We start from the raw sequence: 69,770 nt of genomic DNA, 5'->3' as shown, positions 1-69,770 counted from the left end.
GGAGCTGGTTTGTCAGTGGAAGGAGCCAAGAAGCCTGCATTCCTAAGGTCTCTCTGAGGACTGCCAGACACTCTGCCGTCATAGGCCTAAGAATTGGAAATTGTGACGGCAAGGCAACACCTGGAATCCTAGGAGGCAGTGGAAGTGCGGCTCTCAAACTGGATGGAAGAAGCTTCCAAGCATAGTGTTCTTTCATGTCCCAAAGAGAACCCAAGTGTCTGAGGCTGCTAGCCTTGTGGCTGGAGAGAACTGGCATCCCCGTGGGCCTGTCGGCTCATTTCCTCTTTCTGACCCGCGAAGGAAAGTCTTCCAAAAAGCCTTTGGGACCCGCTTAGAGAGAACAGCTGCGAAGCTGATGCACAGAACATCGACATAGAGACTAGCCCTGGGTCCCAAGCAGCCACCTATCTCTGGAGGGTACGTACCCCACCCGGGGATTCAAGCAGGGAGTTTGCCTTGTACAGCTTAGGCAGGAAACCGGGAGGAGATGGAGGGCCACTCTACCTGCGCTCACACTACCTGGCCCGGAGAAGTTATCTCGCAGCAGAATTCCACACCCTCCCACTACACGTGTGTAGCCAAAAGAGGCGCTGGGCAGTGGGTGTTCTCAGCCCAAGAGCAGTCCTTGTTCTGGGCCGCACCTGCTCCGTGGTTCAAAGGGTCTCTGAGTCTGCTCCTTTGGAGGCATTTCAGAGCTGACGCTATCCCTGGGCTGCCGAAGCAAAGAGGCATAGCGGCCTTTCACACTGAAGCCATGGGCTTGTTTCCCATTCAGCGAGTGTATGTGGCCCCTCCCAGGCTGGAGGCGCGTCAGGTGACACCATTTGCGCTGTGCCCCTGGAAAATGCAAGTGGCTGTACCCGATTTGGGCTGCCTGGTGAAACAACTTGCAGTCACCAGCACCCTGAGTACCCTTCCTGAAGTGTGAGTCCTAGCTAGGTAAACTCGGCCTTCGGAGGCTAGAGGGGAGCAAACATGTTCAACTGGTGGGGAAAGTCTTTGACCGATGACCAATATGCTTGTGCTTGGGCGAGGGTTAGGCAGGAACTTTCCAACACAGGGTTTTTACCTCACCGTAAGCCGTCCCTTTGGGCTGAAGCAGGCGGCGGGTCTGTCTGTATCACAGTCTGGGAAGGAGGGCCTCAGGTGAGTCTGCCCACTGACTGCCCTCCATCATAGCCAGCTGAGGAAATATGGCAAGGCTGATGGAACCCACTTACAGCGAAATGTTTCTCTTCAGAAGAGGAGATTTTGCAGCCAAACGTCAGCAGCTCCTCAGAGTGCTGTTCTGGTGTAGACGAGGGCAAGCTCCCACGGTCCGAAGATTATGAACGGCTCTTTTCCAGTTGCTTCATCCGAGAGAGAGCCAGAAGGGCTGATCTCAACAAATAGGGCGGCACACCGTGAGTGCTTCGGGCAGGGCAGGGCAGTCCTGAGCCAGTGTGCCACCTAAGGAATGAAAGCCAAGTTTCCTAGCCACAGGAAAGCAGACCGAGGCCTGCTGTTTTCTCTAGGCGATTGACGTGAGCCTGAGGGTGAGGCCTATACTACGTTGTGGAAAAGCTCGGGGTCACGGCTGTCTTCCTCCCTCTCTCGGTCCCATGCCCTGGGCTCAGCCATGGGGGAATGCGGAGTGGGAGAGACTGCCTCTCTGCCGGACTCAGAAGGCCTCCTCCCTTTAGGGCAATTCCGTTTGTGTCTTACTTCGGGGAGGAGGAATGAGGGCGCCCAGAGATCTTCTGACATGAAATGGCTAACGACAGAGGACCTGGAGGAGCTGGTTTGTCAGTGGAAGGAGCCAAGAAGCCTGCATTCCTAAGGTCTCTCTGAGGACTGCCAGACACTCTGCCGTCATAGGCCTAAGAATTGGAAATTGTGACGGCAAGGCAACACCTGGAATCCTAGGAGGCAGTGGAAGTGCGGCTCTCAAACTGGATGGAAGAAGCTTCCAAGCATAGTGTTCTTTCATGTCCCAAAGAGAACCCAAGTGTCTGAGGCTGCTAGCCTTGTGGCTGGAGAGAACTGGCATCCCCGTGGGCCTGTCGGCTCATTTCCTCTTTCTGACCCGCGAAGGAAAGTCTTCCAAAAAGCCTTTGGGACCCGCTTAGAGAGAACAGCTGCGAAGCTGATGCACAGAACATCGACATAGAGACTAGCCCTGGGTCCCAAGCAGCCACCTATCTCTGGAGGGTACGTACCCCACCCGGGGATTCAAGCAGGGAGTTTGCCTTGTACAGCTTAGGCAGGAAACCGGGAGGAGATGGAGGGCCACTCTACCTGCGCTCACACTACCTGGCCCGGAGAAGTTATCTCGCAGCAGAATTCCACACCCTCCCACTACACGTGTGTAGCCAAAAGAGGCGCTGGGCAGTGGGTGTTCTCAGCCCAAGAGCAGTCCTTGTTCTGGGCCGCACCTGCTCCGTGGTTCAAAGGGTCTCTGAGTCTGCTCCTTTGGAGGCATTTCAGAGCTGACGCTATCCCTGGGCTGCCGAAGCAAAGAGGCATAGCGGCCTTTCACACTGAAGCCATGGGCTTGTTTCCCATTCAGCGAGTGTATGTGGCCCCTCCCAGGCTGGAGGCGCGTCAGGTGACACCATTTGCGCTGTGCCCCTGGAAAATGCAAGTGGCTGTACCCGATTTGGGCTGCCTGGTGAAACAACTTGCAGTCACCAGCACCCTGAGTACCCTTCCTGAAGTGTGAGTCCTAGCTAGGTAAACTCGGCCTTCGGAGGCTAGAGGGGAGCAAACATGTTCAACTGGTGGGGAAAGTCTTTGACCGATGACCAATATGCTTGTGCTTGGGCGAGGGTTAGGCAGGAACTTTCCAACACAGGGTTTTTACCTCACCGTAAGCCGTCCCTTTGGGCTGAAGCAGGCGGCGGGTCTGTCTGTATCACAGTCTGGGAAGGAGGGCCTCAGGTGAGTCTGAGTCTGCCCACTGACTGCCCTCCATCATAGCCAGCTGAGGAAATATGGCAAGGCTGATGGAACCCACTGACAGCGAAATGTTTCTCTTCAGAAGAGGAGGTTTTGCAACCAAACGTCAGCAGCTCCTCAGAGTGCTGTTCTGGTGTAGACGAGGGCAAGCTCCCACGGTCCGAAGATTATGAACGGCTCTTTTCCAGTTGCTTCATCCGAGAGAGAGCCAGAAGGGCTGATCTCAACAAATAGGGCTGCACACCGTGAGTGCTTCGGGCAGGGCAGTCCTGAGCCGGTGTGCCACCTAAGGAATGAAAGCCAAGTTTCCTAGCCACAGGAAAGCAGACCGAGGCCTGCTGTTTTCTCTAGGCGATTGACGTGAGCCTGAGGGTGAGGCCTATACTACGTTGTGGAAAAGCTCGGGGTCACGGCTGTCTTCCTCCCTCTCTCGGTCCCATGCCCTGGGCTCAGCCATGGGGGAATGCGGAGTGGGAGAGACTGCCTCTCTGCCGGACTCAGAAGGCCTCCTCCCTTTAGGGCAATTCCGTTTGTGTCTTACTTCGGGGAGGAGGAATGAGGGCGCCCAGAGATCTTCTGACATGAAATGGCTAACGACAGAGGACCTGGAGGAGCTGGTTTGTCAGTGGAAGGAGCCAAGAAGCCTGCATTCCTAAGGTCTCTCTGAGGACTGCCAGACACTCTGCCGTCATAGGCCTAAGAATTGGAAATTGTGACGGCAAGGCAACACCTGGAATCCTAGGAGGCAGTGGAAGTGCGGCTCTCAAACTGGATGGAAGAAGCTTCCAAGCATAGTGTTCTTTCATGTCCCAAAGAGAACCCAAGTGTCTGAGGCTGCTAGCCTTGTGGCTGGAGAGAACTGGCATCCCCGTGGGCCTGTCGGCTCATTTCCTCTTTCTGACCCGCGAAGGAAAGTCTTCCAAAAAGCCTTTGGGACCCGCTTAGAGAGAACAGCTGCGAAGCTGATGCACAGAACATCGACATAGAGACTAGCCCTGGGTCCCAAGCAGCCACCTATCTCTGGAGGGTACGTACCCCACCCGGGGATTCAAGCAGGGAGTTTGCCTTGTACAGCTTAGGCAGGAAACCGGGAGGAGATGGAGGGCCACTCTACCTGCGCTCACACTACCTGGCCCGGAGAAGTTATCTCGCAGCAGAATTCCACACCCTCCCACTACACGTGTGTAGCCAAAAGAGGCGCTGGGCAGTGGGTGTTCTCAGCCCAAGAGCAGTCCTTGTTCTGGGCCGCACCTGCTCCGTGGTTCAAAGGGTCTCTGAGTCTGCTCCTTTGGAGGCATTTCAGAGCTGACGCTATCCCTGGGCTGCCGAAGCAAAGAGGCATAGCGGCCTTTCACACTGAAGCCATGGGCTTGTTTCCCATTCAGCAAGTGTATGTGGCCCCTCCCAGGCTGGAGGCGCGTCAGGTGACACCATTTGCGCTGTGCCCCTGGAAAATGCAAGTGGCTGTACCCGATTTGGGCTGCCTGGTGAAACAACTTGCAGTCACCAGCACCCTGAGTACCCTTCCTGAAGTGTGAGTCCTAGCTAGGTAAACTCGGCCTTCGGAGGCTAGAGGGGAGCAAACATGTTCAACTGGTGGGGAAAGTCTTTGACCGATGACCAATATGCTTGTGCTTGGGCGAGGGTTAGGCAGGAACTTTCCAACACAGGGTTTTTACCTCACCGTAAGCCGTCCCTTTGGGCTGAAGCAGGCGGCGGGTCTGTCTGTATCACAGTCTGGGAAGGAGGGCCTCAGGTGAGTCTGAGTCTGCCCACTGACTGCCCTCCATCATAGCCAGCTGAGGAAATATGGCAAGGCTGATGGAACCCACTGACAGCGAAATGTTTCTCTTCAGAAGAGGAGGTTTTGCAACCAAACGTCAGCAGCTCCTCAGAGTGCTGTTCTGGTGTAGACGAGGGCAAGCTCCCACGGTCCGAAGATTATGAACGGCTCTTTTCCAGTTGCTTCATCCGAGAGAGAGCCAGAAGGGCTGATCTCAACAAATAGGGCGGCACACCGTGAGTGCTTCGGGCAGGGCAGTCCTGAGCCAGTGTGCCACCTAAGGAATGAAAGCCAAGTTTCCTAGCCACAGGAAAGCAGACCGAGGCCTGCTGTTTTCTCTAGGCGATTGACGTGAGCCTGAGGGTGAGGCCTATACTACGTTGTGGAAAAGCTCGGGGTCACGGCTGTCTTCCTCCCTCTCTCGGTCCCATGCCCTGGGCTCAGCCATGGGGGAATGCGGAGTGGGAGAGACTGCCTCTCTGCCGGACTCAGAAGGCCTCCTCCCTTTAGGGCAATTCCGTTTGTGTCTTACTTCGTGGAGGAGGAATGAGGGCGCCCAGAGATCTTCTGACATGAAATGGCTAACGACAGAGGACCTGGAGGAGCTGGTTTGTCAGTGGAAGGAGCCAAGAAGCCTGCATTCCTAAGGTCTCTCTGAGGACTGCCAGACACTCTGCCGTCATAGGCCTAAGAATTGGAAATTGTGACGGCAAGGCAACACCTGGAATCCTAGGAGGCAGTGGAAGTGCGGCTCTCAAACTGGATGGAAGAAGCTTCCAAGCATAGTGTTCTTTCATGTCCCAAAGAGAACCCAAGTGTCTGAGGCTGCTAGCCTTGTGGCTGGAGAGAACTGGCATCCCCGTGGGCCTGTCGGCTCATTTCCTCTTTCTGACCCGCGAAGGAAAGTCTTCCAAAAAGCCTTTGGGACCCGCTTAGAGAGAACAGCTGCGAAGCTGATGCACAGAACATCGACATAGAGACTAGCCCTGGGTCCCAAGCAGCCACCTATCTCTGGAGGGTACGTACCCCACCCGGGGATTCAAGCAGGGAGTTTGCCTTGTACAGCTTAGGCAGGAAACCGGGAGGAGATGGAGGGCCACTCTACCTGCGCTCACACTACCTGGCCCGGAGAAGTTATCTCGCAGCAGAATTCCACACCCTCCCACTACACGTGTGTAGCCAAAAGAGGCGCTGGGCAGTGGGTGTTCTCAGCCCAAGAGCAGTCCTTGTTCTGGGCCGCACCTGCTCCGTGGTTCAAAGGGTCTCTGAGTCTGCTCCTTTGGAGGCATTTCAGAGCTGACGCTATCCCTGGGCTGCCGAAGCAAAGAGGCATAGCGGCCTTTCACACTGAAGCCATGGGCTTGTTTCCCATTCAGCGAGTGTATGTGGCCCCTCCCAGGCTGGAGGCGCGTCAGGTGACACCATTTGCGCTGTGCCCCTGGAAAATGCAAGTGGCTGTACCCGATTTGGGCTGCCTGGTGAAACAACTTGCAGTCACCAGCACCCTGAGTACCCTTCCTGAAGTGTGAGTCCTAGCTAGGTAAACTCGGCCTTCGGAGGCTAGAGGGGAGCAAACATGTTCAACTGGTGGGGAAAGTCTTTGACCGATGACCAATATGCTTGTGCTTGGGCGAGGGTTAGGCAGGAACTTTCCAACACAGGGTTTTTACCTCACCGTAAGCCGTCCCTTTGGGCTGAAGCAGGCGGCGGGTCTGTCTGTATCACAGTCTGGGAAGGAGGGCCTCAGGTGAGTCTGCCCACTGACTGCCCTCCATCATAGCCAGCTGAGGAAATATGGCAAGGCTGATGGAACCCACTTACAGCGAAATGTTTCTCTTCAGAAGAGGAGATTTTGCAGCCAAACGTCAGCAGCTCCTCAGAGTGCTGTTCTGGTGTAGACGAGGGCAAGCTCCCACGGTCCGAAGATTATGAACGGCTCTTTTCCAGTTGCTTCATCCGAGAGAGAGCCAGAAGGGCTGATCTCAACAAATAGGGCGGCACACCGTGAGTGCTTCGGGCAGGGCAGGGCAGTCCTGAGCCAGTGTGCCACCTAAGGAATGAAAGCCAAGTTTCCTAGCCACAGGAAAGCAGACCGAGGCCTGCTGTTTTCTCTAGGCGATTGACGTGAGCCTGAGGGTGAGGCCTATACTACGTTGTGGAAAAGCTCGGGGTCACGGCTGTCTTCCTCCCTCTCTCGGTCCCATGCCCTGGGCTCAGCCATGGGGGAATGCGGAGTGGGAGAGACTGCCTCTCTGCCGGACTCAGAAGGCCTCCTCCCTTTAGGGCAATTCCGTTTGTGTCTTACTTCGGGGAGGAGGAATGAGGGCGCCCAGAGATCTTCTGACATGAAATGGCTAACGACAGAGGACCTGGAGGAGCTGGTTTGTCAGTGGAAGGAGCCAAGAAGCCTGCATTCCTAAGGTCTCTCTGAGGACTGCCAGACACTCTGCCGTCATAGGCCTAAGAATTGGAAATTGTGACGGCAAGGCAACACCTGGAATCCTAGGAGGCAGTGGAAGTGCGGCTCTCAAACTGGATGGAAGAAGCTTCCAAGCATAGTGTTCTTTCATGTCCCAAAGAGAACCCAAGTGTCTGAGGCTGCTAGCCTTGTGGCTGGAGAGAACTGGCATCCCCGTGGGCCTGTCGGCTCATTTCCTCTTTCTGACCCGCGAAGGAAAGTCTTCCAAAAAGCCTTTGGGACCCGCTTAGAGAGAACAGCTGCGAAGCTGATGCACAGAACATCGACATAGAGACTAGCCCTGGGTCCCAAGCAGCCACCTATCTCTGGAGGGTACGTACCCCACCCGGGGATTCAAGCAGGGAGTTTGCCTTGTACAGCTTAGGCAGGAAACCGGGAGGAGATGGAGGGCCACTCTACCTGCGCTCACACTACCTGGCCCGGAGAAGTTATCTCGCAGCAGAATTCCACACCCTCCCACTACACGTGTGTAGCCAAAAGAGGCGCTGGGCAGTGGGTGTTCTCAGCCCAAGAGCAGTCCTTGTTCTGGGCCGCACCTGCTCCGTGGTTCAAAGGGTCTCTGAGTCTGCTCCTTTGGAGGCATTTCAGAGCTGACGCTATCCCTGGGCTGCCGAAGCAAAGAGGCATAGCGGCCTTTCACACTGAAGCCATGGGCTTGTTTCCCATTCAGCGAGTGTATGTGGCCCCTCCCAGGCTGGAGGCGCGTCAGGTGACACCATTTGCGCTGTGCCCCTGGAAAATGCAAGTGGCTGTACCCGATTTGGGCTGCCTGGTGAAACAACTTGCAGTCACCAGCACCCTGAGTACCCTTCCTGAAGTGTGAGTCCTAGCTAGGTAAACTCGGCCTTCGGAGGCTAGAGGGGAGCAAACATGTTCAACTGGTGGGGAAAGTCTTTGACCGATGACCAATATGCTTGTGCTTGGGCGAGGGTTAGGCAGGAACTTTCCAACACAGGGTTTTTACCTCACCGTAAGCCGTCCCTTTGGGCTGAAGCAGGCGGCGGGTCTGTCTGTATCACAGTCTGGGAAGGAGGGCCTCAGGTGAGTCTGAGTCTGCCCACTGACTGCCCTCCATCATAGCCAGCTGAGGAAATATGGCAAGGCTGATGGAACCCACTGACAGCGAAATGTTTCTCTTCAGAAGAGGAGGTTTTGCAACCAAACGTCAGCAGCTCCTCAGAGTGCTGTTCTGGTGTAGACGAGGGCAAGCTCCCACGGTCCGAAGATTATGAACGGCTCTTTTCCAGTTGCTTCATCCGAGAGAGAGCCAGAAGGGCTGATCTCAACAAATAGGGCGGCACACCGTGAGTGCTTCGGGCAGGGCAGGGCAGTCCTGAGCCAGTGTGCCACCTAAGGAATGAAAGCCAAGTTTCCTAGCCACAGGAAAGCAGACCGAGGCCTGCTGTTTTCTCTAGGCGATTGACGTGAGCTTGAGGGTGAGGCCTATACTACGTTGTGGAAAAGCTCGGGGTCACGGCTGTCTTCCTCCCTCTCTCGGTCCCATGCCCTGGGCTCAGCCATGGGGGAATGCGGAGTGGGAGAGACTGCCTCTCTGCCGGACTCAGAAGGCCTCCTCCCTTTAGGGCAATTCCGTTTGTGTCTTACTTCGGGGAGGAGGAATGAGGGCGCCCAGAGATCTTCTGACATGAAATGGCTAACGACAGAGGACCTGGAGGAGCTGGTTTGTCAGTGGAAGGAGCCAAGAAGCCTGCATTCCTAAGGTCTCTCTGAGGACTGCCAGACACTCTGCCGTCATAGGCCTAAGAATTGGAAATTGTGACGGCAAGGCAACACCTGGAATCCTAGGAGGCAGTGGAAGTGCGGCTCTCAAACTGGATGGAAGAAGCTTCCAAGCAGAGTGTTCTTTCATGTCCCAAAGAGAACCCAAGTGTCTGAGGCTGCTAGCCTTGTGGCTGGAGAGAACTGGCATCCCCGTGGGCCTGTCGGCTCATTTCCTCTCTCTGACCCGCGAAGGAAAGTCTTCCAAAAAGCCTTTGGGACCCGCTTAGAGAGAACAGCTGCGAAGCTGATGCACAGAACATCGACATAGAGACTAGCCCTGGGTCCCAAGCAGCCACCTATCTCTGGAGGGTACGTACCCCACCCGGGGATTCAAGCAGGGAGTTTGCCTTGTACAGCTTAGGCAGGAAACCGGGAGGAGATGGAGGGCCACTCTACCTGCGCTCACACTACCTGGCCCGGAGAAGTTATCTCGCAGCAGAATTCCACACCCTCCCACTACACGTGTGTAGCCAAAAGAGGCGCTGGGCAGTGGGTGTTCTCAGCCCAAGAGCAGTCCTTGTTCTGGGCCGCACCTGCTCCGTGGTTCAAAGGGTCTCTGAGTCTGCTCCTTTGGAGGCATTTCAGAGCTGACGCTATCCCTGGGCTGCCGAAGCAAAGAGGCATAGCGGCCTTTCACACTGAAGCCATGGGCTTGTTTCCCATTCAGCGAGTGTATGTGGCCCCTCCCAGGCTGGAGGCGCGTCAGGTGACACCATTTGCGCTGTGCCCCTGGAAAATGCAAGTGGCTGTATCCGATTTGGGCTGCCTGGTGAAACAACTTGCAGTCACCAGCACCCTGAGTACCCTTCCTGAAGTGTGAGTCCTAGCTAGGTAAACTCGGCCTTCGGAGGCTAGAGGGGAGCAAACATGTTCAACTGGTGGGGAAAGTCTTTGACCGATGACCAATATGCTTGTGCTTGGGCGAGGGTTAGGCAGGAACTTTCCAACACAGGGTTTTTACCTCACCGTAAGCCGTCCCTTTGGGCTGAAGCAGGCGGCGGGTCTGTCTGTATCACAGTCTGGGAAGGAGGGCCTCAGGTGAGTCTGAGTCTGCCCACTGACTGCCCTCCATCATAGCCAGCTGAGGAAATATGGCAAGGCTGATGGAACCCACTGACAGCGAAATGTTTCTCTTCAGAAGAGGAGGTTTTGCAACCAAACGTCAGCAGCTCCTCAGAGTGCTGTTCTGGTGTAGACGAGGGCAAGCTCCCACGGTCCGAAGATTATGAACGGCTCTTTTCCAGTTGCTTCATCCGAGAGAGAGCCAGAAGGGCTGATCTCAACAAATAGGGCGGCACACCGTGAGTGCTTCGGGCAGGGCAGTCCTGAGCCAGTGTGCCACCTAAGGAATGAAAGCCAAGTTTCCTAGCCACAGGAAAGCAGACCGAGGCCTGCTGTTTTCTCTAGGCGATTGACGTGAGCCTGAGGGTGAGGCCTATACTACGTTGTGGAAAAGCTCGGGGTCACGGCTGTCTTCCTCCCTCTCTCGGTCCCATGCCCTGGGCTCAGCCATGGGGGAATGCGGAGTGGGAGAGACTGCCTCTCTGCCGGACTCAGAAGGCCTCCTCCCTTTAGGGCAATTCCGTTTGTGTCTTACTTCGGGGAGGAGGAATGAGGGCGCCCAGAGATCTTCTGACATGAAATGGCTAACGACAGAGGACCTGGAGGAGCTGGTTTGTCAGTGGAAGGAGCCAAGAAGCCTGCATTCCTAAGGTCTCTCTGAGGACTGCCAGACACTCTGCCGTCATAGGCCTAAGAATTGGAAATTGTGACGGCAAGGCAACACCTGGAATCCTAGGAGGCAGTGGAAGTGCGGCTCTCAAACTGGATGGAAGAAGCTTCCAAGCATAGTGTTCTTTCATGTCCCAAAGAGAACCCAAGTGTCTGAGGCTGCTAGCCTTGTGGCTGGAGAGAACTGGCATCCCCGTGGGCCTGTCGGCTCATTTCCTCTTTCTGACCCGCGAAGGAAAGTCTTCCAAAAAGCCTTTGGGACCCGCTTAGAGAGAACAGCTGCGAAGCTGATGCACAGAACATCGACATAGAGACTAGCCCTGGGTCCCAAGCAGCCACCTATCTCTGGAGGGTACGTACCCCACCCGGGGATTCAAGCAGGGAGTTTGCCTTGTACAGCTTAGGCAGGAAACCGGGAGGAGATGGAGGGCCACTCTACCTGCGCTCACACTACCTGGCCCGGAGAAGTTATCTCGCAGCAGAATTCCACACCCTCCCACTACACGTGTGTAGCCAAAAGAGGCGCTGGGCAGTGGGTGTTCTCAGCCCAAGAGCAGTCCTTGTTCTGGGCCGCACCTGCTCCGTGGTTCAAAGGGTCTCTGAGTCTGCTCCTTTGGAGGCATTTCAGAGCTGACGCTATCCCTGGGCTGCCGAAGCAAAGAGGCATAGCGGCCTTTCACACTGAAGCCATGGGCTTGTTTCCCATTCAGCGAGTGTATGTGGCCCCTCCCAGGCTGGAGGCGCGTCAGGTGACACCATTTGCGCTGTGCCCCTGGAAAATGCAAGTGGCTGTACCCGATTTGGGCTGCCTGGTGAAACAACTTGCAGTCACCAGCACCCTGAGTACCCTTCCTGAAGTGTGAGTCCTAGCTAGGTAAACTCGGCCTTCGGAGGCTAGAGGGGAGCAAACATGTTCAACTGGTGGGGAAAGTCTTTGACCGATGACCAATATGCTTGTGCTTGGGCGAGGGTTAGGCAGGAACTTTCCAACACAGGGTTTTTACCTCACCGTAAGCCGTCCCTTTGGGCTGAAGCAGGCGGCGGGTCTGTCTGTATCACAGTCTGGGAAGGAGGGCCTCAGGTGAGTCTGCCCACTGACTGCCCTCCATCATAGCCAGCTGAGGAAATATGGCAAGGCTGATGGAACCCACTTACAGCGAAATGTTTCTCTTCAGAAGAGGAGATTTTGCAGCCAAACGTCAGCAGCTCCTCAGAGTGCTGTTCTGGTGTAGACGAGGGCAAGCTCCCACGGTCCGAAGATTATGAACGGCTCTTTTCCAGTTGCTTCATCCGAGAGAGAGCCAGAAGGGCTGATCTCAACAAATAGGGCGGCACACCGTGAGTGCTTCGGGCAGGGCAGTCCTGAGCCAGTGTGCCACCTAAGGAATGAAAGCCAAGTTTCCTAGCCACAGGAAAGCAGACCGAGGCCTGCTGTTTTCTCTAGGCGATTGACGTGAGCCTGAGGGTGAGGCCTATACTACGTTGTGGAAAAGCTCGGGGTCACGGCTGTCTTCCTCCCTCTCTCGGTCCCATGCCCTGGGCTCAGCCATGGGGGAATGCGGAGTGGGAGAGACTGCCTCTCTGCCGGACTCAGAAGGCCTCCTCCCTTTAGGGCAATTCCGTTTGTGTCTTACTTCGGGGAGGAGGAATGAGGGCGCCCAGAGATCTTCTGACATGAAATGGCTAACGACAGAGGACCTGGAGGAGCTGGTTTGTCAGTGGAAGGAGCCAAGAAGCCTGCATTCCTAAGGTCTCTCTGAGGACTGCCAGACACTCTGCCGTCATAGGCCTAAGAATTGGAAATTGTGACGGCAAGGCAACACCTGGAATCCTAGGAGGCAGTGGAAGTGCGGCTCTCAAACTGGATGGAAGAAGCTTCCAAGCATAGTGTTCTTTCATGTCCCAAAGAGAACCCAAGTGTCTGAGGCTGCTAGCCTTGTGGCTGGAGAGAACTGGCATCCCCGTGGGCCTGTCGGCTCATTTCCTCTTTCTGACCCGCGAAGGAAAGTCTTCCAAAAAGCCTTTGGTACCCGCTTAGAGAGAACAGCTGCGAAGCTGATGCACAGAACATCGACATAGAGACTAGCCCTGGGTCCCAAGCAGCCACCTATCTCTGGAGGGTACGTACCCCACCCGGGGATTCAAGCAGGGAGTTTGCCTTGTACAGCTTAGGCAGGAAACCGGGAGGAGATGGAGGGCCACTCTACCTGCGCTCACACTACCTGGCCCGGAGAAGTTATCTCGCAGCAGAATTCCACACCCTCCCACTACACGTGTGTAGCCAAAAGAGGCGCTGGGCAGTGGGTGTTCTCAGCCCAAGAGCAGTCCTTGTTCTGGGCCGCACCTGCTCCGTGGTTCAAAGGGTCTCTGAGTCTGCTCCTTTGGAGGCATTTCAGAGCTGACGCTATCCCTGGGCTGCCGAAGCAAAGAGGCATAGCGGCCTTTCACACTGAAGCCATGGGCTTGTTTCCCATTCAGCGAGTGTATGTGGCCCCTCCCAGGCTGGAGGCGCGTCAGGTGACACCATTTGCGCTGTGCCCCTGGAAAATGCAAGTGGCTGTACCCGATTTGGGCTGCCTGGTGAAACAACTTGCAGTCACCAGCACCCTGAGTACCCTTCCTGAAGTGTGAGTCCTAGCTAGGTAAACTCGGCCTTCGGAGGCTAGAGGGGAGCAAACATGTTCAACTGGTGGGGAAAGTCTTTGACCGATGACCAATATGCTTGTGCTTGGGCGAGGGTTAGGCAGGAACTTTCCAACACAGGGTTTTTACCTCACCGTAAGCCGTCCCTTTGGGCTGAAGCAGGCGGCGGGTCTGTCTGTATCACAGTCTGGGAAGGAGGGCCTCAGGTGAGTCTGAGTCTGCCCACTGACTGCCCTCCATCATAGCCAGCTGAGGAAATATGGCAAGGCTGATGGAACCCACTGACAGCGAAATGTTTCTCTTCAGAAGAGGAGGTTTTGCAACCAAACGTCAGCAGCTCCTCAGAGTGCTGTTCTGGTGTAGACGAGGGCAAGCTCCCACGGTCCGAAGATTATGAACGGCTCTTTTCCAGTTGCTTCATCCGAGAGAGAGCCAGAAGGGCTGATCTCAACAAATAGGGCGGCACACCGTGAGTGCTTCGGGCAGGGCAGGGCAGTCCTGAGCCAGTGTGCCACCTAAGGAATGAAAGCCAAGTTTCCTAGCCACAGGAAAGCAGACCGAGGCCTGCTGTTTTCTCTAGGCGATTGACGTGAGCTTGAGGGTGAGGCCTATACTACGTTGTGGAAAAGCTCGGGGTCACGGCTGTCTTCCTCCCTCTCTCGGTCCCATGCCCTGGGCTCAGCCATGGGGGAATGCGGAGTGGGAGAGACTGCCTCTCTGCCGGACTCAGAAGGCCTCCTCCCTTTAGGGCAATTCCGTTTGTGTCTTACTTCGTGGAGGAGGAATGAGGGCGCCCAGAGATCTTCTGACATGAAATGGCTAACGACAGAGGACCTGGAGGAGCTGGTTTGTCAGTGGAAGGAGCCAAGAAGCCTGCATTCCTAAGGTCTCTCTGAGGACTGCCAGACACTCTGCCGTCATAGGCCTAAGAATTGGAAATTGTGACGGCAAGGCAACACCTGGAATCCTAGGAGGCAGTGGAAGTGCGGCTCTCAAACTGGATGGAAGAAGCTTCCAAGCATAGTGTTCTTTCATGTCCCAAAGAGAACCCAAGTGTCTGAGGCTGCTAGCCTTGTGGCTGGAGAGAACTGGCATCCCCGTGGGCCTGTCGGCTCATTTCCTCTTTCTGACCCGCGAAGGAAAGTCTTCCAAAAAGCCTTTGGGACCCGCTTAGAGAGAACAGCTGCGAAGCTGATGCACAGAACATCGACATAGAGACTAGCCCTGGGTCCCAAGCAGCCACCTATCTCTGGAGGGTACGTACCCCACCCGGGGATTCAAGCAGGGAGTTTGCCTTGTACAGCTTAGGCAGGAAACCGGGAGGAGATGGAGGGCCACTCTACCTGCGCTCACACTACCTGGCCCGGAGAAGTTATCTCGCAGCAGAATTCCACACCCTCCCACTACACGTGTGTAGCCAAAAGAGGCGCTGGGCAGTGGGTGTTCTCAGCCCAAGAGCAGTCCTTGTTCTGGGCCGCACCTGCTCCGTGGTTCAAAGGGTCTCTGAGTCTGCTCCTTTGGAGGCATTTCAGTGCTGACGCTATCCCTGGGCTGCCGAAGCAAAGAGGCATAGCGGCCTTTCACACTGAAGCCATGGGCTTGTTTCCCATTCAGCGAGTGTATGTGGCCCCTCCCAGGCTGGAGGCACGTCAGGTGACACCATTTGCGCTGTGCCCCTGGAAAATGCAAGTGGCTGTACCCGATTTGGGCTGCCTGGTGAAACAACTTGCAGTCACCAGCACCCTGAGTACCCTTCCTGAAGTGTGAGTCCTAGCTAGGTAAACTCGGCCTTCGGAGGCTAGAGGGGAGCAAACATGTTCAACTGGTGGGGAAAGTCTTTGACCGATGACCAATATGCTTGTGCTTGGGCGAGGGTTAGGCAGGAACTTTCCAACACAGGGTTTTTACCTCACCGTAAGCCGTCCCTTTGGGCTGAAGCAGGCGGCGGGTCTGTCTGTATCACAGTCTGGGAAGGAGGGCCTCAGGTGAGTCTGCCCACTGACTGCCCTCCATCATAGCCAGCTGAGGAAATATGGCAAGGCTGATGGAACCCACTGACAGCGAAATGTTTCTCTTCAGAAGAGGAGGTTTTCCAACCAAACGTCAGCAGCTCCTCAGAGTGCTGTTCTGGTGTAGACGAGGGCAAGCTCCCACGGTCCGAAGATTATGAACGGCTCTTTTCCAGTTGCTTCATCCGAGAGAGAGCCAGAAGGGCTGATCTCAACAAATAGGGCGGCACACCGTGAGTGCTTCGGGCAGGGCAGTCCTGAGCCAGTGTGCCACCTAAGGAATGAAAGCCAAGTTTCCTAGCCACAGGAAAGCAGACCGAGGCCTGCTGTTTTCTCTAGGCGATTGACGTGAGCCTGAGGGTGAGGCCTATACTACGTTGTGGAAAAGCTCGGGGTCACGGCTGTCTTCCTCCCTCTCTCGGTCCCATGCCCTGGGCTCAGCCATGGGGGAATGCGGAGTGGGAGAGACTGCCTCTCTGCCGGACTCAGAAGGCCTCCTCCCTTTAGGGCAATTCCGTTTGTGTCTTACTTCGTGGAGGAAGAATGAGGGCGCCCAGAGATCTTCTGACATGAAATGGCTAACGACAGAGGACCTGGAGGAGCTGGTTTGTCAGTGGAAGGAGCCAAGAAGCCTGCATTCCTAAGGTCTCTCTGAGGACTGCCAGACACTCTGCCGTCATAGGCCTAAGAATTGGAAATTGTGACGGCAAGGCAACACCTGGAATCCTAGGAGGCAGTGGAAGTGCGGCTCTCAAACTGGATGGAAGAAGCTTCCAAGCATAGTGTTCTTTCATGTCCCAAAGAGAACCCAAGTGTCTGAGGCTGCTAGCCTTGTGGCTGGAGAGAACTGGCATCCCCGTGGGCCTGTCGGCTCATTTCCTCTTTCTGACCCGCGAAGGAAAGTCTTCCAAAAAGCCTTTGGGACCCGCTTAGAGAGAACAGCTGCGAAGCTGATGCACAGAACATCGACATAGAGACTAGCCCTGGGTCCCAAGCAGCCACCTATCTCTGGAGGGTACGTACCCCACCCGGGGATTCAAGCAGGGAGTTTGCCTTGTACAGCTTAGGCAGGAAACCGGGAGGAGATGGAGGGCCACTCTACCTGCGCTCACACTACCTGGCCCGGAGAAGTTATCTCGCAGCAGAATTCCACACCCTCCCACTACACGTGTGTAGCCAAAAGAGGCGCTGGGCAGTGGGTGTTCTCAGCCCAAGAGCAGTCCTTGTTCTGGGCCGCACCTGCTCCGTGGTTCAAAGGGTCTCTGAGTCTGCTCCTTTGGAGGCATTTCAGAGCTGACGCTATCCCTGGGCTGCCGAAGCAAAGAGGCATAGCGGCCTTTCACACTGAAGCCATGGGCTTGTTTCCCATTCAGCGAGTGTATGTGGCCCCTCCCAGGCTGGAGGCGCGTCAGGTGACACCATTTGCGCTGTGCCCCTGGAAAATGCAAGTGGCTGTACCCGATTTGGGCTGCCTGGTGAAACAACTTGCAGTCACCAGCACCCTGAGTACCCTTCCTGAAGTGTGAGTCCTAGCTAGGTAAACTCGGCCTTCGGAGGCTAGAGGGGAGCAAACATGTTCAACTGGTGGGGAAAGTCTTTGACCGATGACCAATATGCTTGTGCTTGGGCGAGGGTTAGGCAGGAACTTTCCAACACAGGGTTTTTACCTCACCGTAAGCCGTCCCTTTGGGCTGAAGCAGGCGGCGGGTCTGTCTGTATCACAGTCTGGGAAGGAGGGCCTCAGGTGAGTCTGAGTCTGCCCACTGACTGCCCTCCATCATAGCCAGCTGAGGAAATATGGCAAGGCTGATGGAACCCACTGACAGCGAAATGTTTCTCTTCAGAAGAGGAGGTTTTGCAACCAAACGTCAGCAGCTCCTCAGAGTGCTGTTCTGGTGTAGACGAGGGCAAGCTCCCACGGTCCGAAGATTATGAACGGCTCTTTTCCAGTTGCTTCATCCGAGAGAGAGCCAGAAGGGCTGATCTCAACAAATAGGGCGGCACACCGTGAGTGCTTCGGGCAGGGCAGTCCTGAGCCAGTGTGCCACCTAAGGAATGAAAGCCAAGTTTCCTAGCCACAGGAAAGCAGACCGAGGCCTGCTGTTTTCTCTAGGCGATTGACGTGAGCCTGAGGGTGAGGCCTATACTACGTTGTGGAAAAGCTCGGGGTCACGGCTGTCTTCCTCCCTCTCTCGGTCCCATGCCCTGGGCTCAGCCATGGGGGAATGCGGAGTGGGAGAGACTGCCTCTCTGCCGGACTCAGAAGGCCTCCTCCCTTTAGGGCAATTCCGTTTGTGTCTTACTTCGGGGAGGAGGAATGAGGGCGCCCAGAGATCTTCTGACATGAAATGGCTAACGACAGAGGACCTGGAGGAGCTGGTTTGTCAGTGGAAGGAGCCAAGAAGCCTGCATTCCTAAGGTCTCTCTGAGGACTGCCAGACACTCTGCCGTCATAGGCCTAAGAATTGGAAATTGTGACGGCAAGGCAACACCTGGAATCCTAGGAGGCAGTGGAAGTGCGGCTCTCAAACTGGATGGAAGAAGCTTCCAAGCATAGGGTTCTTTCATGTCCCAAAGAGAACCCGCGTGTCTGAGGCTGCTAGCCTTGTGGCTGGAGAGAACTGGCATCCCCGTGGGCCTGTCGGCTCATTTCCTCTTTCTGACCCGCGAAGGAAAGTCTTCCAAAAAGCCTTTGGGACCCGCTTAGAGAGAACAGCTGCGAAGCTGATGCACAGAACATCGACATAGAGACTAGCCCTGGGTCCCAAGCAGCCACCTATCTCTGGAGGGTACGTACCCCACCCGGGGATTCAAGCAGGGAGTTTGCCTTGTACAGCTTAGGCAGGAAACCGGGAGGAGATGGAGGGCCACTCTACCTGCGCTCACACTACCTGGCCCGGAGAAGTTATCTCGCAGCAGAATTCCACACCCTCCCACTACACGTGTGTAGCCAAAAGAGGCGCTGGGCAGTGGGTGTTCTCAGCCCAAGAGCAGTCCTTGTTCTGGGCCGCACCTGCTCCGTGGTTCAAAGGGTCTCTGAGTCTGCTCCTTTGGAGGCATTTCAGAGCTGACGCTATCCCTGGGCTGCCGAAGCAAAGAGGCATAGCGGCCTTTCACACTGAAGCCATGGGCTTGTTTCCCATTCAGCGAGTGTATGTGGCCCCTCCCAGGCTGGAGGCGCGTCAGGTGACACCATTTGCGCTGTGCCCCTGGAAAATGCAAGTGGCTGTACCCGATTTGGGCTGCCTGGTGAAACAACTTGCAGTCACCAGCACCCTGAGTACCCTTCCTGAAGTGTGAGTCCTAGCTAGGTAAACTCGGCCTTCGGAGGCTAGAGGGGAGCAAACATGTTCAACTGGTGGGGAAAGTCTTTGACCGATGACCAATATGCTTGTGCTTGGGCGAGGGTTAGGCAGGAACTTTCCAACACAGGGTTTTTACCTCACCGTAAGCCGTCCCTTTGGGCTGAAGCAGGCGGCGGGTCTGTCTGTATCACAGTCTGGGAAGGAGGGCCTCAGGTGAGTCTGAGTCTGCCCACTGACTGCCCTCCATCATAGCCAGCTGAGGAAATATGGCAAGGCTGATGGAACCCACTGAATGCGAAATGTTTCTCTTCAGAAGAGGAGGTTTTCCAACCAAACGTCAGCAGCTCCTCAGAGTGCTGTTCTGGTGTAGACGAGGGCAAGCTCCCACGGTCCGAAGATTATGAACGGCTCTTTTCCAGTTGCTTCATCCGAGAGAGAGCCAGAAGGGCTGATCTCAACAAATAGGGCGGCACACCGTGAGTGCTTCGGGCAGGGCAGTCCTGAGCCAGTGTGCCACCTAAGGAATGAAAGCCAAGTTTCCTAGCCACAGGAAAGCAGACCGAGGCCTGCTGTTTTCTCTAGGCGATTGACGTGAGCCTGAGGGTGAGGCCTATACTACGTTGTGGAAAAGCTCGGGGTCACGGCTGTCTTCCTCCCTCTCTCGGTCCCATGCCCTGGGCTCAGCCATGGGGGAATGCGGAGTGGGAGAGACTGCCTCTCTGCCGGACTCAGAAGGCCTCCTCCCTTTAGGGCAATTCCGTTTGTGTCTTACTTCGTGGAGGAGGAATGAGGGCGCCCAGAGATCTTCTGACATGAAATGGCTAACGACAGAGGACCTGGAGGAGCTGGTTTGTCAGTGGAAGGAGCCAAGAAGCCTGCATTCCTAAGGTCTCTCTGAGGACTGCCAGACACTCTGCCGTCATAGGCCTAAGAATTGGAAATTGTGACGGCAAGGCAACACCTGGAATCCTAGGAGGCAGTGGAAGTGCGGCTCTCAAACTGGATGGAAGAAGCTTCCAAGCATAGTGTTCTTTCATGTCCCAAAGAGAACCCAAGTGTCTGAGGCTGCTAGCCTTGTGGCTGGAGAGAACTGGCATCCCCGTGGGCCTGTCGGCTCATTTCCTCTTTCTGACCCGCGAAGGAAAGTCTTCCAAAAAGCCTTTGGGACCCGCTTAGAGAGAACAGCTGCGAAGCTGATGCACAGAACATCGACATAGAGACTAGCCCTGGGTCCCAAGCAGCCACCTATCTCTGGAGGGTACGTACCCCACCCGGGGATTCAAGCAGGGAGTTTGCCTTGTACAGCTTAGGCAGGAAACCGGGAGGAGATGGAGGGCCACTCTACCTGCGCTCACACTACCTGGCCCGGAGAAGTTATCTCGCAGCAGAATTCCACACCCTCCCACTACACGTGTGTAGCCAAAAGAGGCGCTGGGCAGTGGGTGTTCTCAGCCCAAGAGCAGTCCTTGTTCTGGGCCGCACCTGCTCCGTGGTTCAAAGGGTCTCTGAGTCTGCTCCTTTGGAGGCATTTCAGAGCTGACGCTATCCCTGGGCTGCCGAAGCAAAGAGGCATAGCGGCCTTTCACACTGAAGCCATGGGCTTGTTTCCCATTCAGCGAGTGTATGTGGCCCCTCCCAGGCTGGAGGCGCGTCAGGTGACACCATTTGCGCTGTGCCCCTGGAAAATGCAAGTGGCTGTACCCGATTTGGGCTGCCTGGTGAAACAACTTGCAGTCACCAGCACCCTGAGTACCCTTCCTGAAGTGTGAGTCCTAGCTAGGTAAACTCGGCCTTCGGAGGCTAGAGGGGAGCAAACATGTTCAACTGGTGGGGAAAGTCTTTGACCGATGACCAATATGCTTGTGCTTGGGCGAGGGTTAGGCAGGAACTTTCCAACACAGGGTTTTTACCTCACCGTAAGCCGTCCCTTTGGGCTGAAGCAGGCGGCGGGTCTGTCTGTATCACAGTCTGGGAAGGAGGGCCTCAGGTGAGTCTGAGTCTGCCCACTGACTGCCCTCCATCATAGCCAGCTGAGGAAATATGGCAAGGCTGATGGAACCCACTGACAGCGAAATGTTTCTCTTCAGAAGAGGAGGTTTTGCAACCAAACGTCAGCAGCTCCTCAGAGTGCTGTTCTGGTGTAGACGAGGGCAAGCTCCCACGGTCCGAAGATTATGAACGGCTCTTTTCCAGTTGCTTCATCCGAGAGAGAGCCAGAAGGGCTGATCTCAACAAATAGGGCGGCACACCGTGAGTGCTTCGGGCAGGGCAGTCCTGAGCCAGTGTGCCACCTAAGGAATGAAAGCCAAGTTTCCTAGCCACAGGAAAGCAGACCGAGGCCTGCTGTTTTCTCTAGGCGATTGACGTGAGCCTGAGGGTGAGGCCTATACTACGTTGTGGAAAAGCTCGGGGTCACGGCTGTCTTCCTCCCTCTCTCGGTCCCATGCCCTGGGCTCAGCCATGGGGGAATGCGGAGTGGGAGAGACTGCCTCTCTGCCGGACTCAGAAGGCCTCCTCCCTTTAGGGCAATTCCGTTTGTGTCTTACTTCGGGGAGGAGGAATGAGGGCGCCCAGAGATCTTCTGACATGAAATGGCTAACGACAGAGGACCTGGAGGAGCTGGTTTGTCAGTGGAAGGAGCCAAGAAGCCTGCATTCCTAAGGTCTCTCTGAGGACTGCCAGACACTCTGCCGTCATAGGCCTAAGAATTGGAAATTGTGACGGCAAGGCAACACCTGGAATCCTAGGAGGCAGTGGAAGTGCGGCTCTCAAACTGGATGGAAGAAGCTTCCAAGCATAGTGTTCTTTCATGTCCCAAAGAGAACCCAAGTGTCTGAGGCTGCTAGCCTTGTGGCTGGAGAGAACTGGCATCCCCGTGGGCCTGTCGGCTCATTTCCTCTTTCTGACCCGCGAAGGAAAGTCTTCCAAAAAGCCTTTGGGACCCGCTTAGAGAGAACAGCTGCGAAGCTGATGCACAGAACATCGACATAGAGACTAGCCCTGGGTCCCAAGCAGCCACCTATCTCTGGAGGGTACGTACCCCACCCGGGGATTCAAGCAGGGAGTTTGCCTTGTACAGCTTAGGCAGGAAACCGGGAGGAGATGGAGGGCCACTCTACCTGCGCTCACACTACCTGGCCCGGAGAAGTTATCTCGCAGCAGAATTCCACACCCTCCCACTACACGTGTGTAGCCAAAAGAGGCGCTGGGCAGTGGGTGTTCTCAGCCCAAGAGCAGTCCTTGTTCTGGGCCGCACCTGCTCCGTGGTTCAAAGGGTCTCTGAGTCTGCTCCTTTGGAGGCATTTCAGAGCTGACGCTATCCCTGGGCTGCCGAAGCAAAGAGGCATAGCGGCCTTTCACACTGAAGCCATGGGCTTGTTTCCCATTCAGCGAGTGTATGTGGCCCCTCCCAGGCTGGAGGCGCGTCAGGTGACACCATTTGCGCTGTGCCCCTGGAAAATGCAAGTGGCTGTACCCGATTTGGGCTGCCTGGTGAAACAACTTGCAGTCACCAGCACCCTGAGTACCCTTCCTGAAGTGTGAGTCCTAGCTAGGTAAACTCGGCCTTCGGAGGCTAGAGGGGAGCAAACATGTTCAACTGGTGGGGAAAGTCTTTGACCGATGACCAATATGCTTGTGCTTGGGCGAGGGTTAGGCAGGAACTTTCCAACACAGGGTTTTTACCTCACCGTAAGCCGTCCCTTTGGGCTGAAGCAGGCGGCGGGTCTGTCTGTATCACAGTCTGGGAAGGAGGGCCTCAGGTGAGTCTGAGTCTGCCCACTGACTGCCCTCCATCATAGCCAGCTGAGGAAATATGGCAAGGCTGATGGAACCCACTGACAGCGAAATGTTTCTCTTCAGAAGAGGAGGTTTTGCAACCAAACGTCAGCAGCTCCTCAGAGTGCTGTTCTGGTGTAGACGAGGGCAAGCTCCCACGGTCCGAAGATTATGAACGGCTCTTTTCCAGTTGCTTCATCCGAGAGAGAGCCAGAAGGGCTGATCTCAACAAATAGGGCGGCACACCGTGAGTGCTTCGGGCAGGGCAGTCCTGAGCCAGTGTGCCACCTAAGGAATGAAAGCCAAGTTTCCTAGCCACAGGAAAGCAGACCGAGGCCTGCTGTTTTCTCTAGGCGATTGACGTGAGCCTGAGGGTGAGGCCTATACTACGTTGTGGAAAAGCTCGGGGTCACGGCTGTCTTCCTCCCTCTCTCGGTCCCATGCCCTGGGCTCAGCCATGGGGGAATGCGGAGTGGGAGAGACTGCCTCTCTGCCGGACTCAGAAGGCCTCCTCCCTTTAGGGCAATTCCGTTTGTGTCTTACTTCGTGGAGGAGGAATGAGGGCGCCCAGAGATCTTCTGACATGAAATGGCTAACGACAGAGGACCTGGAGGAGCTGGTTTGTCAGTGGAAGGAGCCAAGAAGCCTGCATTCCTAAGGTCTCTCTGAGGACTGCCAGACACTCTGCCGTCATAGGCCTAAGAATTGGAAATTGTGACGGCAAGGCAACACCTGGAATCCTAGGAGGCAGTGGAAGTGCGGCTCTCAAACTGGATGGAAGAAGCTTCCAAGCATAGTGTTCTTTCATGTCCCAAAGAGAACCCGCGTGTCTGAGGCTGCTAGCCTTGTGGCTGGAGAGAACTGGCATCCCCGTGGGCCTGTCGGCTCATTTCCTCTTTCTGACCCGCGAAGGAAAGTCTTCCAAAAAGCCTTTGGGACCCGCTTAGAGAGAACAGCTGCGAAGCTGATGCACAGAACATCGACATAGAGACTAGCCCTGGGTCCCAAGCAGCCACCTATCTCTGGAGGGTACGTACCCCACCCGGGGATTCAAGCAGGGAGTTTGCCTTGTACAGCTTAGGCAGGAAACCGGGAGGAGATGGAGGGCCACTCTACCTGCGCTCACACTACCTGGCCCGGAGAAGTTATCTCGCAGCAGAATTCCACACCCTCCCACTACACGTGTGTAGCCAAAAGAGGCGCTGGGCAGTGGGTGTTCTCAGCCCAAGAGCAGTCCTTGTTCTGGGCCGCACCTGCTCCGTGGTTCAAAGGGTCTCTGAGTCTGCTCCTTTGGAGGCATTTCAGAGCTGACGCTATCCCTGGGCTGCCGAAGCAAAGAGGCATAGCGGCCTTTCACACTGAAGCCATGGGCTTGTTTCCCATTCAGCGAGTGTATGTGGCCCCTCCCAGGCTGGAGGCGCGTCAGGTGACACCATTTGCGCTGTGCCCCTGGAAAATGCAAGTGGCTGTACCCGATTTGGGCTGCCTGGTGAAACAACTTGCAGTCACCAGCACCCTGAGTACCCTTCCTGAAGTGTGAGTCCTAGCTAGGTAAACTCGGCCTTCGGAGGCTAGAGGGGAGCAAACATGTTCAACTGGTGGGGAAAGTCTTTGACCGATGACCAATATGCTTGTGCTTGGGCGAGGGTTAGGCAGGAACTTTCCAACACAGGGTTTTTACCTCACCGTAAGCCGTCCCTTTGGGCTGAAGCAGGCGGCGGGTCTGTCTGTATCACAGTCTGGGAAGGAGGGCCTCAGGTGAGTCTGAGTCTGCCCACTGACTGCCCTCCATCATAGCCAGCTGAGGAAATATGGCAAGGCTGATGGAACCCACTGACAGCGAAATGTTTCTCTTCAGAAGAGGAGGTTTTGCAACCAAACGTCAGCAGCTCCTCAGAGTGCTGTTCTGGTGTAGACGAGGGCAAGCTCCCACGGTCCGAAGATTATGAACGGCTCTTTTCCAGTTGCTTCATCCGAGAGAGAGCCAGAAGGGCTGATCTCAACAAATAGGGCGGCACACCGTGAGTGCTTCGGGCAGGGCAGTCCTGAGCCAGTGTGCCACCTAAGGAATGAAAGCCAAGTTTCCTAGCCACAGGAAAGCAGACCGAGGCCTGCTGTTTTCTCTAGGCGATTGACGTGAGCCTGAGGGTGAGGCCTATACTACGTTGTGGAAAAGCTCGGGGTCACGGCTGTCTTCCTCCCTCTCTCGGTCCCATGCCCTGGGCTCAGCCATGGGGGAATGCGGAGTGGGAGAGACTGCCTCTCTGCCGGACTCAGAAGGCCTCCTCCCTTTAGGGCAATTCCGTTTGTGTCTTACTTCGTGGAGGAGGAATGAGGGCGCCCAGAGATCTTCTGACATGAAATGGCTAACGACAGAGGACCTGGAGGAGCTGGTTTGTCAGTGGAAGGAGCCAAGAAGCCTGCATTCCTAAGGTCTCTCTGAGGACTGCCAGACACTCTGCCGTCATAGGCCTAAGAATTGGAAATTGTGACGGCAAGGCAACACCTGGAATCCTAGGAGGCAGTGGAAGTGCGGCTCTCAAACTGGATGGAAGAAGCTTCCAAGCATAGTGTTCTTTCATGTCCCAAAGAGAACCCAAGTGTCTGAGGCTGCTAGCCTTGTGGCTGGAGAGAACTGGCATCCCCGTGGGCCTGTCGGCTCATTTCCTCTTTCTGACCCGCGAAGGAAAGTCTTCCAAAAAGCCTTTGGGACCCGCTTAGAGAGAACAGCTGCGAAGCTGATGCACAGAACATCGACATAGAGACTAGCCCTGGGTCCCAAGCAGCCACCTATCTCTGGAGGGTACGTACCCCACCCGGGGATTCAAGCAGGGAGTTTGCCTTGTACAGCTTAGGCAGGAAACCGGGAGGAGATGGAGGGCCACTCTACCTGCGCTCACACTACCTGGCCCGGAGAAGTTATCTCGCAGCAGAATTCCACACCCTCCCACTACACGTGTGTAGCCAAAAGAGGCGCTGGGCAGTGGGTGTTCTCAGCCCAAGAGCAGTCCTTGTTCTGGGCCGCACCTGCTCCGTGGTTCAAAGGGTCTCTGAGTCTGCTCCTTTGGAGGCATTTCAGAGCTGACGCTATCCCTGGGCTGCCGAAGCAAAGAGGCATAGCGGCCTTTCACACTGAAGCCATGGGCTTGTTTCCCATTCAGCGAGTGTATGTGGCCCCTCCCAGGCTGGAGGCGCGTCAGGTGACACCATTTGCGCTGTGCCCCTGGAAAATGCAAGTGGCTGTACCCGATTTGGGCTGCCTGGTGAAACAACTTGCAGTCACCAGCACCCTGAGTACCCTTCCTGAAGTGTGAGTCCTAGCTAGGTAAACTCGGCCTTCGGAGGCTAGAGGGGAGCAAACATGTTCAACTGGTGGGGAAAGTCTTTGACCGATGACCAATATGCTTGTGCTTGGGCGAGGGTTAGGCAGGAACTTTCCAACACAGGGTTTTTACCTCACCGTAAGCCGTCCCTTTGGGCTGAAGCAGGCGGCGGGTCTGTCTGTATCACAGTCTGGGAAGGAGGGCCTCAGGTGAGTCTGAGTCTGCCCACTGACTGCCCTCCATCATAGCCAGCTGAGGAAATATGGCAAGGCTGATGGAACCCACTGACAGCGAAATGTTTCTCTTCAGAAGAGGAGGTTTTGCAACCAAACGTCAGCAGCTCCTCAGAGTGCTGTTCTGGTGTAGACGAGGGCAAGCTCCCACGGTCCGAAGATTATGAACGGCTCTTTTCCAGTTGCTTCATCCGAGAGAGAGCCAGAAGGGCTGATCTCAACAAATAGGGCGGCACACCGTGAGTGCTTCGGGCAGGGCAGTCCTGAGCCAGTGTGCCACCTAAGGAATGAAAGCCAAGTTTCCTAGCCACAGGAAAGCAGACCGAGGCCTGCTGTTTTCTCTAGGCGATTGACGTGAGCCTGAGGGTGAGGCCTATACTACGTTGTGGAAAAGCTCGGGGTCACGGCTGTCTTCCTCCCTCTCTCGGTCCCATGCCCTGGGCTCAGCCATGGGGGAATGCGGAGTGGGAGAGACTGCCTCTCTGCCGGACTCAGAAGGCCTCCTCCCTTTAGGGCAATTCCGTTTGTGTCTTACTTCGTGGAGGAGGAATGAGGGCGCCCAGAGATCTTCTGACATGAAATGGCTAACGACAGAGGACCTGGAGGAGCTGGTTTGTCAGTGGAAGGAGCCAAGAAGCCTGCATTCCTAAGGTCTCTCTGAGGACTGCCAGACACTCTGCCGTCATAGGCCTAAGAATTGGAAATTGTGACGGCAAGGCAACACCTGGAATCCTAGGAGGCAGTGGAAGTGCGGCTCTCAAACTGGATGGAAGAAACTTCCAAGCATAGTGTTCTTTCATGTCCCAAAGAGAACCCAAGTGTCTGAGGCTGCTAGCCTTGTGGCTGGAGAGAACTGGCATCCCCGTGGGCCTGTCGGCTCATTTCCTCTTTCTGACCCGCGAAGGAAAGTCTTCCAAAAAGCCTTTGGGACCCGCTTAGAGAGAACAGCTGCGAAGCTGATGCACAGAACATCGACATAGAGACTAGCCCTGGGTCCCAAGCAGCCACCTATCTCTGGAGGGTACGTACCCCACCCGGGGATTCAAGCAGGGAGTTTGCCTTGTACAGCTTAGGCAGGAAACCGGGAGGAGATGGAGGGCCACTCTACCTGCGCTCACACTACCTGGCCCGGAGAAGTTATCTCGCAGCAGAATTCCACACCCTCCCACTACACGTGTGTAGCCAAAAGAGGCGCTGGGCAGTGGGTGTTCTCAGCCCAAGAGCAGTCCTTGTTCTGGGCCGCACCTGCTCCGTGGTTCAAAGGGTCTCTGAGTCTGCTCCTTTGGAGGCATTTCAGAGCTGACGCTATCCCTGGGCTGCCGAAGCAAAGAGGCATAGCGGCCTTTCACACTGAAGCCATGGGCTTGTTTCCCATTCAGCGAGTGTATGTGGCCCCTCCCAGGCTGGAGGCGCGTCAGGTGACACCATTTGCGCTGTGCCCCTGGAAAATGCAAGTGGCTGTACCCGATTTGGGCTGCCTGGTGAAACAACTTGCAGTCACCAGCACCCTGAGTACCCTTCCTGAAGTGTGAGTCCTAGCTAGGTAAACTCGGCCTTCGGAGGCTAGAGGGGAGCAAACATGTTCAACTGGTGGGGAAAGTCTTTGACCGATGACCAATATGCTTGTGCTTGGGCGAGGGTTAGGCAGGAACTTTCCAACACAGGGTTTTTACCTCACCGTAAGCCGTCCCTTTGGGCTGAAGCAGGCGGCGGGTCTGTCTGTATCACAGTCTGGGAAGGAGGGCCTCAGGTGAGTCTGAGTCTGCCCACTGACTGCCCTCCATCATAGCCAGCTGAGGAAATATGGCAAGGCTGATGGAACCCACTGACAGCGAAATGTTTCTCTTCAGAAGAGGAGGTTTTCCAACCAAACGTCAGCAGCTCCTCAGAGTGCTGTTCTGGTGTAGACGAGGGCAAGCTCCCACGGTCCGAAGATTATGAACGGCTCTTTTCCAGTTGCTTCATCCGAGAGAGAGCCAGAAGGGCTGATCTCAACAAATAGGGCGGCACACCGTGAGTGCTTCGGGCAGGGCAGTCCTGAGCCAGTGTGCCACCTAAGGAGTGAAAGCCAAGTTTCCTAGCCACAGGAAAGCAGACCGAGGCCTGCTGTTTTCTCTAGGCGATTGACGTGAGCCTGAGGGTGAGGCCTATACTACGTTGTGGAAAAGCTCGGGGTCACGGCTGTCTTCCTCCCTCTCTCGGTCCCATGCCCTGGGCTCAGCCATGGGGGAATGCGGAGTGGGAGAGACTGCCTCTCTGCCGGACTCAGAAGGCCTCCTCCCTTTAGGGCAATTCCGTTTGTGTCTTACTTCGGGGAGGAGGAATGAGGGCGCCCAGAGATCTTCTGACATGAAATGGCTAACGACAGAGGACCTGGAGGAGCTGGTTTGTCAGTGGAAGGAGCCAAGAAGCCTGCATTCCTAAGGTCTCTCTGAGGACTGCCAGACACTCTGCCGTCATAGGCCTAAGAATTGGAAATTGTGACGGCAAGGCAACACTTGGAATCCTAGGAGGCAGTGGAAGTGCGGCTCTCAAACTGGATGGAAGAAGCTTCCAAGCATAGTGTTCTTTCATGTCCCAAAGAGAACCCAAGTGTCTGAGGCTGCTAGCCTTGTGGCTGGAGAGAACTGGCATCCCCGTGGGCCTGTCGGCTCATTTCCTCTTTCTGACCCGCGAAGGAAAGTCTTCCAAAAAGCCTTTGGGACCCGCTTAGAGAGAACAGCTGCGAAGCTGATGCACAGAACATCGACATAGAGACTAGCCCTGGGTCCCAAGCAGCCACCTATCTCTGGAGGGTACGTACCCCACCCGGGGATTCAAGCAGGGAGTTTGCCTTGTACAGCTTAGGCAGGAAACCGGGAGGAGATGGAGGGCCACTCTACCTGCGCTCACACTACCTGGCCCGGAGAAGTTATCTCGCAGCAGAATTCCACACCCTCCCACTACACGTGTGTAGCCAAAAGAGGCGCTGGGCAGTGGGTGTTCTCAGCCCAAGAGCAGTCCTTGTTCTGGGCCGCACCTGCTCCGTGGTTCAAAGGGTCTCTGAGTCTGCTCCTTTGGAGGCATTTCAGAGCTGACGCTATCCCTGGGCTGCCGAAGCAAAGAGGCATAGCGGCCTTTCACACTGAAGCCATGGGCTTGTTTCCCATTCAGCGAGTGTATGTGGCCCCTCCCAGGCTGGAGGCGCGTCAGGTGACACCATTTGCGCTGTGCCCCTGGAAAATGCAAGTGGCTGTACCCGATTTGGGCTGCCTGGTGAAACAACTTGCAGTCACCAGCACCCTGAGTACCCTTCCTGAAGTGTGAGTCCTAGCTAGGTAAACTCGGCCTTCGGAGGCTAGAGGGGAGCAAACATGTTCAACTGGTGGGGAAAGTCTTTGACCGATGACCAATATGCTTGTGCTTGGGCGAGGGTTAGGCAGGAACTTTCCAACACAGGGTTTTTACCTCACCGTAAGCCGTCCCTTTGGGCTGAAGCAGGCGGCGGGTCTGTCTGTATCACAGTCTGGGAAGGAGGGCCTCAGGTGAGTCTGAGTCTGCCCACTGACTGCCCTCCATCATAGCCAGCTGAGGAAATATGGCAAGGCTGATGGAACCCACTGACAGCGAAATGTTTCTCTTCAGAAGAGGAGGTTTTGCAACCAAACGTCAGCAGCTCCTCAGAGTGCTGTTCTGGTGTAGACGAGGGCAAGCTCCCACGGTCCGAAGATTATGAACGGCTCTTTTCCAGTTGCTTCATCCGAGAGAGAGCCAGAAGGGCTGATCTCAACAAATAGGGCGGCACACCGTGAGTGCTTCGGGCAGGGCAGTCCTGAGCCAGTGTGCCACCTAAGGAATGAAAGCCAAGTTTCCTAGCCACAGGAAAGCAGACCGAGGCCTGCTGTTTTCTCTAGGCGATTGACGTGAGCCTGAGGGTGAGGCCTATACTACGTTGTGGAAAAGCTCGGGGTCACGGCTGTCTTCCTCCCTCTCTCGGTCCCATGCCCTGGGCTCAGCCATGGGGGAATGCGGAGTGGGAGAGACTGCCTCTCTGCCGGACTCAGAAGGCCTCCTCCCTTTAGGGCAATTCCGTTTGTGTCTTACTTCGTGGAGGAGGAATGAGGGCGCCCAGAGATCTTCTGACATGAAATGGCTAACGACAGAGGACCTGGAGGAGCTGGTTTGTCAGTGGAAGGAGCCAAGAAGCCTGCATTCCTAAGGTCTCTCTGAGGACTGCCAGACACTCTGCCGTCATAGGCCTAAGAATTGGAAATTGTGACGGCAAGGCAACACCTGGAATCCTAGGAGGCAGTGGAAGTGCGGCTCTCAAACTGGATGGAAGAAACTTCCAAGCATAGTGTTCTTTCATGTCCCAAAGAGAACCCAAGTGTCTGAGGCTGCTAGCCTTGTGGCTGGAGAGAACTGGCATCCCCGTGGGCCTGTCGGCTCATTTCCTCTTTCTGACCCGCGAAGGAAAGTCTTCCAAAAAGCCTTTGGGACCCGCTTAGAGAGAACAGCTGCGAAGCTGATGCACAGAACATCGACATAGAGACTAGCCCTGGGTCCCAAGCAGCCACCTATCTCTGGAGGGTACGTACCCCACCCGGGGATTCAAGCAGGGAGTTTGCCTTGTACAGCTTAGGCAGGAAACCGGGAGGAGATGGAGGGCCACTCTACCTGCGCTCACACTACCTGGCCCGGAGAAGTTATCTCGCAGCAGAATTCCACACCCTCCCACTACACGTGTGTAGCCAAAAGAGGCGCTGGGCAGTGGGTGTTCTCAGCCCAAGAGCAGTCCTTGTTCTGGGCCGCACCTGCTCCGTGGTTCAAAGGGTCTCTGAGTCTGCTCCTTTGGAGGCATTTCAGAGCTGACGCTATCCCTGGGCTGCCGAAGCAAAGAGGCATAGCGGCCTTTCACACTGAAGCCATGGGCTTGTTTCCCATTCAGCGAGTGTATGTGGCCCCTCCCAGGCTGGAGGCGCGTCAGGTGACACCATTTGCGCTGTGCCCCTGGAAAATGCAAGTGGCTGTACCCGATTTGGGCTGCCTGGTGAAACAACTTGCAGTCACCAGCACCCTGAGTACCCTTCCTGAAGTGTGAGTCCTAGCTAGGTAAACTCGGCCTTCGGAGGCTAGAGGGGAGCAAACATGTTCAACTGGTGGGGAAAGTCTTTGACCGATGACCAATATGCTTGTGCTTGGGCGAGGGTTAGGCAGGAACTTTCCAACACAGGGTTTTTACCTCACCGTAAGCCGTCCCTTTGGGCTGAAGCAGGCGGCGGGTCTGTCTGTATCACAGTCTGGGAAGGAGGGCCTCAGGTGAGTCTGAGTCTGCCCACTGACTGCCCTCCATCATAGCCAGCTGAGGAAATATGGCAAGGCTGATGGAACCCACTGACAGCGAAATGTTTCTCTTCAGAAGAGGAGGTTTTCCAACCAAACGTCAGCAGCTCCTCAGAGTGCTGTTCTGGTGTAGACGAGGGCAAGCTCCCACGGTCCGAAGATTATGAACGGCTCTTTTCCAGTTGCTTCATCCGAGAGAGAGCCAGAAGGGCTGATCTCAACAAATAGGGCGGCACACCGTGAGTGCTTCGGGCAGGGCAGTCCTGAGCCAGTGTGCCACCTAAGGAGTGAAAGCCAAGTTTCCTAGCCACAGGAAAGCAGACCGAGGCCTGCTGTTTTCTCTAGGCGATTGACGTGAGCCTGAGGGTGAGGCCTATACTACGTTGTGGAAAAGCTCGGGGTCACGGCTGTCTTCCTCCCTCTCTCGGTCCCATGCCCTGGGCTCAGCCATGGGGGAATGCGGAGTGGGAGAGACTGCCTCTCTGCCGGACTCAGAAGGCCTCCTCCCTTTAGGGCAATTCCGTTTGTGTCTTACTTCGGGGAGGAGGAATGAGGGCGCCCAGAGATCTTCTGACATGAAATGGCTAACGACAGAGGACCTGGAGGAGCTGGTTTGTCAGTGGAAGGAGCCAAGAAGCCTGCATTCCTAAGGTCTCTCTGAGGACTGCCAGACACTCTGCCGTCATAGGCCTAAGAATTGGAAATTGTGACGGCAAGGCAACACCTGGAATCCTAGGAGGCCGTGGAAGTGCGGCTCTCAAACTGGATGGAAGAAGCTTCCAAGCATAGTGTTCTTTCATGTCCCAAAGAGAACCCAAGTGTCTGAGGCTGCTAGCCTTGTGGCTGGAGAGAACTGGCATCCCCGTGGGCCTGTCGGCTCATTTCCTCTTTCTGACCCGCGAAGGAAAGTCTTCCAAAAAGCCTTTGGGACCCGCTTAGAGAGAACAGCTGCGAAGCTGATGCACAGAACATCGACATAGAGACTAGCCCTGGGTCCCAAGCAGCCACCTATCTCTGGAGGGTACGTACCCCACCCGGGGATTCAAGCAGGGAGTTTGCCTTGTACAGCTTAGGCAGGAAACCGGGAGGAGATGGAGGGCCACTCTACCTGCGCTCACACTACCTGGCCCGGAGAAGTTATCTCGCAGCAGAATTCCACACCCTCCCACTACACGTGTGTAGCCAAAAGAGGCGCTGGGCAGTGGGTGTTCTCAGCCCAAGAGCAGTCCTTGTTCTGGGCCGCACCTGCTCCGTGGTTCAAAGGGTCTCTGAGTCTGCTCCTTTGGAGGCATTTCAGAGCTGACGCTATCCCTGGGCTGCCGAAGCAAAGAGGCATAGCGGCCTTTCACACTGAAGCCATGGGCTTGTTTCCCATTCAGCGAGTGTATGTGGCCCCTCCCAGGCTGGAGGCGCGTCAGGTGACACCATTTGCGCTGTGCCCCTGGAAAATGCAAGTGGCTGTACCCGATTTGGGCTGCCTGGTGAAACAACTTGCAGTCACCAGCACCCTGAGTACCCTTCCTGAAGTGTGAGTCCTAGCTAGGTAAACTCGGCCTTCGGAGGCTAGAGGGGAGCAAACATGTTCAACTGGTGGGGAAAGTCTTTGACCGATGACCAATATGCTTGTGCTTGGGCGAGGGTTAGGCAGGAACTTTCCAACACAGGGTTTTTACCTCACCGTAAGCCGTCCCTTTGGGCTGAAGCAGGCGGCGGGTCTGTCTGTATCACAGTCTGGGAAGGAGGGCCTCAGGTGAGTCTGCCCACTGACTGCCCTCCATCATAGCCAGCTGAGGAAATATGGCAAGGCTGATGGAACCCACTTACAGCGAAATGTTTCTCTTCAGAAGAGGAGATTTTGCAGCCAAACGTCAGCAGCTCCTCAGAGTGCTGTTCTGGTGTAGACGAGGGCAAGCTCCCACGGTCCGAAGATTATGAACGGCTCTTTTCCAGTTGCTTCATCCGAGAGAGAGCCAGAAGGGCTGATCTCAACAAATAGGGCGGCACACCGTGAGTGCTTCGGGCAGGGCAGGGCAGTCCTGAGCCAGTGTGCCACCTAAGGAATGAAAGCCAAGTTTCCTAGCCACAGGAAAGCAGACCGAGGCCTGCTGTTTTCTCTAGGCGATTGACGTGAGCCTGAGGGTGAGGCCTATACTACGTTGTGGAAAAGCTCGGGGTCACGGCTGTCTTCCTCCCTCTCTCGGTCCCATGCCCTGGGCTCAGCCATGGGGGAATGCGGAGTGGGAGAGACTGCCTCTCTGCCGGACTCAGAAGGCCTCCTCCCTTTAGGGCAATTCCGTTTGTGTCTTACTTCGTGGAGGAGGAATGAGGGCGCCCAGAGATCTTCTGACATGAAATGGCTAACGACAGAGGACCTGGAGGAGCTGGTTTGTCAGTGGAAGGAGCCAAGAAGCCTGCATTCCTAAGGTCTCTCTGAGGACTGCCAGACACTCTGCCGTCATAGGCCTAAGAATTGGAAATTGTGACGGCAAGGCAACACCTGGAATCCTAGGAGGCAGTGGAAGTGCGGCTCTCAAACTGGATGGAAGAAGCTTCCAAGCATAGTGTTCTTTCATGTCCCAAAGAGAACCCAAGTGTCTGAGGCTGCTAGCCTTGTGGCTGGAGAGAACTGGCATCCCCGTGGGCCTGTCGGCTCATTTCCTCTTTCTGACCCGCGAAGGAAAGTCTTCCAAAAAGCCTTTGGGACCCGCTTAGAGAGAACAGCTGCGAAGCTGATGCACAGAACATCGACATAGAGACTAGCCCTGGGTCCCAAGCAGCCACCTATCTCTGGAGGGTACGTACCCCACCCGGGGATTCAAGCAGGGAGTTTGCCTTGTACAGCTTAGGCAGGAAACCGGGAGGAGATGGAGGGCCACTCTACCTGCGCTCACACTACCTGGCCCGGAGAAGTTATCTCGCAGCAGAATTCCACACCCTCCCACTACACGTGTGTAGCCAAAAGAGGCGCTGGGCAGTGGGTGTTCTCAGCCCAAGAGCAGTCCTTGTTCTGGGCCGCACCTGCTCCGTGGTTCAAAGGGTCTCTGAGTCTGCTCCTTTGGAGGCATTTCAGAGCTGACGCTATCCCTGGGCTGCCGAAGCAAAGAGGCATAGCGGCCTTTCACACTGAAGCCATGGGCTTGTTTCCCATTCAGCGAGTGTATGTGGCCCCTCCCAGGCTGGAGGCGCGTCAGGTGACACCATTTGCGCTGTGCCCCTGGAAAATGCAAGTGGCTGTACCCGATTTGGGCTGCCTGGTGAAACAACTTGCAGTCACCAGCACCCTGAGTACCCTTCCTGAAGTGTGAGTCCTAGCTAGGTAAACTCGGCCTTCGGAGGCTAGAGGGGAGCAAACATGTTCAACTGGTGGGGAAAGTCTTTGACCGATGACCAATATGCTTGTGCTTGGGCGAGGGTTAGGCAGGAACTTTCCAACACAGGGTTTTTACCTCACCGTAAGCCGTCCCTTTGGGCTGAAGCAGGCAGCGGGTCTGTCTGTATCACAGTCTGGGAAGGAGGGCCTCAGGTGAGTCTGAGTCTGCCCACTGACTGCCCTCCATCATAGCCAGCTGAGGAAATATGGCAAGGCTGATGGAACCCACTGACAGCGAAATGTTTCTCTTCAGAAGAGGAGGTTTTGCAACCAAACGTCAGCAGCTCCTCAGAGTGCTGTTCTGGTGTAGACGAGGGCAAGCTCCCACGGTCCGAAGATTATGAACGGCTCTTTTCCAGTTGCTTCATCCGAGAGAGAGCCAGAAGGGCTGATCTCAACAAATAGGGCGGCACACCGTGAGTGCTTCGGGCAGGGCAGTCCTGAGCCAGTGTGCCACCTAAGGAATGAAAGCCAAGTTTCCTAGCCACAGGAAAGCAGACCGAGGCCTGCTGTTTTCTCTAGGCGATTGACGTGAGCCTGAGGGTGAGGCCTATACTACGTTGTGGAAAAGCTCGGGGTCACGGCTGTCTTCCTCCCTCTCTCGGTCCCATGCCCTGGGCTCAGCCATGGGGGAATGCGGAGTGGGAGAGACTGCCTCTCTGCCGGACTCAGAAGGCCTCCTCCCTTTAGGGCAATTCCGTTTGTGTCTTACTTCGGGGAGGAGGAATGAGGGCGCCCAGAGATCTTCTGACATGAAATGGCTAACGACAGAGGACCTGGAGGAGCTGGTTTGTCAGTGGAAGGAGCCAAGAAGCCTGCATTCCTAAGGTCTCTCTGAGGACTGCCAGACACTCTGCCGTCATAGGCCTAAGAATTGGAAATTGTGACGGCAAGGCAACACCTGGAATCCTAGGAGGCCGTGGAAGTGCGGCTCTCAAACTGGATGGAAGAAGCTTCCAAGCATAGTGTTCTTTCATGTCCCAAAGAGAACCCAAGTGTCTGAGGCTGCTAGCCTTGTGGCTGGAGAGAACTGGCATCCCCGTGGGCCTGTCGGCTCATTTCCTCTTTCTGACCCGCGAAGGAAAGTCTTCCAAAAAGCCTTTGGGACCCGCTTAGAGAGAACAGCTGCGAAGCTGATGCACAGAACATCGACATAGAGACTAGCCCTGGGTCCCAAGCAGCCACCTATCTCTGGAGGGTACGTACCCCACCCGGGGATTCAAGCAGGGAGTTTGCCTTGTACAGCTTAGGCAGGAAACCGGGAGGAGATGGAGGGCCACTCTACCTGCGCTCACACTACCTGGCCCGGAGAAGTTATCTCGCAGCAGAATTCCACACCCTCCCACTACACGTGTGTAGCCAAAAGAGGCGCTGGGCAGTGGGTGTTCTCAGCCCAAGAGCAGTCCTTGTTCTGGGCCGCACCTGCTCCGTGGTTCAAAGGGTCTCTGAGTCTGCTCCTTTGGAGGCATTTCAGAGCTGACGCTATCCCTGGGCTGCCGAAGCAAAGAGGCATAGCGGCCTTTCACACTGAAGCCATGGGCTTGTTTCCCATTCAGCGAGTGTATGTGGCCCCTCCCAGGCTGGAGGCGCGTCAGGTGACACCATTTGCGCTGTGCCCCTGGAAAATGCAAGTGGCTGTACCCGATTTGGGCTGCCTGGTGAAACAACTTGCAGTCACCAGCACCCTGAGTACCCTTCCTGAAGTGTGAGTCCTAGCTAGGTAAACTCGGCCTTCGGAGGCTAGAGGGGAGCAAACATGTTCAACTGGTGGGGAAAGTCTTTGACCGATGACCAATATGCTTGTGCTTGGGCGAGGGTTAGGCAGGAACTTTCCAACACAGGGTTTTTACCTCACCGTAAGCCGTCCCTTTGGGCTGAAGCAGGCGGCGGGTCTGTCTGTATCACAGTCTGGGAAGGAGGGCCTCAGGTGAGTCTGCCCACTGACTGCCCTCCATCATAGCCAGCTGAGGAAATATGGCAAGGCTGATGGAACCCACTTACAGCGAAATGTTTCTCTTCAGAAGAGGAGATTTTGCAGCCAAACGTCAGCAGCTCCTCAGAGTGCTGTTCTGGTGTAGACGAGGGCAAGCTCCCACGGTCCGAAGATTATGAACGGCTCTTTTCCAGTTGCTTCATCCGAGAGAGAGCCAGAAGGGCTGATCTCAACAAATAGGGCGGCACACCGTGAGTGCTTCGGGCAGGGCAGGGCAGTCCTGAGCCAGTGTGCCACCTAAGGAATGAAAGCCAAGTTTCCTAGCCACAGGAAAGCAGACCGAGGCCTGCTGTTTTCTCTAGGCGATTGACGTGAGCCTGAGGGTGAGGCCTATACTACGTTGTGGAAAAGCTCGGGGTCACGGCTGTCTTCCTCCCTCTCTCGGTCCCATGCCCTGGGCTCAGCCATGGGGGAATGCGGAGTGGGAGAGACTGCCTCTCTGCCGGACTCAGAAGGCCTCCTCCCTTTAGGGCAATTCCGTTTGTGTCTTACTTCGGGGAGGAGGAATGAGGGCGCCCAGAGATCTTCTGACATGAAATGGCTAACGACAGAGGACCTGGAGGAGCTGGTTTGTCAGTGGAAGGAGCCAAGAAGCCTGCATTCCTAAGGTCTCTCTGAGGACTGCCAGACACTCTGCCGTCATAGGCCTAAGAATTGGAAATTGTGACGGCAAGGCAACACCTGGAATCCTAGGAGGCAGTGGAAGTGCGGCTCTCAAACTGGATGGAAGAAGCTTCCAAGCATAGTGTTCTTTCATGTCCCAAAGAGAACCCAAGTGTCTGAGGCTGCTAGCCTTGTGGCTGGAGAGAACTGGCATCCCCGTGGGCCTGTCGGCTCATTTCCTCTTTCTGACCCGCGAAGGAAAGTCTTCCAAAAAGCCTTTGGGACCCGCTTAGAGAGAACAGCTGCGAAGCTGATGCACAGAACATCGACATAGAGACTAGCCCTGGGTCCCAAGCAGCCACCTATCTCTGGAGGGTACGTACCCCACCCGGGGATTCAAGCAGGGAGTTTGCCTTGTACAGCTTAGGCAGGAAACCGGGAGGAGATGGAGGGCCACTCTACCTGCGCTCACACTACCTGGCCCGGAGAAGTTATCTCGCAGCAGAATTCCACACCCTCCCACTACACGTGTGTAGCCAAAAGAGGCGCTGGGCAGTGGGTGTTCTCAGCCCAAGAGCAGTCCTTGTTCTGGGCCGCACCTGCTCCGTGGTTCAAAGGGTCTCTGAGTCTGCTCCTTTGGAGGCATTTCAGAGCTGACGCTATCCCTGGGCTGCCGAAGCAAAGAGGCATAGCGGCCTTTCACACTGAAGCCATGGGCTTGTTTCCCATTCAGCGAGTGTATGTGGCCCCTCCCAGGCTGGAGGCGCGTCAGGTGACACCATTTGCGCTGTGCCCCTGGAAAATGCAAGTGGCTGTACCCGATGTGGGCTGCCTGGTGAAACAACTTGCAGTCACCAGCACCCTGAGTACCCTTCCTGAAGTGTGAGTCCTAGCTAGGTAAACTCGGCCTTCGGAGGCTAGAGGGGAGCAAACATGTTCAACTGGTGGGGAAAGTCTTTGACCGATGACCAATATGCTTGTGCTTGGGCGAGGGTTAGGCAGGAACTTTCCAACACAGGGTTTTTACCTCACCGTAAGCCGTCCCTTTGGGCTGAAGCAGGCAGCGGGTCTGTCTGTATCACAGTCTGGGAAGGAGGGCCTCAGGTGAGTCTGAGTCTGCCCACTGACTGCCCTCCATCATAGCCAGCTGAGGAAATATGGCAAGGCTGATGGAACCCACTGACAGCGAAATGTTTCTCTTCAGAAGAGGAGGTTTTGCAACCAAACGTCAGCAGCTCCTCAGAGTGCTGTTCTGGTGTAGACGAGGGCAAGCTCCCACGGTCCGAAGATTATGAACGGCTCTTTTCCAGTTGCTTCATCCGAGAGAGAGCCAGAAGGGCTGATCTCAACAAATAGGGCGGCACACCGTGAGTGCTTCGGGCAGGGCAGTCCTGAGCCAGTGTGCCACCTAAGGAATGAAAGCCAAGTTTCCTAGCCACAGGAAAGCAGACCGAGGCCTGCTGTTTTCTCTAGGCGATTGACGTGAGCCTGAGGGTGAGGCCTATACTACGTTGTGGAAAAGCTCGGGGTCACGGCTGTCTTCCTCCCTCTCTCGGTCCCATGCCCTGGGCTCAGCCATGGGGGAATGCGGAGTGGGAGAGACTGCCTCTCTGCCGGACTCAGAAGGCCTCCTCCCTTTAGGGCAATTCCGTTTGTGTCTTACTTCGGGGAGGAGGAATGAGGGCGCCCAGAGATCTTCTGACATGAAATGGCTAACGACAGAGGACCTGGAGGAGCTGGTTTGTCAGTGGAAGGAGCCAAGAAGCCTGCATTCCTAAGGTCTCTCTGAGGACTGCCAGACACTCTGCCGTCATAGGCCTAAGAATTGGAAATTGTGACGGCAAGGCAACACCTGGAATCCTAGGAGGCCGTGGAAGTGCGGCTCTCAAACTGGATGGAAGAAGCTTCCAAGCATAGTGTTCTTTCATGTCCCAAAGAGAACCCAAGTGTCTGAGGCTGCTAGCCTTGTGGCTGGAGAGAACTTGCATCCCCGTGGGCCTGTCGGCTCATTTCCTCTTTCTGACCCGCGAAGGAAAGTCTTCCAAAAAGCCTTTGGGACCCGCTTAGAGAGAACAGCTGCGAAGCTGATGCACAGAACATCGACATAGAGACTAGCCCTGGGTCCCAAGCAGCCACCTATCTCTGGAGGGTACGTACCCCACCCGGGGATTCAAGCAGGGAGTTTGCCTTGTACAGCTTAGGCAGGAAACCGGGAGGAGATGGAGGGCCACTCTACCTGCGCTCACACTACCTGGCCCGGAGAAGTTATCTCGCAGCAGAATTCCACACCCTCCCACTACACGTGTGTAGCCAAAAGAGGCGCTGGGCAGTGGGTGTTCTCAGCCCAAGAGCAGTCCTTGTTCTGGGCCGCACCTGCTCCGTGGTTCAAAGGGTCTCTGAGTCTGCTCCTTTGGAGGCATTTCAGAGCTGACGCTATCCCTGGGCTGCCGAAGCAAAGAGGCATAGCGGCCTTTCACACTGAAGCCATGGGCTTGTTTCCCATTCAGCGAGTGTATGTGGCCCCTCCCAGGCTGGAGGCGCGTCAGGTGACACCATTTGCGCTGTGCCCCTGGAAAATGCAAGTGGCTGTACCCGATTTGGGCTGCCTGGTGAAACAACTTGCAGTCACCAGCACCCTGAGTACCCTTCCTGAAGTGTGAGTCCTAGCTAGGTAAACTCGGCCTTCGGAGGCTAGAGGGGAGCAAACATGTTCAACTGGTGGGGAAAGTCTTTGACCGATGACCAATATGCTTGTGCTTGGGCGAGGGTTAGGCAGGAACTTTCCAACACAGGGTTTTTACCTCACCGTAAGCCGTCCCTTTGGGCTGAAGCAGGCGGCGGGTCTGTCTGTATCACAGTCTGGGAAGGAGGGCCTCAGGTGAGTCTGCCCACTGACTGCCCTCCATCATAGCCAGCTGAGGAAATATGGCAAGGCTGATGGAACCCACTTACAGCGAAATGTTTCTCTTCAGAAGAGGAGATTTTGCAGCCAAACGTCAGCAGCTCCTCAGAGTGCTGTTCTGGTGTAGACGAGGGCAAGCTCCCACGGTCCGAAGATTATGAACGGCTCTTTTCCAGTTGCTTCATCCGAGAGAGAGCCAGAAGGGCTGATCTCAACAAATAGGGCGGCACACCGTGAGTGCTTCGGGCAGGGCAGGGCAGTCCTGAGCCAGTGTGCCACCTAAGGAATGAAAGCCAAGTTTCCTAGCCACAGGAAAGCAGACCGAGGCCTGCTGTTTTCTCTAGGCGATTGACGTGAGCCTGAGGGTGAGGCCTATACTACGTTGTGGAAAAGCTCGGGGTCACGGCTGTCTTCCTCCCTCTCTCGGTCCCATGCCCTGGGCTCAGCCATGGGGGAATGCGGAGTGGGAGAGACTGCCTCTCTGCCGGACTCAGAAGGCCTCCTCCCTTTAGGGCAATTCCGTTTGTGTCTTACTTCGGGGAGGAGGAATGAGGGCGCCCAGAGATCTTCTGACATGAAATGGCTAACGACAGAGGACCTGGAGGAGCTGGTTTGTCAGTGGAAGGAGCCAAGAAGCCTGCATTCCTAAGGTCTCTCTGAGGACTGCCAGACACTCTGCCGTCATAGGCCTAAGAATTGGAAATTGTGACGGCAAGGCAACACCTGGAATCCTAGGAGGCAGTGGAAGTGCGGCTCTCAAACTGGATGGAAGAAGCTTCCAAGCATAGTGTTCTTTCATGTCCCAAAGAGAACCCAAGTGTCTGAGGCTGCTAGCCTTGTGGCTGGAGAGAACTGGCATCCCCGTGGGCCTGTCGGCTCATTTCCTCTTTCTGACCCGCGAAGGAAAGTCTTCCAAAAAGCCTTTGGGACCCGCTTAGAGAGAACAGCTGCGAAGCTGATGCACAGAACATCGACATAGAGACTAGCCCTGGGTCCCAAGCAGCCACCTATCTCTGGAGGGTACGTACCCCACCCGGGGATTCAAGCAGGGAGTTTGCCTTGTACAGCTTAGGCAGGAAACCGGGAGGAGATGGAGGGCCACTCTACCTGCGCTCACACTACCTGGCCCGGAGAAGTTATCTCGCAGCAGAATTCCACACCCTCCCACTACACGTGTGTAGCCAAAAGAGGCGCTGGGCAGTGGGTGTTCTCAGCCCAAGAGCAGTCCTTGTTCTGGGCCGCACCTGCTCCGTGGTTCAAAGGGTCTCTGAGTCTGCTCCTTTGGAGGCATTTCAGAGCTGACGCTATCCCTGGGCTGCCGAAGCAAAGAGGCATAGCGGCCTTTCACACTGAAGCCATGGGCTTGTTTCCCATTCAGCGAGTGTATGTGGCCCCTCCCAGGCTGGAGGCGCGTCAGGTGACACCATTTGCGCTGTGCCCCTGGAAAATGCAAGTGGCTGTACCCGATGTGGGCTGCCTGGTGAAACAACTTGCAGTCACCAGCACCCTGAGTACCCTTCCTGAAGTGTGAGTCCTAGCTAGGTAAACTCGGCCTTCGGAGGCTAGAGGGGAGCAAACATGTTCAACTGGTGGGGAAAGTCTTTGACCGATGACCAATATGCTTGTGCTTGGGCGAGGGTTAGGCAGGAACTTTCCAACACAGGGTTTTTACCTCACCGTAAGCCGTCCCTTTGGGCTGAAGCAGGCAGCGGGTCTGTCTGTATCACAGTCTGGGAAGGAGGGCCTCAGGTGAGTCTGAGTCTGCCCACTGACTGCCCTCCATCATAGCCAGCTGAGGAAATATGGCAAGGCTGATGGAACCCACTGACAGCGAAATGTTTCTCTTCAGAAGAGGAGGTTTTGCAACCAAACGTCAGCAGCTCCTCAGAGTGCTGTTCTGGTGTAGACGAGGGCAAGCTCCCACGGTCCGAAGATTATGAACGGCTCTTTTCCAGTTGCTTCATCCGAGAGAGAGCCAGAAGGGCTGATCTCAACAAATAGGGCGGCACACCGTGAGTGCTTCGGGCAGGGCAGTCCTGAGCCAGTGTGCCACCTAAGGAATGAAAGCCAAGTTTCCTAGCCACAGGAAAGCAGACCGAGGCCTGCTGTTTTCTCTAGGCGATTGACGTGAGCCTGAGGGTGAGGCCTATACTACGTTGTGGAAAAGCTCGGGGTCACGGCTGTCTTCCTCCCTCTCTCGGTCCCATGCCCTGGGCTCAGCCATGGGGGAATGCGGAGTGGGAGAGACTGCCTCTCTGCCGGACTCAGAAGGCCTCCTCCCTTTAGGGCAATTCCGTTTGTGTCTTACTTCGGGGAGGAGGAATGAGGGCGCCCAGAGATCTTCTGACATGAAATGGCTAACGACAGAGGACCTGGAGGAGCTGGTTTGTCAGTGGAAGGAGCCAAGAAGCCTGCATTCCTAAGGTCTCTCTGAGGACTGCCAGACACTCTGCCGTCATAGGCCTAAGAATTGGAAATTGTGACGGCAAGGCAACACCTGGAATCCTAGGAGGCCGTGGAAGTGCGGCTCTCAAACTGGATGGAAGAAGCTTCCAAGCATAGTGTTCTTTCATGTCCCAAAGAGAACCCAAGTGTCTGAGGCTGCTAGCCTTGTGGCTGGAGAGAACTGGCATCCCCGTGGGCCTGTCGGCTCATTTCCTCTTTCTGACCCGCGAAGGAAAGTCTTCCAAAAAGCCTTTGGGACCCGCTTAGAGAGAACAGCTGCGAAGCTGATGCACAGAACATCGACATAGAGACTAGCCCTGGGTCCCAAGCAGCCACCTATCTCTGGAGGGTACGTACCCCACCCGGGGATTCAAGCAGGGAGTTTGCCTTGTACAGCTTAGGCAGGAAACCGGGAGGAGATGGAGGGCCACTCTACCTGCGCTCACACTACCTGGCCCGGAGAAGTTATCTCGCAGCAGAATTCCACACCCTCCCACTACACGTGTGTAGCCAAAAGAGGCGCTGGGCAGTGGGTGTTCTCAGCCCAAGAGCAGTCCTTGTTCTGGGCCGCACCTGCTCCGTGGTTCAAAGGGTCTCTGAGTCTGCTCCTTTGGAGGCATTTCAGAGCTGACGCTATCCCTGGGCTGCCGAAGCAAAGAGGCATAGCGGCCTTTCACACTGAAGCCATGGGCTTGTTTCCCATTCAGCGAGTGTATGTGGCCCCTCCCAGGCTGGAGGCGCGTCAGGTGACACCATTTGCGCTGTGCCCCTGGAAAATGCAAGTGGCTGTACCCGATTTGGGCTGCCTGGTGAAACAACTTGCAGTCACCAGCACCCTGAGTACCCTTCCTGAAGTGTGAGTCCTAGCTAGGTAAACTCGGCCTTCGGAGGCTAGAGGGGAGCAAACATGTTCAACTGGTGGGGAAAGTCTTTGACCGATGACCAATATGCTTGTGCTTGGGCGAGGGTTAGGCAGGAACTTTCCAACACAGGGTTTTTACCTCACCGTAAGCCGTCCCTTTGGGCTGAAGCAGGCGGCGGGTCTGTCTGTATCACAGTCTGGGAAGGAGGGCCTCAGGTGAGTCTGCCCACTGACTGCCCTCCATCATAGCCAGCTGAGGAAATATGGCAAGGCTGATGGAACCCACTTACAGCGAAATGTTTCTCTTCAGAAGAGGAGATTTTGCAGCCAAACGTCAGCAGCTCCTCAGAGTGCTGTTCTGGTGTAGACGAGGGCAAGCTCCCACGGTCCGAAGATTATGAACGGCTCTTTTCCAGTTGCTTCATCCGAGAGAGAGCCAGAAGGGCTGATCTCAACAAATAGGGCGGCACACCGTGAGTGCTTCGGGCAGGGCAGGGCAGTCCTGAGCCAGTGTGCCACCTAAGGAATGAAAGCCAAGTTTCCTAGCCACAGGAAAGCAGACCGAGGCCTGCTGTTTTCTCTAGGCGATTGACGTGAGCCTGAGGGTGAGGCCTATACTACGTTGTGGAAAAGCTCGGGGTCACGGCTGTCTTCCTCCCTCTCTCGGTCCCATGCCCTGGGCTCAGCCATGGGGGAATGCGGAGTGGGAGAGACTGCCTCTCTGCCGGACTCAGAAGGCCTCCTCCCTTTAGGGCAATTCCGTTTGTGTCTTACTTCGGGGAGGAGGAATGAGGGCGCCCAGAGATCTTCTGACATGAAATGGCTAACGACAGAGGACCTGGAGGAGCTGGTTTGTCAGTGGAAGGAGCCAAGAAGCCTGCATTCCTAAGGTCTCTCTGAGGACTGCCAGACACTCTGCCGTCATAGGCCTAAGAATTGGAAATTGTGACGGCAAGGCAACACCTGGAATCCTAGGAGGCAGTGGAAGTGCGGCTCTCAAACTGGATGGAAGAAGCTTCCAAGCAGAGTGTTCTTTCATGTCCCAAAGAGAACCCGCGTGCCTGAGGCTGCTAGCCTTGTGGCTGGAGAGAACTGGCATCCCCGTGGGCCTGTCGGCTCATTTCCTCTTTCTGACCCGCGAAGGAAAGTCTTCCAAAAAGCCTTTGGGACCCGCTTAGAGAGAACAGCTGCGAAGCTGATGCACAGAACATCGACATAGAGACTAGCCCTGGGTCCCAAGCAGCCACCTATCTCTGGAGGGTACGTACCCCACCCGGGGATTCAAGCAGGGAGTTTGCCTTGTACAGCTTAGGCAGGAAACCGGGAGGAGATGGAGGGCCACTCTACCTGCGCTCACACTACCTGGCCCGGAGAAGTTATCTCGCAGCAGAATTCCACACCCTCCCACTACACGTGTGTAGCCAAAAGAGGCGCCGGGCAGTCGGTGTTCTCAGCCCAAGAGCAGTCCTTGTTCTGGGCCGCACCTGCTCCGTGGTTCAAAGGGTCTCTGAGTCTGCTCCTTTGGAGGCATTTCAGAGCTGACGCTATCCCTGGGCTGCCGAAGCAAAGAGGCATAGCGGCCTTCCACACTGAAGCCATGGGCTTGTTTCCCATTCAGCGAGTGTATGTGGCCCCTCCCAGGCTGGAGGCGCGTCAGGTGACACCATTTGCGCTGTGCCCCTGGAAAATGCAAGTGGCTGTACCCGATTTGGGCTGCCTGGTGAAACAACTTGCAGTCACCAGCACCCTGAGTACCCTTCCTGAAGTGTGAGTCCTAGCTAGGTAAACTCGGCCTTCGGAGGCTAGAGGGGAGCAAACATGTTCAACTGGTGGGGAAAGTCTTTGACCGATGACCAATATGCTTGTGCTTGGGCGAGGGTTAGGCAGGAACTTTCCAACACAGGGTTTTTACCTCACCGTAAGCCGTCCCTTTGGGCTGAAGCAGGCGGCGGGTCTGTCTGTATCACAGTCTGGGAAGGAGGGCCTCAGGTGAGTCTGCCCACTGACTGCCCTCCATCATAGCCAGCTGAGGAAATATGGCAAGGCTGATGGAACCCACTTACAGCGAAATGTTTCTCTTCAGAAGAGGAGATTTTGCAGCCAAACGTCAGCAGCTCCTCAGAGTGCTGTTCTGGTGTAGACGAGGGCAAGCTCCCACGGTCCGAAGATTATGAACGGCTCTTTTCCAGTTGCTTCATCCGAGAGAGAGCCAGAAGGGCTGATCTCAACAAATAGGGCGGCACACCGTGAGTGCTTCGGGCAGGGCAGGGCAGTCCTGAGCCAGTGTGCCACCTAAGGAATGAAAGCCAAGTTTCCTAGCCACAGGAAAGCAGACCGAGGCCTGCTGTTTTCTCTAGGCGATTGACGTGAGCTTGAGGGTGAGGCCTATACTACGTTGTGGAAAAGCTCGGGGTCACGGCTGTCTTCCTCCCTCTCTCGGTCCCATGCCCTGGGCTCAGCCATGGGGGAATGCGGAGTGGGAGAGACTGCCTCTCTGCCGGACTCAGAAGGCCTCCTCCCTTTAGGGCAATTCCGTTTGTGTCTTACTTCGGGGAGGAGGAATGAGGGCGCCCAGAGATCTTCTGACATGAAATGGCTAACGACAGAGGACCTGGAGGAGCTGGTTTGTCAGTGGAAGGAGCCAAGAAGCCTGCATTCCTAAGGTCTCTCTGAGGACTGCCAGACACTCTGCCGTCATAGGCCTAAGAATTGGAAATTGTGACGGCAAGGCAACACCTGGAATCCTAGGAGGCAGTGGAAGTGCGGCTCTCAAACTGGATGGAAGAAGCTTCCAAGCATAGTGTTCTTTCATGTCCCAAAGAGAACCCAAGTGTCTGAGGCTGCTAGCCTTGTGGCTGGAGAGAACTGGCATCCCCGTGGGCCTGTCGGCTCATTTCCTCTTTCTGACCCGCGAAGGAAAGTCTTCCAAAAAGCCTTTGGGACCCGCTTAGAGAGAACAGCTGCGAAGCTGATGCACAGAACATCGACATAGAGACTAGCCCTGGGTCCCAAGCAGCCACCTATCTCTGGAGGGTACGTACCCCACCCGGGGATTCAAGCAGGGAGTTTGCCTTGTACAGCTTAGGCAGGAAACCGGGAGGAGATGGAGGGCCACTCTACCTGCGCTCACACTACCTGGCCCGGAGAAGTTATCTCGCAGCAGAATTCCACACCCTCCCACTACACGTGTGTAGCCAAAAGAGGCGCTGGGCAGTGGGTGTTCTCAGCCCAAGAGCAGTCCTTGTTCTGGGCCGCACCTGCTCCGTGGTTCAAAGGGTCTCTGAGTCTGCTCCTTTGGAGGCATTTCAGAGCTGACGCTATCCCTGGGCTGCCGAAGCAAAGAGGCATAGCGGCCTTTCACACTGAAGCCATGGGCTTGTTTCCCATTCAGCGAGTGTATGTGGCCCCTCCCAGGCTGGAGGCGCGTCAGGTGACACCATTTGCGCTGTGCCCCTGGAAAATGCAAGTGGCTGTACCCGATGTGGGCTGCCTGGTGAAACAACTTGCAGTCACCAGCACCCTGAGTACCCTTCCTGAAGTGTGAGTCCTAGCTAGGTAAACTCGGCCTTCGGAGGCTAGAGGGGAGCAAACATGTTCAACTGGTGGGGAAAGTCTTTGACCGATGACCAATATGCTTGTGCTTGGGCGAGGGTTAGGCAGGAACTTTCCAACACAGGGTTTTTACCTCACCGTAAGCCGTCCCTTTGGGCTGAAGCAGGCAGCGGGTCTGTCTGTATCACAGTCTGGGAAGGAGGGCCTCAGGTGAGTCTGAGTCTGCCCACTGACTGCCCTCCATCATAGCCAGCTGAGGAAATATGGCAAGGCTGATGGAACCCACTGACAGCGAAATGTTTCTCTTCAGAAGAGGAGGTTTTGCAACCAAACGTCAGCAGCTCCTCAGAGTGCTGTTCTGGTGTAGACGAGGGCAAGCTCCCACGGTCCGAAGATTATGAACGGCTCTTTTCCAGTTGCTTCATCCGAGAGAGAGCCAGAAGGGCTGATCTCAACAAATAGGGCGGCACACCGTGAGTGCTTCGGGCAGGGCAGTCCTGAGCCAGTGTGCCACCTAAGGAATGAAAGCCAAGTTTCCTAGCCACAGGAAAGCAGACCGAGGCCTGCTGTTTTCTCTAGGCGATTGACGTGAGCCTGAGGGTGAGGCCTATACTACGTTGTGGAAAAGCTCGGGGTCACGGCTGTCTTCCTCCCTCTCTCGGTCCCATGCCCTGGGCTCAGCCATGGGGGAATGCGGAGTGGGAGAGACTGCCTCTCTGCCGGACTCAGAAGGCCTCCTCCCTTTAGGGCAATTCCGTTTGTGTCTTACTTCGGGGAGGAGGAATGAGGGCGCCCAGAGATCTTCTGACATGAAATGGCTAACGACAGAGGACCTGGAGGAGCTGGTTTGTCAGTGGAAGGAGCCAAGAAGCCTGCATTCCTAAGGTCTCTCTGAGGACTGCCAGACACTCTGCCGTCATAGGCCTAAGAATTGGAAATTGTGACGGCAAGGCAACACCTGGAATCCTAGGAGGCCGTGGAAGTGCGGCTCTCAAACTGGATGGAAGAAGCTTCCAAGCATAGTGTTCTTTCATGTCCCAAAGAGAACCCAAGTGTCTGAGGCTGCTAGCCTTGTGGCTGGAGAGAACTGGCATCCCCGTGGGCCTGTCGGCTCATTTCCTCTTTCTGACCCGCGAAGGAAAGTCTTCCAAAAAGCCTTTGGGACCCGCTTAGAGAGAACAGCTGCGAAGCTGATGCACAGAACATCGACATAGAGACTAGCCCTGGGTCCCAAGCAGCCACCTATCTCTGGAGGGTACGTACCCCACCCGGGGATTCAAGCAGGGAGTTTGCCTTGTACAGCTTAGGCAGGAAACCGGGAGGAGATGGAGGGCCACTCTACCTGCGCTCACACTACCTGGCCCGGAGAAGTTATCTCGCAGCAGAATTCCACACCCTCCCACTACACGTGTGTAGCCAAAAGAGGCGCTGGGCAGTGGGTGTTCTCAGCCCAAGAGCAGTCCTTGTTCTGGGCCGCACCTGCTCCGTGGTTCAAAGGGTCTCTGAGTCTGCTCCTTTGGAGGCATTTCAGAGCTGACGCTATCCCTGGGCTGCCGAAGCAAAGAGGCATAGCGGCCTTTCACACTGAAGCCATGGGCTTGTTTCCCATTCAGCGAGTGTATGTGGCCCCTCCCAGGCTGGAGGCGCGTCAGGTGACACCATTTGCGCTGTGCCCCTGGAAAATGCAAGTGGCTGTACCCGATTTGGGCTGCCTGGTGAAACAACTTGCAGTCACCAGCACCCTGAGTACCCTTCCTGAAGTGTGAGTCCTAGCTAGGTAAACTCGGCCTTCGGAGGCTAGAGGGGAGCAAACATGTTCAACTGGTGGGGAAAGTCTTTGACCGATGACCAATATGCTTGTGCTTGGGCGAGGGTTAGGCAGGAACTTTCCAACACAGGGTTTTTACCTCACCGTAAGCCGTCCCTTTGGGCTGAAGCAGGCGGCGGGTCTGTCTGTATCACAGTCTGGGAAGGAGGGCCTCAGGTGAGTCTGCCCACTGACTGCCCTCCATCATAGCCAGCTGAGGAAATATGGCAAGGCTGATGGAACCCACTTACAGCGAAATGTTTCTCTTCAGAAGAGGAGATTTTGCAGCCAAACGTCAGCAGCTCCTCAGAGTGCTGTTCTGGTGTAGACGAGGGCAAGCTCCCACGGTCCGAAGATTATGAACGGCTCTTTTCCAGTTGCTTCATCCGAGAGAGAGCCAGAAGGGCTGATCTCAACAAATAGGGCGGCACACCGTGAGTGCTTCGGGCAGGGCAGGGCAGTCCTGAGCCAGTGTGCCACCTAAGGAATGAAAGCCAAGTTTCCTAGCCACAGGAAAGCAGACCGAGGCCTGCTGTTTTCTCTAGGCGATTGACGTGAGCCTGAGGGTGAGGCCTATACTACGTTGTGGAAAAGCTCGGGGTCACGGCTGTCTTCCTCCCTCTCTCGGTCCCATGCCCTGGGCTCAGCCATGGGGGAATGCGGAGTGGGAGAGACTGCCTCTCTGCCGGACTCAGAAGGCCTCCTCCCTTTAGGGCAATTCCGTTTGTGTCTTACTTCGGGGAGGAGGAATGAGGGCGCCCAGAGATCTTCTGACATGAAATGGCTAACGACAGAGGACCTGGAGGAGCTGGTTTGTCAGTGGAAGGAGCCAAGAAGCCTGCATTCCTAAGGTCTCTCTGAGGACTGCCAGACACTCTGCCGTCATAGGCCTAAGAATTGGAAATTGTGACGGCAAGGCAACACCTGGAATCCTAGGAGGCAGTGGAAGTGCGGCTCTCAAACTGGATGGAAGAAGCTTCCAAGCAGAGTGTTCTTTCATGTCCCAAAGAGAACCCGCGTGCCTGAGGCTGCTAGCCTTGTGGCTGGAGAGAACTGGCATCCCCGTGGGCCTGTCGGCTCATTTCCTCTTTCTGACCCGCGAAGGAAAGTCTTCCAAAAAGCCTTTGGGACCCGCTTAGAGAGAACAGCTGCGAAGCTGATGCACAGAACATCGACATAGAGACTAGCCCTGGGTCCCAAGCAGCCACCTATCTCTGGAGGGTACGTACCCCACCCGGGGATTCAAGCAGGGAGTTTGCCTTGTACAGCTTAGGCAGGAAACCGGGAGGAGATGGAGGGCCACTCTACCTGCGCTCACACTACCTGGCCCGGAGAAGTTATCTCGCAGCAGAATTCCACACCCTCCCACTACACGTGTGTAGCCAAAAGAGGCGCCGGGCAGTCGGTGTTCTCAGCCCAAGAGCAGTCCTTGTTCTGGGCCGCACCTGCTCCGTGGTTCAAAGGGTCTCTGAGTCTGCTCCTTTGGAGGCATTTCAGAGCTGACGCTATCCCTGGGCTGCCGAAGCAAAGAGGCATAGCGGCCTTCCACACTGAAGCCATGGGCTTGTTTCCCATTCAGCGAGTGTATGTGGCCCCTCCCAGGCTGGAGGCGCGTCAGGTGACACCATTTGCGCTGTGCCCCTGGAAAATGCAAGTGGCTGTACCCGATTTGGGCTGCCTGGTGAAACAACTTGCAGTCACCAGCACCCTGAGTACCCTTCCTGAAGTGTGAGTCCTAGCTAGGTAAACTCGGCCTTCGGAGGCTAGAGGGGAGCAAACATGTTCAACTGGTGGGGAAAGTCTTTGACCGATGACCAATATGCTTGTGCTTGGGCGAGGGTTAGGCAGGAACTTTCCAACACAGGGTTTTTACCTCACCGTAAGCCGTCCCTTTGGGCTGAAGCAGGCGGCGGGTCTGTCTGTATCACAGTCTGGGAAGGAGGGCCTCAGGTGAGTCTGCCCACTGACTGCCCTCCATCATAGCCAGCTGAGGAAATATGGCAAGGCTGATGGAACCCACTTACAGCGAAATGTTTCTCTTCAGAAGAGGAGATTTTGCAGCCAAACGTCAGCAGCTCCTCAGAGTGCTGTTCTGGTGTAGACGAGGGCAAGCTCCCACGGTCCGAAGATTATGAACGGCTCTTTTCCAGTTGCTTCATCCGAGAGAGAGCCAGAAGGGCTGATCTCAACAAATAGGGCGGCACACCGTGAGTGCTTCGGGCAGGGCAGGGCAGTCCTGAGCCAGTGTGCCACCTAAGGAATGAAAGCCAAGTTTCCTAGCCACAGGAAAGCAGACCGAGGCCTGCTGTTTTCTCTAGGCGATTGACGTGAGCTTGAGGGTGAGGCCTATACTACGTTGTGGAAAAGCTCGGGGTCACGGCTGTCTTCCTCCCTCTCTCGGTCCCATGCCCTGGGCTCAGCCATGGGGGAATGCGGAGTGGGAGAGACTGCCTCTCTGCCGGACTCAGAAGGCCTCCTCCCTTTAGGGCAATTCCGTTTGTGTCTTACTTCGGGGAGGAGGAATGAGGGCGCCCAGAGATCTTCTGACATGAAATGGCTAACGACAGAGGACCTGGAGGAGCTGGTTTGTCAGTGGAAGGAGCCAAGAAGCCTGCATTCCTAAGGTCTCTCTGAGGACTGCCAGACACTCTGCCGTCATAGGCCTAAGAATTGGAAATTGTGACGGCAAGGCAACACCTGGAATCCTAGGAGGCAGTGGAAGTGCGGCTCTCAAACTGGATGGAAGAAGCTTCCAAGCATAGTGTTCTTTCATGTCCCAAAGAGAACCCAAGTGTCTGAGGCTGCTAGCCTTGTGGCTGGAGAGAACTGGCATCCCCGTGGGCCTGTCAGCTCATTTCCTCTTTCTGACCCGCGAAGGAAAGTCTTCCAAAAAGCCTTTGGGACCCGCTTAGAGAGAACAGCTGCGAAGCTGATGCACAGAACATCGACATAGAGACTAGCCCTGGGTCCCAAGCAGCCACCTATCTCTGGAGGGTACGTACCCCACCCGGGGATTCAAGCAGGGAGTTTGCCTTGTACAGCTTAGGCAGGAAACCGGGAGGAGATGGAGGGCCACTCTACCTGCGCTCACACTACCTGGCCCGGAGAAGTTATCTCGCAGCAGAATTCCACACCCTCCCACTACACGTGTGTAGCCAAAAGAGGCGCTGGGCAGTGGGTGTTCTCAGCCCAAGAGCAGTCCTTGTTCTGGGCCGCACCTGCTCCGTGGTTCAAAGGGTCTCTGAGTCTGCTCCTTTGGAGGCATTTCAGAGCTGACGCTATCCCTGGGCTGCCGAAGCAAAGAGGCATAGCGGCCTTTCACACTGAAGCCATGGGCTTGTTTCCCATTCAGCGAGTGTATGTGGCCCCTCCCAGGCTGGAGGCGCGTCAGGTGACACCATTTGCGCTGTGCCCCTGGAAAATGCAAGTGGCTGTACCCGATTTGGGCTGCCTGGTGAAACAACTTGCAGTCACCAGCACCCTGAGTACCCTTCCTGAAGTGTGAGTCCTAGCTAGGTAAACTCGGCCTTCGGAGGCTAGAGGGGAGCAAACATGTTCAACTGGTGGGGAAAGTCTTTGACCGATGACCAATATGCTTGTGCTTGGGCGAGGGTTAGGCAGGAACTTTCCAACACAGGGTTTTTACCTCACCGTAAGCCGTCCCTTTGGGCTGAAGCAGGCGGCGGGTCTGTCTGTATCACAGTCTGGGAAGGAGGGCCTCAGGTGAGTCTGCCCACTGATTGCCCTCCATCATAGCCAGCTGAGGAAATATGGCAAGGCTGATGGAACCCACTGACAGCGAAATGTTTCTCTTCAGAAGAGGAGGTTTGGCAACCAAACGTCAGCAGCTCCTCAGAGTGCTGTTCTGGTGTAGACGAGGGCAAGCTCCCACGGTCCGAAGATTATGAACGGCTCTTTTCCAGTTGCTTCATCCGAGAGAGAGCCAGAAGGGCTGATCTCAACAAATAGGGCTGCACACCGTGAGTGCTTCGGGCAGGGCAGTCCTGAGCCAGTGTGCCACCTAAGGAATGAAAGCCAAGTTTCCTAGCCACAGGAAAGCAGACCGAGGCCTGCTGTTTTCTCTAGGCGATTGACGTGAGCCTGAGGGTGAGGCCTATACTACGTTGTGGAAAAGCTCGGGGTCACGGCTGTCTTCCTCCCTCTCTCGGTCCCATGCCCTGGGCTCAGCCATGGGGGAATGCGGAGTGGGAGAGACTGCCTCTCTGCCGGACTCAGAAGGCTTCCTCCCTTTAGGGCAATTCCGTTTGTGTCTTACTTCGTGGAGGAGGAATGAGGGCGCCCAGAGATCTTCTGACATGAAATGGCTAACGACAGAGGACCTGGAGGAGCTGGTTTGTCAGTGGAAGGAGCCAAGAAGCCTGCATTCCTAAGGTCTCTCTGAGGACTGCCAGACACTCTGCCGTCATAGGCCTAAGAATTGGAAATTGTGACGGCAAGGCAACACCTGGAATCCTAGGAGGCCGTGGAAGTGCGGCTCTCAAACTGGATGGAAGAAGCTTCCAAGCATAGTTTTCTTTCATGTCCCAAAGAGAACCCGCGTGTCTGAGGCTGCTAGCCTTGTGGCTGGAGAGAACTGGCATCCCCGTGGGCCTGTCAGCTCATTTCCTCTTTCTGACCCGCGAAGGAAAGTCTTCCAAAAAGCCTTTGGGACCCGCTTAGAGAGAACAGCTGCGAAGCTGATGCACAGAACATCGACATAGAGACTAGCCCTGGGTCCCAAGCAGCCACCTATCTCTGGAGGGTACGTACCCCACCCGGGGATTCAAGCAGGGAGTTTGCCTTGTACAGCTTAGGCAGGAAACCGGGAGGAGATGGAGGGCCACTCTACCTGCGCTCACACTACCTGGCCCGGAGAAGTTATCTCGCAGCAGAATTCCACACCCTCCCACTACACGTGTGTAGCCAAAAGAGGCGCTGGGCAGTGGGTGTTCTCAGCCCAAGAGCAGTCCTTGTTCTGGGCCGCACCTGCTCCGTGGTTCAAAGGGTCTCTGAGTCTGCTCCTTTGGAGGCATTTCAGAGCTGACGCTATCCCTGGGCTGCCGAAGCAAAGAGGCATAGCGGCCTTTCACACTGAAGCCATGGGCTTGTTTCCCATTCAGCGAGTGTATGTGGCCCCTCCCAGGCTGGAGGCGCGTCAGGTGACACCATTTGCGCTGTGCCCCTGGAAAATGCAAGTGGCTGTACCCGATTTGGGCTGCCTGGTGAAACAACTTGCAGTCACCAGCACCCTGAGTACCCTTCCTGAAGTGTGAGTCCTAGCTAGGTAAACTCGGCCTTCGGAGGCTAGAGGGGAGCAAACATGTTCAACTGGTGGGGAAAGTCTTTGACCGATGACCAATATGCTTGTGCTTGGGCGAGGGTTAGGCAGGAACTTTCCAACACAGGGTTTTTACCTCACCGTAAGCCGTCCCTTTGGGCTGAAGCAGGCGGCGGGTCTGTCTGTATCACAGTCTGGGAAGGAGGGCCTCAGGTGAGTCTGCCCACTGACTGCCCTCCATCATAGCCAGCTGAGGAAATATGGCAAGGCTGATGGAACCCACTTACAGCGAAATGTTTCTCTTCAGAAGAGGAGATTTTGCAGCCAAACGTCAGCAGCTCCTCAGAGTGCTGTTCTGGTGTAGACGAGGGCAAGCTCCCACGGTCCGAAGATTATGAACGGCTCTTTTCCAGTTGCTTCATCCGAGAGAGAGCCAGAAGGGCTGATCTCAACAAATAGGGCGGCACACCGTGAGTGCTTCGGGCAGGGCAGGGCAGTCCTGAGCCAGTGTGCCACCTAAGGAATGAAAGCCAAGTTTCCTAGCCACAGGAAAGCAGACCGAGGCCTGCTGTTTTCTCTAGGCGATTGACGTGAGCTTGAGGGTGAGGCCTATACTACGTTGTGGAAAAGCTCGGGGTCACGGCTGTCTTCCTCCCTCTCTCAGTCCCATGCCCTGGGCTCAGCCATGGGGGAATGCGGAGTGGGAGAGACTGCCTCTCTGCCGGACTCAGAAGGCCTCCTCCCTTTAGGGCAATTCCGTTTGTGTCTTACTTCGGGGAGGAGGAATGAGGGCGCCCAGAGATCTTCTGACATGAAATGGCTAACGACAGAGGACCTGGAGGAGCTGGTTTGTCAGTGGAAGGAGCCAAGAAGCCTGCATTCCTAAGGTCTCTCTGAGGACTGCCAGACACTCTGCCGTCATAGGCCTAAGAATTGGAAATTGTGACGGCAAGGCAACACCTGGAATCCTAGGAGGCCGTGGAAGTGCGGCTCTCAAACTGGATGGAAGAAGCTTCCAAGCATAGTGTTCTTTCATGTCCCAAAGAGAACCCGCGTGTCTGAGGCTGCTAGCCTTGTGGCTGGAGAGAACTGGCATCCCCGTGGGCCTGTCGGCTCATTTCCTCTTTCTGACCCGCGAAGGAAAGTCTTCCAAAAAGCCTTTGGGACCCGCTTAGAGAGAACAGCTGCGAAGCTGATGCACAGAACATCGACATAGAGACTAGCCCTGGGTCCCAAGCAGCCACCTATCTCTGGAGGGTACGTACCCCACCCGGGGATTCAAGCAGGGAGTTTGCCTTGTACAGCTTAGGCAGGAAACCGGGAGGAGATGGAGGGCCACTCTACCTGCGCTCACACTACCTGGCCCGGAGAAGTTATCTCGCAGCAGAATTCCACACCCTCCCACTACACGTGTGTAGCCAAAAGAGGCGCCGGGCAGTGGGTGTTCTCAGCCCAAGAGCAGTCCTTGTTCTGGGCCGCACCTGCTCCGTGGTTCAAAGGGTCTCTGAGTCTGCTCCTTTGGAGGCATTTCAGAGCTGACGCTATCCCTGGGCTGCCGAAGCAAAGAGGCATAGCGGCCTTTCACACTGAAGCCATGGGCTTGTTTCCCATTCAGCGAGTGTATGTGGCCCCTCCCAGGCTGGAGGCGCGTCAGGTGACACCATTTGCGCTGTGCCCCTGGAAAATGCAAGTGGCTGTACCCGATTTGGGCTGCCTGGTGAAACAACTTGCAGTCACCAGCACCCTGAGTACCCTTCCTGAAGTGTGAGTCCTAGCTAGGTAAACTCGGCCTTCGGAGGCTAGAGGGGAGCAAACATGTTCAACTGGTGGGGAAAGTCTTTGACCGATGACCAATATGCTTGTGCTTGGGCGAGTGTTAGGCAGGAAGTTTCCAAGACAGGGTTTTTACCTCACCGTAAGCCGTCCCTTTGGGCTGAAGCAGGCGGCGGGTCTGTCTGTATCACAGTCTGGGAAGGAGGGCCTCAGGTGAGTCTGAGTCTGCCCACTGACTGCCCTCCATCATAGCCAGCTGAGGAAATATGGCAAGGCTGATGGAACCCACTGACAGCGAAATGTTTCTCTTCAGAAGAGGAGGTTTTGCAACCAAACGTCAGCAGCTCCTCAGAGTGCTGTTCTGGTGTAGACGAGGGCAAGCTCCCACGGTCCGAAGATTATGAACGGCTCTTTTCCAGTTGCTTCATCCGAGAGAGAGCCAGAAGGGCTGATCTCAACAAATAGGGCGGCACACCGTGAGTGCTTCGGGCAGGGCAGTCCTGAGCCAGTGTGCCACCTAAGGAATGAAAGCCAAGTTTCCTAGCCACAGGAAAGCAGACCGAGGCCTGCTGTTTTCTCTAGGCGATTGACGTGAGCCTGAGGGTGAGGCCTATACTACGTTGTGGAAAAGCTCGGGGTCACGGCTGTCTTCCTCCCTCTCTCGGTCCCATGCCCTGGGCTCAGCCATGGGGGAATGCGGAGTGGGAGAGACTGCCTCTCTGCCGGACTCAGAAGGCCTCCTCCCTTTAGGGCAATTCCGTTTGTGTCTTACTTCGTGGAGGAGGAATGAGGGCGCCCAGAGATCTTCTGACATGAAATGGCTAACGACAGAGGACCTGGAGGAGCTGGTTTGTCAGTGGAAGGAGCCAAGAAGCCTGCATTCCTAAGGTCTCTCTGAGGACTGCCAGACACTCTGCCGTCATAGGCCTAAGAATTGGAAATTGTGACGGCAAGGCAACACCTGGAATCCTAGGAGGCCGTGGAAGTGCGGCTCTCAAACTGGATGGAAGAAGCTTCCAAGCATAGTGTTCTTTCATGTCCCAAAGAGAACCCAAGTGTCTGAGGCTGCTAGCCTTGTGGCTGGAGAGAACTGGCATCCCCGTGGGCCTGTCGGCTCATTTCCTCTTTCTGACCCGCGAAGGAAAGTCTTCCAAAAAGCCTTTGGGACCCGCTTAGAGAGAACAGCTGCGAAGCTGATGCACAGAACATCGACATAGAGACTAGCCCTGGGTCCCAAGCAGCCACCTATCTCTGGAGGGTACGTACCCCACCCGGGGATTCAAGCAGGGAGTTTGCCTTGTACAGCTTAGGCAGGAAACCGGGAGGAGATGGAGGGCCACTCTACCTGCGCTCACACTACCTGGCCCGGAGAAGTTATCTCGCAGCAGAATTCCACACCCTCCCACTACACGTGTGTAGCCAAAAGAGGCGCCGGGCAGTGGGTGTTCTCAGCCCAAGAGCAGTCCTTGTTCTGGGCCGCACCTGCTCCGTGGTTCAAAGGGTCTCTGAGTCTGCTCCTTTGGAGGCATTTCAGAGCTGACGCTATCCCTGGGCTGCCGAAGCAAAGAGGCATAGCGGCCTTTCACACTGAAGCCATGGGCTTGTTTCCCATTCAGCGAGTGTATGTGGCCCCTCCCAGGCTGGAGGCGCGTCAGGTGACACCATTTGCGCTGTGCCCCTGGAAAATGCAAGTGGCTGTACCCGATTTGGGCTGCCTGGTGAAACAACTTGCAGTCACCAGCACCCTGAGTACCCTTCCTGAAGTGTGAGTCCTAGCTAGGTAAACTCGGCCTTCGGAGGCTAGAGGGGAGCAAACATGTTCAACTGGTGGGGAAAGTCTTTGACCGATGACCAATATGCTTGTGCTTGGGCGAGGGTTAGGCAGGAACTTTCCAACACAGGGTTTTTACCTCACCGTAAGCCGTCCCTTTGGGCTGAAGCAGGCGGCGGGTCTGTCTGTATCACAGTCTGGGAAGGAGGGCCTCAGGTGAGTCTGCCCACTGACTGCCCTCCATCATAGCCAGCTGAGGAAATATGGCAAGGCTGATGGAACCCACTTACAGCGAAATGTTTCTCTTCAGAAGAGGAGATTTTGCAGCCAAACGTCAGCAGCTCCTCAGAGTGCTGTTCTGGTGTAGACGAGGGCAAGCTCCCACGGTCCGAAGATTATGAACGGCTCTTTTCCAGTTGCTTCATCCGAGAGAGAGCCAGAAGGGCTGATCTCAACAAATAGGGCGGCACACCGTGAGTGCTTCGGGCAGGGCAGGGCAGTCCTGAGCCAGTGTGCCACCTAAGGAATGAAAGCCAAGTTTCCTAGCCACAGGAAAGCAGACCGAGGCCTGCTGTTTTCTCTAGGCGATTGACGTGAGCTTGAGGGTGAGGCCTATACTACGTTGTGGAAAAGCTCGGGGTCACGGCTGTCTTCCTCCCTCTCTCGGTCCCATGCCCTGGGCTCAGCCATGGGGGAATGCGGAGTGGGAGAGACTGCCTCTCTGCCGGACTCAGAAGGCCTCCTCCCTTTAGGGCAATTCCGTTTGTGTCTTACTTCGGGGAGGAGGAATGAGGGCGCCCAGAGATCTTCTGACATGAAATGGCTAACGACAGAGGACCTGGAGGAGCTGGTTTGTCAGTGGAAGGAGCCAAGAAGCCTGCATTCCTAAGGTCTCTCTGAGGACTGCCAGACACTCTGCCGTCATAGGCCTAAGAATTGGAAATTGTGACGGCAAGGCAACACCTGGAATCCTAGGAGGCCGTGGAAGTGCGGCTCTCAAACTGGATGGAAGAAGCTTCCAAGCATAGTGTTCTTTCATGTCCCAAAGAGAACCCAAGTGTCTGAGGCTGCTAGCCTTGTGGCTGGAGAGAACTGGCATCCCCGTGGGCCTGTCGGCTCATTTCCTCTTTCTGACCCGCGAAGGAAAGTCTTCCAAAAAGCCTTTGGGACCCGCTTAGAGAGAACAGCTGCGAAGCTGATGCACAGAACATTGACATAGAGACTAGCCCTGGGTCCCAAGCAGCCACCTATCTCTGGAGGGTACGTACCCCACCCGGGGATTCAAGCAGGGAGTTTGCCTTGTACAGCTTAGGCAGGAAACCGGGAGGAGATGGAGGGCCACTCTACCTGCGCTCACACTACCTGGCCCGGAGAAGTTATCTCGCAGCAGAATTCCACACCCTCCCACTACACGTGTGTAGCCAAAAGAGGCGCTGGGCAGTGGGTGTTCTCAGCCCAAGAGCAGTCCTTGTTCTGGGCCGCACCTGCTCCGTGGTTCAAAGGGTCTCTGAGTCTGCTCCTTTGGAGGCATTTCAGAGCTGACGCTATCCCTGGGCTGCCGAAGCAAAGAGGCATAGCGGCCTTTCACACTGAAGCCATGGGCTTGTTTCCCATTCAGCGAGTGTATGTGGCCCCTCCCAGGCTGGAGGCGCGTCAGGTGACACCATTTGCGCTGTGCCCCTGGAAAATGCAAGTGGCTGTACCCGATTTGGGCTGCCTGGTGAAACAACTTGCAGTCACCAGCACCCTGAGTACCCTTCCTGAAGTGTGAGTCCTAGCTAGGTAAACTCGGCCTTCGGAGGCTAGAGGGGAGCAAACATGTTCAACTGGTGGGGAAAGTCTTTGACCGATGACCAATATGCTTGTGCTTGGGCGAGGGTTAGGCAGGAACTTTCCAACACAGGGTTTTTACCTCACCGTAAGCCGTCCCTTTGGGCTGAAGCAGGCGGCGGGTCTGTCTGTATCACAGTCTGGGAAGGAGGGCCTCAGGTGAGTCTGCCCACTGACTGCCCTCCATCATAGCCAGCTGAGGAAATATGGCAAGGCTGATGGAACCCACTTACAGCGAAATGTTTCTCTTCAGAAGAGGAGATTTTGCAGCCAAACGTCAGCAGCTCCTCAGAGTGCTGTTCTGGTGTAGACGAGGGCAAGCTCCCACGGTCCGAAGATTATGAACGGCTCTTTTCCAGTTGCTTCATCCGAGAGAGAGCCAGAAGGGCTGATCTCAACAAATAGGGCGGCACACCGTGAGTGCTTCGGGCAGGGCAGGGCAGTCCTGAGCCAGTGTGCCACCTAAGGAATGAAAGCCAAGTTTCCTAGCCACAGGAAAGCAGACCGAGGCCTGCTGTTTTCTCTAGGCGATTGACGTGAGCTTGAGGGTGAGGCCTATACTACGTTGTGGAAAAGCTCGGGGTCACGGCTGTCTTCCTCCCTCTCTCGGTCCCATGCCCTGGGCTCAGCCATGGGGGAATGCGGAGTGGGAGAGACTGCCTCTCTGCCGGACTCAGAAGGCCTCCTCCCTTTAGGGCAATTCCGTTTGTGTCTTACTTCGGGGAGGAGGAATGAGGGCGCCCAGAGATCTTCTGACATGAAATGGCTAACGACAGAGGACCTGGAGGAGCTGGTTTGTCAGTGGAAGGAGCCAAGAAGCCTGCATTCCTAAGGTCTCTCTGAGGACTGCCAGACACTCTGCCGTCATAGGCCTAAGAATTGGAAATTGTGACGGCAAGGCAACACCTGGAATCCTAGGAGGCAGTGGAAGTGCGGCTCTCAAACTGGATGGAAGAAGCTTCCAAGCAGAGTGTTCTTTCATGTCCCAAAGAGAACCCAAGTGTCTGAGGCTGCTAGCCTTGTGGCTGGAGAGAACTGGCATCCCCGTGGGCCTGTCAGCTCATTTCCTCTTTCTGACCCGCGAAGGAAAGTCTTCCAAAAAGCCTTTGGGACCCGCTTAGAGAGAACAGCTGCGAAGCTGATGCACAGAACATCGACATAGAGACTAGCCCTGGGTCCCAAGCAGCCACCTATCTCTGGAGGGTACGTACCCCACCCGGGGATTCAAGCAGGGAGTTTGCCTTGTACAGCTTAGGCAGGAAACCGGGAGGAGATGGAGGGCCACTCTACCTGCGCTCACACTACCTGGCCCGGAGAAGTTATCTCGCAGCAGAATTCCACACCCTCCCACTACACGTGTGTAGCCAAAAGAGGCGCTGGGCAGTGGGTGTTCTCAGCCCAAGAGCAGTCCTTGTTCTGGGCCGCACCTGCTCCGTGGTTCAAAGGGTCTCTGAGTCTGCTCCTTTGGAGGCATTTCAGAGCTGACGCTATCCCTGGGCTGCCGAAGCAAAGAGGCATAGCGGCCTTTCACACTGAAGCCATGGGCTTGTTTCCCATTCAGCGAGTGTATGTGGCCCCTCCCAGGCTGGAGGCGCGTCAGGTGACACCATTTGCGCTGTGCCCCTGGAAAATGCAAGTGGCTGTACCCGATTTGGGCTGCCTGGTGAAACAACTTGCAGTCACCAGCACCCTGAGTACCCTTCCTGAAGTGTGAGTCCTAGCTAGGTAAACTCGGCCTTCGGAGGCTAGAGGGGAGCAAACATGTTCAACTGGTGGGGAAAGTCTTTGACCGATGACCAATATGCTTGTGCTTGGGCGAGGGTTAGGCAGGAACTTTCCAACACAGGGTTTTTACCTCACCGTAAGCCGTCCCTTTGGGCTGAAGCAGGCGGCGGGTCTGTCTGTATCACAGTCTGGGAAGGAGGGCCTCAGGTGAGTCTGCCCACTGATTGCCCTCCATCATAGCCAGCTGAGGAAATATGGCAAGGCTGATGGAACCCACTGACAGCGAAATGTTTCTCTTCAGAAGAGGAGGTTTGGCAACCAAACGTCAGCAGCTCCTCAGAGTGCTGTTCTGGTGTAGACGAGGGCAAGCTCCCACGGTCCGAAGATTATGAACGGCTCTTTTCCAGTTGCTTCATCCGAGAGAGAGCCAGAAGGGCTGATCTCAACAAATAGGGCTGCACACCGTGAGTGCTTCGGGCAGGGCAGTCCTGAGCCAGTGTGCCACCTAAGGAATGAAAGCCAAGTTTCCTAGCCACAGGAAAGCAGACCGAGGCCTGCTGTTTTCTCTAGGCGATTGACGTGAGCCTGAGGGTGAGGCCTATACTACGTTGTGGAAAAGCTCGGGGTCACGGCTGTCTTCCTCCCTCTCTCGGTCCCATGCCCTGGGCTCAGCCATGGGGGAATGCGGAGTGGGAGAGACTGCCTCTCTGCCGGACTCAGAAGGCTTCCTCCCTTTAGGGCAATTCCGTTTGTGTCTTACTTCGTGGAGGAGGAATGAGGGCGCCCAGAGATCTTCTGACATGAAATGGCTAACGACAGAGGACCTGGAGGAGCTGGTTTGTCAGTGGAAGGAGCCAAGAAGCCTGCATTCCTAAGGTCTCTCTGAGGACTGCCAGACACTCTGCCGTCATAGGCCTAAGAATTGGAAATTGTGACGGCAAGGCAACACCTGGAATCCTAGGAGGCCGTGGAAGTGCGGCTCTCAAACTGGATGGAAGAAGCTTCCAAGCATAGTGTTCTTTCATGTCCCAAAGAGAACCCGCGTGTCTGAGGCTGCTAGCCTTGTGGCTGGAGAGAACTGGCATCCCCGTGGGCCTGTCGGCTCATTTCCTCTTTCTGACCCGCGAAGGAAAGTCTTCCAAAAAGCCTTTGGGACCCGCTTAGAGAGAACAGCTGCGAAGCTGATGCACAGAACATCGACATAGAGACTAGCCCTGGGTCCCAAGCAGCCACCTATCTCTGGAGGGTACGTACCCCACCCGGGGATTCAAGCAGGGAGTTTGCCTTGTACAGCTTAGGCAGGAAACCGGGAGGAGATGGAGGGCCACTCTACCTGCGCTCACACTACCTGGCCCGGAGAAGTTATCTCGCAGCAGAATTCCACACCCTCCCACTACACGTGTGTAGCCAAAAGAGGCGCTGGGCAGTGGGTGTTCTCAGCCCAAGAGCAGTCCTTGTTCTGGGCCGCACCTGCTCCGTGGTTCAAAGGGTCTCTGAGTCTGCTCCTTTGGAGGCATTTCAGAGCTGACGCTATCCCTGGGCTGCCGAAGCAAAGAGGCATAGCGGCCTTTCACACTGAAGCCATGGGCTTGTTTCCCATTCAGCGAGTGTATGTGGCCCCTCCCAGGCTGGAGGCGCGTCAGGTGACACCATTTGCGCTGTGCCCCTGGAAAATGCAAGTGGCTGTACCCGATTTGGGCTGCCTGGTGAAACAACTTGCAGTCACCAGCACCCTGAGTACCCTTCCTGAAGTGTGAGTCCTAGCTAGGTAAACTCGGCCTTCGGAGGCTAGAGGGGAGCAAACATGTTCAACTGGTGGGGAAAGTCTTTGACCGATGACCAATATGCTTGTGCTTGGGCGAGGGTTAGGCAGGAACTTTCCAACACAGGGTTTTTACCTCACCGTAAGCCGTCCCTTTGGGCTGAAGCAGGCGGCGGGTCTGTCTGTATCACAGTCTGGGAAGGAGGGCCTCAGGTGAGTCTGCCCACTGACTGCCCTCCATCATAGCCAGCTGAGGAAATATGGCAAGGCTGATGGAACCCACTTACAGCGAAATGTTTCTCTTCAGAAGAGGAGATTTTGCAGCCAAACGTCAGCAGCTCCTCAGAGTGCTGTTCTGGTGTAGACGAGGGCAAGCTCCCACGGTCCGAAGATTATGAACGGCTCTTTTCCAGTTGCTTCATCCGAGAGAGAGCCAGAAGGGCTGATCTCAACAAATAGGGCGGCACACCGTGAGTGCTTCGGGCAGGGCAGGGCAGTCCTGAGCCAGTGTGCCACCTAAGGAATGAAAGCCAAGTTTCCTAGCCACAGGAAAGCAGACCGAGGCCTGCTGTTTTCTCTAGGCGATTGACGTGAGCCTGAGGGTGAGGCCTATACTACGTTGTGGAAAAGCTCGGGGTCACGGCTGTCTTCCTCCCTCTCTCGGTCCCATGCCCTGGGCTCAGCCATGGGGGAATGCGGAGTGGGAGAGACTGCCTCTCTGCCGGACTCAGAAGGCCTCCTCCCTTTAGGGCAATTCCGTTTGTGTCTTACTTCGTGGAGGAGGAATGAGGGCGCCCAGAGATCTTCTGACATGAAATGGCTAACGACAGAGGACCTGGAGGAGCTGGTTTGTCAGTGGAAGGAGCCAAGAAGCCTGCATTCCTAAGGTCTCTCTGAGGACTGCCAGACACTCTGCCGTCATAGGCCTAAGAATTGGAAATTGTGACGGCAAGGCAACACCTGGAATCCTAGGAGGCCGTGGAAGTGCGGCTCTCAAACTGGATGGAAGAAGCTTCCAAGCATAGTGTTCTTTCATGTCCCAAAGAGAACCCAAGTGTCTGAGGCTGCTAGCCTTGTGGCTGGAGAGAACTGGCATCCCCGTGGGCCTGTCGGCTCATTTCCTCTTTCTGACCCGCGAAGGAAAGTCTTCCAAAAAGCCTTTGGGACCCGCTTAGAGAGAACAGCTGCGAAGCTGATGCACAGAACATCGACATAGAGACTAGCCCTGGGTCCCAAGCAGCCACCTATCTCTGGAGGGTACGTACCCCACCCGGGGATTCAAGCAGGGAGTTTGCCTTGTACAGCTTAGGCAGGAAACCGGGAGGAGATGGAGGGCCACTCTACCTGCGCTCACACTACCTGGCCCGGAGAAGTTATCTCGCAGCAGAATTCCACACCCTCCCACTACACGTGTGTAGCCAAAAGAGGCGCCGGGCAGTGGGTGTTCTCAGCCCAAGAGCAGTCCTTGTTCTGGGCCGCACCTGCTCCGTGGTTCAAAGGGTCTCTGAGTCTGCTCCTTTGGAGGCATTTCAGAGCTGACGCTATCCCTGGGCTGCCGAAGCAAAGAGGCATAGCGGCCTTTCACACTGAAGCCATGGGCTTGTTTCCCATTCAGCGAGTGTATGTGGCCCCTCCCAGGCTGGAGGCGCGTCAGGTGACACCATTTGCGCTGTGCCCCTGGAAAATGCAAGTGGCTGTACCCGATTTGGGCTGCCTGGTGAAACAACTTGCAGTCACCAGCACCCTGAGTACCCTTCCTGAAGTGTGAGTCCTAGCTAGGTAAACTCGGCCTTCGGAGGCTAGAGGGGAGCAAACATGTTCAACTGGTGGGGAAAGTCTTTGACCGATGACCAATATGCTTGTGCTTGGGCGAGGGTTAGGCAGGAACTTTCCAACACAGGGTTTTTACCTCACCGTAAGCCGTCCCTTTGGGCTGAAGCAGGCGGCGGGTCTGTCTGTATCACAGTCTGGGAAGGAGGGCCTCAGGTGAGTCTGCCCACTGACTGCCCTCCATCATAGCCAGCTGAGGAAATATGGCAAGGCTGATGGAACCCACTTACAGCGAAATGTTTCTCTTCAGAAGAGGAGATTTTGCAGCCAAACGTCAGCAGCTCCTCAGAGTGCTGTTCTGGTGTAGACGAGGGCAAGCTCCCACGGTCCGAAGATTATGAACGGCTCTTTTCCAGTTGCTTCATCCGAGAGAGAGCCAGAAGGGCTGATCTCAACAAATAGGGCGGCACACCGTGAGTGCTTCGGGCAGGGCAGGGCAGTCCTGAGCCAGTGTGCCACCTAAGGAATGAAAGCCAAGTTTCCTAGCCACAGGAAAGCAGACCGAGGCCTGCTGTTTTCTCTAGGCGATTGACGTGAGCTTGAGGGTGAGGCCTATACTACGTTGTGGAAAAGCTCGGGGTCACGGCTGTCTTCCTCCCTCTCTCGGTCCCATGCCCTGGGCTCAGCCATGGGGGAATGCGGAGTGGGAGAGACTGCCTCTCTGCCGGACTCAGAAGGCCTCCTCCCTTTAGGGCAATTCCGTTTGTGTCTTACTTCGGGGAGGAGGAATGAGGGCGCCCAGAGATCTTCTGACATGAAATGGCTAACGACAGAGGACCTGGAGGAGCTGGTTTGTCAGTGGAAGGAGCCAAGAAGCCTGCATTCCTAAGGTCTCTCTGAGGACTGCCAGACACTCTGCCGTCATAGGCCTAAGAATTGGAAATTGTGACGGCAAGGCAACACCTGGAATCCTAGGAGGCAGTGGAAGTGCGGCTCTCAAACTGGATGGAAGAAGCTTCCAAGCAGAGTGTTCTTTCATGTCCCAAAGAGAACCCGCGTGCCTGAGGCTGCTAGCCTTGTGGCTGGAGAGAACTGGCATCCCCGTGGGCCTGTCGGCTCATTTCCTCTTTCTGACCCGCGAAGGAAAGTCTTCCAAAAAGCCTTTGGGACCCGCTTAGAGAGAACAGCTGCGAAGCTGATGCACAGAACATCGACATAGAGACTAGCCCTGGGTCCCAAGCAGCCACCTATCTCTGGAGGGTACGTACCCCACCCGGGGATTCAAGCAGGGAGTTTGCCTTGTACAGCTTAGGCAGGAAACCGGGAGGAGATGGAGGGCCACTCTACCTGCGCTCACACTACCTGGCCCGGAGAAGTTATCTCGCAGCAGAATTCCACACCCTCCCACTACACGTGTGTAGCCAAAAGAGGCGCCGGGCAGTGGGTGTTCTCAGCCCAAGAGCAGTCCTTGTTCTGGGCCGCACCTGCTCCGTGGTTCAAAGGGTCTCTGAGTCTGCTCCTTTGGAGGCATTTCAGAGCTGACGCTATCCCTGGGCTGCCGAAGCAAAGAGGCATAGCGGCCTTTCACACTGAAGCCATGGGCTTGTTTCCCATTCAGCGAGTGTATGTGGCCCCTCCCAGGCTGGAGGCCGTCAGGTGACACCATTTGCGCTGTGCCCCTGGAAAATGCAAGTGGCTGTACCCGATTTGGGCTGCCTGGTGAAACAACTTGCAGTCACCAGCACCCTGAGTACCCTTCCTGAAGTGTGAGTCCTAGCTAGGTAAACTCGGCCTTCGGAGGCTAGAGGGGAGCAAACATGTTCAACTGGTGGGGAAAGTCTTTGACCGATGACCAATATGCTTGTGCTTGGGCGAGGGTTAGGCAGGAACTTTCCAACACAGGGTTTTTACCTCACCGTAAGCCGTCCCTTTGGGCTGAAGCAGGCGGCGGGTCTGTCTGTATCACAGTCTGGGAAGGAGGGCCTCAGGTGAGTCTGAGTCTGCCCACTGACTGCCCTCCATCATAGCCAGCTGAGGAAATATGGCAAGGCTGATGGAACCCACTGACAGCGAAATGTTTCTCTTCAGAAGAGGAGATTTTGCAGCCAAACGTCAGCAGCTCCTCAGAGTGCTGTTCTGGTGTAGACGAGGGCAAGCTCCCACGGTCCGAAGATTATGAACGGCTCTTTTCCAGTTGCTTCATCCGAGAGAGAGCCAGAAGGGCTGATCTCAACAAATAGGGCGGCACACCGTGAGTGCTTCGGGCAGGGCAGGGCAGTCCTGAGCCAGTGTGCCACCTAAGGAATGAAAGCCAAGTTTCCTAGCCACAGGAAAGAAGACCGAGGCCTGCTGTTTTCTCTAGGCGATTGACGTGAGCTTGAGGGTGAGGCCTATACTACGTTGTGGAAAAGCTCGGGGTCACGGCTGTCTTCCTCCCTCTCTCGGTCCCATGCCCTGGGCTCAGCCATGGGGGAATGCGGAGTGGGAGAGACTGCCTCTCTGCCGGACTCAGAAGGCCTCCTCCCTTTAGGACAATTCCGTTTGTGTCTTACTTCGGGGAGGAGGAATGAGGGCGCCCAGAGATCTTCTGACATGAAATGGCTAACGACAGAGGACCTGGAGGAGCTGGTTTGTCAGTGGAAGGAGCCAAGAAGCCTGCATTCCTAAGGTCTCTCTGAGGACTGCCAGACACTCTGCCGTCATAGGCCTAAGAATTGGAAATTGTGACGGCAAGGCAACACCTGGAATCCTAGGAGGCAGTGGAAGTGCGGCTCTCAAACTGGATGGAAGAAGCTTCCAAGCAGAGTGTTCTTTCATGTCCCAAAGAGAACCCGCGTGTCTGAGGCTGCTAGCCTTGTGGCTGGAGAGAACTGGCATCCCCGTGGGCCTGTCGGCTCATTTCCTCTTTCTGACCCGCGAAGGAAAGTCTTCCAAAAAGCCTTTGGGACCCGCTTAGAGAGAACAGCTGCGAAGCTGATGCACAGAACATCGACATAGAGACTAGCCCTGGGTCCCAAGCAGCCACCTATCTCTGGAGGGTACGTACCCCACCCGGGGATTCAAGCAGGGAGTTTGCCTTGTACAGCTTAGGCAGGAAACCGGGAGGAGATGGAGGGCCACTCTACCTGCGCTCACACTACCTGGCCCGGAGAAGTTATCTCGCAGCAGAATTCCACACCCTCCCACTACACGTGTGTAGCCAAAAGAGGCGCTGGGCAGTGGGTGTTCTCAGCCCAAGAGCAGTCCTTGTTCTGGGCCGCACCTGCTCCGTGGTTCAAAGGGTCTCTGAGTCTGCTCCTTTGGAGGCATTTCAGAGCTGACGCTATCCCTGGGCTGCCGAAGCAAAGAGGCATAGCGGCCTTTCACACTGAAGCCATGGGCTTGTTTCCCATTCAGCGAGTGTATGTGGCCCCTCCCAGGCTGGAGGCGCGTCAGGTGACACCATTTGCGCTGTGCCCCTGGAAAATGCAAGTGGCTGTACCCGATTTGGGCTGCCTGGTGAAACAACTTGCAGTCACCAGCACCCTGAGTACCCTTCCTGAAGTGTGAGTCCTAGCTAGGTAAACTCGGCCTTCGGAGGCTAGAGGGGAGCAAACATGTTCAACTGGTGGGGAAAGTCTTTGACCGATGACCAATATGCTTGTGCTTGGGCGAGGGTTAGGCAGGAACTTTCCAACACAGGGTTTTTACCTCACCGTAAGCCGTCCCTTTGGGCTGAAGCAGGCGGCGGGTCTGTCTGTATCACAGTCTGGGAAGGAGGGCCTCAGGTGAGTCTGAGTCTGCCCACTGACTGCCCTCCATCATAGCCAGCTGAGGAAATATGGCAAGGCTGATGGAACCCACTGACAGCGAAATGTTTCTCTTCAGAAGAGGAGGTTTTGCAACCAAACGTCAGCAGCTCCTCAGAGTGCTGTTCTGGTGTAGACGAGGGCAAGCTCCCACGGTCCGAAGATTATGAACGGCTCTTTTCCAGTTGCTTCATCCGAGAGAGAGCCAGAAGGGCTGATCTCAACAAATAGGGCGGCACACCGTGAGTGCTTCGGGCAGGGCAGTCCTGAGCCAGTGTGCCACCTAAGGAATGAAAGCCAAGTTTCCTAGCCACAGGAAAGCAGACCGAGGCCTGCTGTTTTCTCTAGGCGATTGACGTGAGCCTGAGGGTGAGGCCTATACTACGTTGTGGAAAAGCTCGGGGTCACGGCTGTCTTCCTCCCTCTCTCGGTCCCATGCCCTGGGCTCAGCCATGGGGGAATGCGGAGTGGGAGAGACTGCCTCTCTGCCGGACTCAGAAGGCCTCCTCCCTTTAGGGCAATTCCGTTTGTGTCTTACTTCGTGGAGGAGGAATGAGGGCGCCCAGAGATCTTCTGACATGAAATGGCTAACGACAGAGGACCTGGAGGAGCTGGTTTGTCAGTGGAAGGAGCCAAGAAGCCTGCATTCCTAAGGTCTCTCTGAGGACTGCCAGACACTCTGCCGTCATAGGCCTAAGAATTGGAAATTGTGACGGCAAGGCAACACCTGGAATCCTAGGAGGCAGTGGAAGTGCGGCTCTCAAACTGGATGGAAGAAGCTTCCAAGCATAGTGTTCTTTCATGTCCCAAAGAGAACCCAAGTGTCTGAGGCTGCTAGCCTTGTGGCTGGAGAGAACTGGCATCCCCGTGGGCCTGTCGGCTCATTTCCTCTTTCTGACCCGCGAAGGAAAGTCTTCCAAAAAGCCTTTGGGACCCGCTTAGAGAGAACAGCTGCGAAGCTGATGCACAGAACATCGACATAGAGACTAGCCCTGGGTCCCAAGCAGCCACCTATCTCTGGAGGGTACGTACCCCACCCGGGGATTCAAGCAGGGAGTTTGCCTTGTACAGCTTAGGCAGGAAACCGGGAGGAGATGGAGGGCCACTCTACCTGCGCTCACACTACCTGGCCCGGAGAAGTTATCTCGCAGCAGAATTCCACACCCTCCCACTACACGTGTGTAGCCAAAAGAGGCGCTGGGCAGTGGGTGTTCT

This window comes from Balaenoptera ricei, chromosome 20 (assembly GCF_028023285.1).
Source record: "Balaenoptera ricei isolate mBalRic1 chromosome 20, mBalRic1.hap2, whole genome shotgun sequence".
Lineage (NCBI taxonomy): Eukaryota > Metazoa > Chordata > Mammalia > Artiodactyla > Balaenopteridae > Balaenoptera > Balaenoptera ricei.
The sequence above is the reverse complement of the archived record's forward strand: the minus strand, read 5'-3'. Positions refer to the sequence as shown.